This window comes from Centropristis striata, chromosome 4 (assembly GCF_030273125.1).
Source record: "Centropristis striata isolate RG_2023a ecotype Rhode Island chromosome 4, C.striata_1.0, whole genome shotgun sequence".
Lineage (NCBI taxonomy): Eukaryota > Metazoa > Chordata > Actinopteri > Perciformes > Serranidae > Centropristis > Centropristis striata.
Genome location: NC_081520.1, coordinates 23579001 through 23651089, shown reverse-complemented (window position 1 = coordinate 23651089; position 72089 = coordinate 23579001). Strand labels below are relative to the sequence as shown.

Genomic DNA, 72089 nt, shown 5'->3' with positions numbered 1-72089 from the left:
GTGGAGGAAATCAAAGGTGAACCTGCAGGAAGAATCTGCATTTTCTGAATCGACAGTTTGGACAGTTTAGTATAAAAGTATATGTTTAAGTCACCCATTACTCTGCCTTGTAGTTTTTTTTTAATCAGACTGAGTTCATCTGCAGGTGGCTCAATGCAGCTGTAACACATCATCCATCAGTCAGTTTAGTGAATGTTCGGGTGAGGAGTTGAAATATTGAACAGAAGGTTAACCAAACCAGTCTGTGATGGATCATGTTTAATCACTTTATATCACCAAATAAAGCTACATATTCTTCATATGCTACTATTTATTATAATCCCCATAATCCTGGTTTGCTTTCAGGTTTTTGTTTCCCAGGCTTCCTCCTTCATTCATGTCCACTGTTTAATGCAGCCAGACAGCCATCTGTTGAGTTCCCCAGCTGGATTTAAACCTTTGACCCTGTGATATGTTTCTGGCTGTTGCATATTTCATCGGTCGGACCGAGCACACTTCTCCTGGCTGCAGCTTTAAACAGGTGAAGTGTTCCAGTCAGTCTGACACCTTTTAGCTGTCAGACATTCAACCGCAGATAAGACACATGAAGGAAAGACTTAAAGGGTGATTCAGTTGTGCTCCGTCACATGCACATCCAGAGGGAACAACTCCTCCATCACAGAGATTCTTTCAGAACCTCCTGTATCATGTTGTTTATGAGGTTATGAGGCATGAGGTTAGAAAAGAGAGTTGAAAATGATGGTGACCTGTATTTATTGGTGGGCTTAGTAGTGATCCTTAGATCTGCAAATATGTAGAATAAAAGATCTGGTCCTGGTGGAGATGGATGGGCTGTAAATGATGCTCTGATAGTGCAAAGAAAGCAGATCAGTTTAAATTAATTTTCTTTCCACTTGAAGTCAGTTTTGGAGGCTCTCTGGCTCTCAGTGTCTCAGTGTGAGACTCCAAATGTAGAAGTGACAAACTGAACAGAAGCGTGCAGACTTTATCAGTCACTGAATACTTTATAGTGAGAGGTCTCTGGCAGCTGTCATGTTCCTCACACACTCTCTGACAAACACATACACACACACACACACACACACATCCTCTCTTCCTCTGTCAAAGAGGAACTTATCTTGTGTCTGCTGACCTCCAGAGGTTTAACTTGTCACCACGCTGCAGTGAAGTACAGCTTTGCATCACTGTTGGGTTACAGCTGGAACAGATTTTACAACATGGAGGGACAGCTTAATTATTTTCCATCTTTATCAGTCAGATGTTAAGTTCCTCTTTAAATCCTCCCTGGTTTGTAACAGCAGCACTCATTCATACACTGCCCTGTTCCCTTTGATTCCCAAAAAGTATGACATGCTCACTGATGGCTTTTCTTCATGAGATGAGGATCAAGCATGAGATGCAAATGCTCCTGATGATTTTCATATTGGCACAAACCCACAACAGATAGATGTAGATTTTCTAGACATTTAAGGTCCCAGTTAACATGAGTCTCTATGGGAGAGTTGGCTGAAGTTGCTGTCACATTGAGGCTCACTGAGCCAAATCTATATGTCCGATTGACTCCAGAGTAGGATGTCTGCCAAGAGCACAAATGTATCTACAATCCACCCGAGAAATAATTCATAAAGACTGAAAGTTGTGGGAAGGAGCACTTGTTGTTTGAAATAATTTCAAAACAAATTCCCAGCCTCTCTCAACTGTAACTGTGATGTCATACAGACTAGCTCTAAACATTCCATCCAATACACACCCATTATAAACTGAAAAGCTCTGAATAAAATCACAAAACTTAAACTGCAATGTTGTGAAAGCCGTGGTAGTGATGGAAATGCCCATTTGGCCCAATATAGTTGTGAATCTCGTGACCCGTTTAAACTTTGAAGCATGTGTATATATTAAAATATAGCGAATTGGCACAACGACAAAGTGAGGTGTTTCCGAGCTCTTTTCAAGTCCATCTGCCATTCATTTCAGTGGGCCTTTAACTTTTATCGATTTCCACGAAAATTGGGAGGTGAACTGGCATGACAAATACATAGCACACTATTCCTGATCGTTCTGCATATTTTAGTATGTAACTAAAACATGCTTGGAATAAGAATCTTGTTGTGGTTGTCCTGTTAAGCCACAGTGAACTGTCAGGCTTTAATTCTACTAATTTCTGAGATTAAGTAACTTTGTGTAGCTTTTATTTTGAAGAGTAAACACTCCTGGTTGCTAGGCGATGAGTGCAGCATTGGATCGTGGAGGGGCACACACTATCAGTTGATATGTAACAGTTGAGAAAGGAGATTTAATGGAGAGTGGACCTCTCAAACTTCTCCTTTTAAAAAAAGGTGAGTCCTAAAAGCCAAAAAATAGCATCATCAGAAAGATAAGTCTCTGTTGAACATCTTGATGTAGGTTTCATATCTGCAAATCTCATAAAGATGGCAGGTTAGAAAAATTTTTCTGTTTCTTTGAGAAATTCTGGTCCCAGTTAACATGAATCTCTATGGGAGAGTTGGCTGGTGTTGCTGTCACATTGAGGCTCATTGAGCCAAATCTATACACCTGATTAACTCCAGAGTAGGATGTCTGCGAAGAGCCTAAATGTATCTACAATCTGCCCTAGAAATAATTCATAAAGACTGAAAGTTGTGGGAAGGAGCACTTGTTGTTTGAAAGAATTAACAAAAAAAAGTGTCCCAGCCTCTCTCCACTGTAACTGTGATGTCATGCACTCTAGATCTAAACATTCCATCCAGTACACAACCATTATAAACTATGAAAGGCTCTGAATAAAATCACAAAACTTAAGGAATTCCCAAAATAACAGTTAAAATGTTTTCATATGTATAAATCGACAGCTTTCCCTGCATATGAACTAATCGTTGTGCTGTATGTCTGCGTCCCACTGTGAGTTCAGCTGAATATCAGAACACAGGAGAGTTTGACTTCATATTTAACTGCAGACATCAATACTCAGAAATGTAAAATGTAACTCAACACATGAAGCTTCTGTTTCACTTTGAGGAATAAGCAGCGATAAGTCATGTGTTTCTGTGTCTTTGTCCTGCAAATGAAAGTCTCTTGTGTTATCACACAGAAACATACAAGAGGCAATACATGTGTGTGTGTTCAGTCATTCAGTCTGTTTCCAGGTCAGTCAGTTCTCTCAGTGAAGCTGCTGGATTAAGAGCTTTGTTTCAGTCTGTGTTGCTGTGACAGTGTGTGTGTTGGTGTGTAAGGCTGGAGATATTCTCCCTGTCAGATGATCCCTTGCAGGAGTAATACCTCATATAGAAAGCGACAACCGAGCAGGAATACAGTGTTGTACTTTATTTAGCTCAGTGAGTGATACTGTAAACTCAGATGGTCATAGATTTACCACACAGGTTTTTGCTGTATATTGGTTCCACTTTTTTCATACAGATCAGCAAGTTATTTCCATCTTCTTCTCTAGTGTATGTGTAGGTGTAGGTCCAGAGTAGATTAGACTCAACACATAAATGGTTTACATTGAGATATAAGTCACACATACAGACACACATCATATCTACAATTATAAAGCAGTAGAAAGTTATTGTATACAGTGTAATAAGAAAGTCCTGTAGAGGTTGGCATCTTGCCTCAGTTTTAGTTTCAGCATGTGCATAAAAAATATTAAACTTTATTCCTGCTCTGCACTCTTCAGCCAACACGTGCTGTTTGTTTGAGAAATGTTCTTGTGACAGACACAAGTAGACCTGAACACACCTGGAGCAGCTGTCAATCAAAGGAAAAGGAGCTTTGACAGTCTTTCATCAAATCAGTCCTCTGTTTGAGGAAACTGATGAGCACTGATACTGAAGTCTCTGGTCTTTTCAGATGCAGATGTTCTTTGAGTGTACAGGATGTCATGTTTGTGCTGATTCTGTGGAGGCTTTATTAAAGAAAACACAACAGTGATTTGAGCAGAAACAAGCAGACAGAAGGAGGTTAGAAATATCCGGCCATACACATCACAGAGATTACTCCTGTTTCTTTGGAATTTGAGGATAAATGGATTTGAGAGGAATAAAAGGAGACATACAGGAAGTGAGATAAAGCCTTAAATCCTCTGATAGAAATAAGCAGACACCTATACAAACACAAAGCAGCTTCACATACTTGTTGTGTGCCAGAGGTTGTGGAAAATTGAAATGATCAGCTCGTAGCTGAAGCCCATGAAAACATGAAGAAGCTCTTTAGTTAATCTGCTTCTTCCAGTCAGCCTCTGTGTGAAAGCCTCCACAGCGGCTTCATTCAACACAGGCTGTGCTGCTCAACAGGCCTTAGCTCCAGCTCACTGATATGGACCTGACATTTACACAGAGAACAGAGATTCTGCTGCCAAGTCACTGAGACTCCTGATGTCTGACCAGAGAAGAGGACTGTCTCTCTCACAATAAATTATACTCTGATTATGATAAATAATGATTCAAAATTCTATTTGGATATATTTATTTTAGTTGCATGCAAACAAAGCACTTTTTGTTTAAATATTCAGCCTGTGTTTCCTGTTAGCCTCAGTAACAAAGTAACTGTGACAATGGAAGAGCTTTAAATGAGCCGAACACAATGTTTCATATTCAGCAGAGGAACTTTTAGATTAAGTTTTAATGAACATGACAGATGAATCACAGTTATTAGAAGAGTTTCCTCCTGCAGGTGAGTGTAGTCAGTCATCAATCAGGAACATTTCTATCACAAACATAGTGAATAAATGTGGAGCGACACTCACAGACGAGTTGGTAGAAAAACAACAACCCGTTCTCATTCCCAAAGCGTAATATACCGACGATTTGTCACACCCCTAGACGTATCATACTGAGGCAAAGGGTACCCTTCCACGTCTGTGTGAAACGCTCTGGGTTCTCAATTGACTCCAATATAAACCCGCTCGCGGCGCTGAGAAACGCTTAGAGCAGAGGCTTACAGCCGTCTATTCACTCCAATAGTATCCCGACCACGGCCCTCCATGACGCTGCCAGCGACAATCTGAATGGAGAACCGAGGACCCTGTGCACGGAAGTATTATTTTTTTCAAACCTTGGAAATCTGCCCTAACAGACTTAGATTCCCACAGCCCTTTGAGTGCTCTGAGTGCGAGATGTGAAAAAATAAAACTTTGTCATAGAGCTAAACCAAATACATCACCGGAAAGGTCTTGGCCTGGAGAGTAACATATACCAATTTCAAGGTTCTATAATATTCTTGCTTTGAGATATTGACCTTTGAACCTTAACCCTGGGGCATATTTAAATGATTATAACTTAGAGACAAAAAGGGTTACAGACATGAGACCTACTGTTATAGAAAGGTGTTGACATGGACTATAATGTGAGCATAGTCACTAAGGGGTGGGAGTGGGGGGGTTTTAGGATATGCTGAAAAAATAACAAATCCCCCCTCTTTGTGGCGAGATCTTCGCCACAAAGTGATTATGTACATTCACTGAGTGAATATTAAGAAAATAAAACATATATTTCTCGCTAGAAATGTAATCAAAATCCATTTTTATGCAGAAACAAAGTCAAAATATTTATTTTTTTTCACTAAAAATGAGAGAAATGTCCGCCAGTGGAGTGCCGTAAAACAAACGAATAAAAGTTTATTTCTCAGAATCGAAGGAGAAAAAAATGATACTGAGAGCCACAACATGAAGCTATTTTATTGTTGAATTATCAGTGAGACTTTGATGTGTTTGTGTTGAGAAATGTTGACGATGTCATTAAAAGAAATCCTTAAAATAGGGAGAAAAATACTTCCGTGCACAGGGTCCTCGGTTCTCCATTCAGATTGTCGCTGGCAGCGTCATGGAGGGCCGTGGTCGGGATATTATTGGAGTGAATAGACGGCTGTAAGCCTCTGCTCTAAGCGTTTCTCAGCGCCGCGAGCGGGTTTATATTGGAGTCAATTGAGAACCCAGAGCGTTTCACACAGACGTGGAAGGGTACCCTTTGCCTCAGTATGATACGTCTAGGGGTGTGACAAATCGTCGGTATATTACGCTTTGGGAATGAGAACGGATTGCAAACAAAGAGCAGAGATCCAGAGATCCTCCAGCGTGGACAGGGTGGAGACTCTGGTGGTGCTGAGGAGGAGAAGCTGGAGCAGCAACAAATAGACCTGTTTCACATCCTGGTTAGTTTCTTCCTGTAAACTTGTTTCTAAAGTAAATCTACTTGACAGGAAGTGGGATTGTATGCAAGAACTTCCAAAGTAAAAGTTTGAGAGTGATTGAACTAAAACTGTGACTGAAGCAGTGGTGTCTGCACATATAGAGGGAACTCTGCACTGACACTGACTCTGTCAGAGGAAGATGAGCTGATACTGTGTGTTGTAGGTGAAAAACACCATGAAATCAGTTTAAAAGAAATCTAATGTGACCTGGGATGTTTGTGGTGTATTTGTGGAACAAACCTGGAGTACTGTGTGTGTGTGTGTGTGTGTGTGTGTGTGACAAAGTGTGAGAAACAATATTTTCTAGCAGCAGAAAGAGAACGCCACCACAAGGTACATGAAGCTTTGTATTATTCCATCTATAGTCCTGTAAACTACTTGTTAAACTGTGACAGAACCTCTGCTCTGAAAACAGTCCCGTCCTGCTCAACATGAAACAGTGTTTTCTCCACTTCACAACTGTGAGAGGATCTGCTGCTATCAACTGTGTGCCATAAGAAAAACACATTGGCAGTTTTTTTATGCACTTAGACTTTAAGAAATGTGTTGATCGGATGCAGATCTGAACCCAAACAGGAGCGTTCAGCACTTTATTCATGAATATATTTATTTTATCTACATTATGCTTGTTGTTCTTTAATAACTTAGTGCTTCAGAGTTCTCCCTGGGGAAGGTGGGATTTATTCAAGATTTAATTTACTGAAAACAGATAAAACTATTTTCCAAATCATTAAGTCCTGAATGTCTGGTGACACTATTTATTAATTCCCTCTCTCTCTCTCTACACCTGCCCATAGATAAACTGTGCCAAACGTGCAAATAATTAATAACACATGTGTTCTGAAACACCTACTACTGTACTGATGAGCAGACTTTACATGTTACATGAATACTGTCAGCAACAACACATCTGGAGGAGAAAACAGCTGCGAGCAGTGAGGTCAGTTCTGGATCAGAGTCCTGGACGTGAACCTGGTTCAGACATCTCAGAACACTTTAGTCCGTCTGAAGGAATCATGGAATATTTTACTGCAATATTTTAGATTTGTCTGTTTCTGTATCAGCTGAATATACAAGATACAGTCTGTTCTGTTCACTCTGAAATAATCTGTGCTTTGTAGTAAAGTGTCACTAATGAGCTGTTAAAATGTAGTTTTCCTCCTTCACTTTGTACCTTTGGGACATCTTGTCTTTATGGCTTTGTCTGTGGTTATCAGCTGAGAGCTTGTGAATGAAAAGTGGAACAACAAGAAGTCAAGAGGTTCACACTGTTATTTCTGTACATGTGTGGGCTATGAAAGAGAAACAAGAGTGTAAAGGAGATTTTCAAGTCTTTGGAGATCCACGGATATCAACTCTGAATATCTCTTATGTACTTTGTGTTTTCTTGTGAAAATACTTCCTCATTGCAGCTGTATGGATGAACAGAAGGATCATTCCTGGTGTGTTCTGTGTGAATGTTTCGTTCTTCCTGTTGGTCCTTGCTCAGTTCCTCTTCAAAGCTGCTCCCTTCCTGCTCAATGTTTGTATGAAGCTGGAGTGAAAAGGATCAGTGAGAGCTTTAAGCCTCAGAGAGAGAAAGATACACATGTTTTCTGTCTCTCCTCTGTCTCAGCCTTCCTCAGCTCAAGCCAATGAATTTCTTATCTGCTGCATTCTGGGAAATTGGTTTCGTCCATCTACAGGTGTTCTGTGTGTGTGACGAGCAATAGGCTCTGTCCCGATCACTTCATTTAGTTCCACATTTAATGAGACAAACAAGCAGTGAGTCTGCAGAGGGAAAGAGAGAGAACGACTCAGAGAGATACTGAGAGAGAGAAAAGCTGAACTTTAGTCTGCCTGAAGGTAAAAGCTTCTTTCTCTGGTTCTGTTTATAAAGTCATACATTTCTGTAACAAATCATCACCTCAGAACCATAATTTACATATAAACAGGAATACAGTGCTGTGAAGATAAACTGTCTGAGGCTTAGTGTAAGTCTGACATTATATCTGCCTTACTGATGAATCAGTAGATATAACTGAGTGAGTGAAGAATGTATTCATATAAATTTGTCATTTTTGTCTTAATCAGTTTCAGTGTACCAGCCTCACAGTCGGCCTCTGTCATTGTTTCCATGAACAGCACAATGTCTGCTGCTCTCCTGTCTTATTATTCTGAATGCAGTTGGTAAATTTCCATGTCAGAATAAAAGCTGGAGGAGTTTTCTGGGTGCAGATGGATGCAAATCCTGTCCCTGCAGCAGATATAACAGATTATTTCTGCAGACTTTTATTTACATTCAATCACATTCAAATGCATGTTTCCTCACAGAGGCCCTCATTTATCAAACGAGCGTACGTCAGAAAGTGAGCGTAAAGTGGGCGTAAGATGATTTCTACGCAAGCCTCGGCATTTATCAATTTGGACGTGAGCGGACGGTACGATCAGATCTCACGTCTACTCTCAGCTCGTGTACGCAAATTTGAGTCAGCGTGAAGTGCACACGTCTGAGTCGGAGAATTGATCTTAGACTATAGTATCGATGCCTGGAGCTGATAAAACTCTGTGGTGTTTTGATTTTTAATAGTGACAAAGCAAAACATATTTAGACTACATAATTTATCATTAAAACATAATCCAAAAATAAATACACCCTGCGATCGTGAAATTCTTTAAACAGAATACTAGCCGAGGATATTAAACGTTGTTGTCTTCTGCTGTTTACTATTATCCAGCTCCGACACCGGAGCGTCAGCGTCTCCTTCACCAGCGGTGCTGCCCGAATAGAAACATTTCCAATCAGCGCTGCCACACGCTCCTCTCACTAGGACATCATTATTAGTAAATGTAAAGAGGTCAATAATATCTCTCCATCATAATAATAGCAATATTCGGATATTATATAGATTATTGGGCTTTATATATCACGATGTAATTACTCAAACCTCGCCGGGAGTTTAATAGTCCGCTACTCTGCTGACGGCACCACTGATTTCCTTCCTTTTCACTTTTTATGCTGCCAAACAAAACCAGTTTGTTGTGTTGCAGCTGTTGGACGTCAGCGTTTCACTTCCTGACTCCGAGAAATTCCTCTTCTTTTAGAATTAAAACTTACTTTAAAACATTGTTTACCTCCTTCAACCAAAAAGCTGAAAGCTTCTAAGTCCGTGCTCCAAATGTAAAATATTCAGTGAACTTGTTTGAGTTTATAACTATAAGTACTTTTATTTCATAAACGTCCATCGCTGCGTATTTCTTTAATATGTCTATATTGCCCCTATTGTTAATTGTAACGGTGCACTTTGCTAATAAAGCTGACTTTAGAGGGTGAAAAAAATCCTCTTTTTGGCTGTATTGCGCCCTTCGGTGTCGTAAACTCTGAAGGCGAGTCATCTGAATCGGGTATATATTAGGGCGTGGTATTTAAATGACGCTTGTTTCGAGCCGCCACATTTATCAACAGCCGATCATTCTTACGCTGTGATTGGAGAGATACGATCGTTTAATAAATCACACGTGGACCCTGTCGTAAGACGAAATATACACTCAGATCTGCGCTCGTTTCTACGCTCGCTTGATAAATGAGGGCCAGAGACTTACACACACACACACACTATGAGGGATATTTTGTGCCAGCACACTATACTTATATACGCCTAAAACACGTCGCCTGTGCCAGCATAAAGTCTGATTAATAGGCGTGCTTACAGACACGCGTATTGCGAGTACACCAGATAACATGGGTGAGGGGGGAAAAGTGCCACGAGCGAACGTAGCGGACGCCTGTGTGCACGCTCGTCTCAATGTACAAATAATGATTTACTTTATGACGACGAATTTTGAGTTTAACAGCTGCTTCGCTTCATAATTAAAGCAGTTCATGTGTCACCAAGAGAGACCGATGAGCGAGTTTAGGCTGTTTCAGTCTACACGTGCACACGTTAAGGCATCTGAAGCGCTGGCTTTAGGACAATAACAAACGCGCGTTAACGCCTATAACGCATGTACGCCTATAAGGAACAAACTGAGGAAGAGGCTGTGCGCATTTACGCACGAGGTCCACTGGATCATCAGGACCAGACAGTTATTCATTTTCTATGTTCTGCAGCATATATACGCAGATCAGCTGTTACACAGAGTCTCAGCTTAATATGGTATTATTTATAAGAAAGCATAACGTATAGATGAAGAGAAAGACTATCTCGTATGTACCGGATAAACTTAACGTTTTTCCGGCCAAAATTGGAGGCTTTATTAGACTGTTTTAGGAGTGAAAGTCAGCAAAGTGCAGCTTAAACAAAATGTTTTACCTTATTAGCTAACTACAAATGTCTGTAAAACATAATGGACTTGTGCATAAGTGCCGAATTGGGTTAAACAGTGTAGATATAAGGTCCCATGGAATCATATTGTGAACGGACTGCTGTCCACATGGCTACTGAATATTCATTAGATAGGTCCGCATGGCTACTTAATATTCAGTGATGACAGCGATTACCATGTCTGCAGGCAGGTAAACCTACCTAATTACAACTGGTGCGTAATGAACTGTATGTCCGCGCACGAAGCTGGGAACTGGCTGTGAGCATCGCACTTTACTATTACTATTTTTAAGTAGCTGAAATTATTTTAATTATCCTTTTCACCCTTGCTATCATTAAATATCAATTCGATATCATTCAAACCTAGAGAGAGAGAGAGAAAGAGAGAGAGAGAGAGATTTCGTTATCAAGAAAATAAAAATGGGCCTGAAAATAATAGAAATATCCTGGCAGCTCTGTTGGGGCTTGGAGTTCATCTATAAGTTCTGCTTTCTTATAAACAATCCCATATGAAGCTGAGACTCTGTGTAACAGCTGATCTGTTACAGGCATACACGCATTATAGGCGTTGACGCGTGTGTGTTATTGTCCTAAAGCCAACGCTTCAGACGCCTTACCATGTGCACGTGTAGACTTGAAATAGCTAAATTGTCTAACCGGTCTCTCTTGGTGATACATGGATTGCTTTAATTGTGAAGCAGAGAGGCTGTTAAACTCAAAATGTGTCATCATAAAGTAAATAGTTATTTGTACATTGAGACGAGCGTGCACACAGGCGTCCGCTACGTTTGCTCGTGGCACGAATGACTCATCGCTATTTGATTTCCACACACACTACACAGCGTGTGTCTGTATGCTCATGTAGAATTGTACTTAACAGTCACGCGGGTCTTCATGTCACGTACTTGAGGCGTAGTCCACCCATCACGTAGGCGTATTCGCAACAACGCGTGTGCAGCGTCTGCGTGACGCCTACGTGACTCTCGTCTGAATTTACACGCGCACGTTAGACGTTTGATGTCATCGCATAGGCGCTGTACACGCGATTTAGTATAGTGTGCTGGCATAAAATACCCCTCATACCCCTCATACTCACACACACACACAAACACACACAATATTGTACTTCTATCTCTGTGAGGGCCCTCATTGTAACAGTGAATTTCCTAGCTTTTTCCTAGAATTTCCTTTTGGATTTTTCATTAGTTTTAGTTTAATTTAGTTGTGAATTTTTGTCTTTAAATTCAGTTAGTTTTAATGCGTTTTTAGAATTTGCTAGTTCTAGTTTAGTTTTTATTGGTTTTAGTGTTAGTTTTAGTATGTTGTAATGGGGTATTTGTTGGGTGGGAGAAAGAGGTCACAGTAAATTTTGCCTTCATTTCCTTTGTCTTATCCATCTTCATTATGCATGAAAAAAGTTGACAAAAACGAAAACGAAAGACATTTTCACTATAATTTTAGTTAGTTTTGTAACCACACAATACAGTTTCAGTTAATTATCATTATCATGTAACCTTTAACCCTTGAAATATAGTCTGAAATCTCAAAAAAAGCCTTTAAAGAAGTGAGGACCGGCTGAAATGTCCTCACTTTGCAAAAATGTCCTCACTCTGTTGGTGAAAAACGTGTTCTGGTCCTTACTATGTAGGAAGTACAAGAACACACACACACACACACACACACAATATGCTGCACTTGTTATACAGAATAAGTCATAAATCACAAAATAATAAATATACATACTGAATGTTGAAACATTTCTCACCAACTATATCAGCATCATTTGACAGAGCTGTATTACATGTTGCATATTTCACATGTTAGCTGTCATTAGCTCCATTAAAATAGGAAGTAACCATGGTGATTGTTGTCATAGAACAGAACAGTCTGGTGTGTGACATAGTAGGATTCTAGAATGGGTGACACATCAGAGGCATGTAGCAGCAGATCTACTGAACCACTGAAGACCAGGATGGATCCAGATCAAACAACAACACAGACTTACAGACAATGACAGATGGATGATTCATTTTCTGATGACTGATTGATATTTTATCATGTGTCAGTGGCTGAGTTCACTTCACAAACTGTCAACATGCAGTGAGCCATGACAGGACAGTGAACTTTATTGTTGGACCTCAGCTGAAGTTAATTAGCTGTTAGCATTCAGAACAACCAGATACAAGTTTTGTGCAGGTACAAATTATTTCTGTTGTAGACTTTTAATCAGTCATTTTGCTCTCATCAAAGTTTGTAACAGGTGGTTTTTTGGTTTTGTTAAACATCGACAATATCAACATTGTTGAACTTCTGGAGGCTGTCAGGATCATTGTTTGTTGTCATTATATTTGGTTGCTTGCTTGTAATTGTGTTACAATTACAATTGTTGTTTATTTTATTCAACGCAGTTTACGCTTCTTCTATTCAAGTATGTTTCCAGTGAACACTTGTATGTGTTTGTGATGAATTAATTATAACAATGGTGTTGGTGTTTATGTTTTAGAACAAAGAGAAAACTATATTCACATCTATTTACATTTTGATGAACATCTTCTCTTCTCTTTTCTTGTCTTTTTCCAGGTAAGATGGACATTTGAACCGACTCCTTTTCTGTGTGTTACTTGTGTTTGACACACAATTGTCTGCTCATCTGACTGAGGGGGGACAGAGGCTGTAGAAGTTACACAGCAAGAGTAAGACACACACACACACACACACACACACACACACTTGGCAATATGTATCGTGTACCTTTTAATGAGGAATTTTAATAGTCACAGTTTGTTTTCCTGCCTGATGAATAATGAAGCTGAACGTGCTGCATGGAGGTTCTTGATGTTGCACTTGTAGTTTGGATGTGGAGCATCACTGTTGTTAACTTTACTTTACTCTCCTGATGGATCAAACTGCTCTGCTGATCTGTTGGTGGTGAACGTTCATAAAGAAGACTGAGAGCCAGAAAATATGATGATGTGTAGTGGTGTGTCCTTCATATTATCAGATTCTGATTCTGTCTGAAGAGTCTGATTCTCTGAACCTTTGTTGCCTTTGTTCAAATTTCTCTTCCAGCACTTTCAGATTATGTGACTGTTATTCAAAGCAGGTTAATTGATGATCTCATTAGACTACAGGAGTGTAAATCTGTGTCTCTCAGCTCGCTGCAGGGTTATCTGCTGAGCTCCGGCTGTATGGCTCTTTAGTTTTTTAGTTTTACTTTTCAAGTTGAACTCAGAGATGGAGAGCATCACTCGTTCTCAACATACTCAACACTGTTACATCAGCACAGGAAGTGCACCTGAAATAATTTTTTAAATGTAAACAGCAGCTCTGCTTGGTGGAGGAAGCTCTGGTTTTATTTACAGATATGCATGTATAAGAACAAACATTGTGTATGACAGGATTGTGTGAGTATATATTACAGATATGTTTGGCTCTGGTACAGTGTTGGCCTTCTGCAGCTCACAGATTCCACAGTTTCCTTTTTACGTCTATAGACTGTCTGACTGGCAGCGCTTTGCTGTCCTCAACACACACCAGTCACATCATGGCACTGAGAGGCTGCTGAGGACAAATATGTGCTTTTCATTAGTTTCTGTTTATTTTAGTGACTTCAGTTTTCTTATTTACCACTAACGGTATTTTGCCCTGCAGATAACATCACCATGGACAGTGAATTGTAACAACTTTTAACAGAAGAAACAGTCAGAGAGTGACGTCTGTCACTGCAGATTAGTTCAATAATGTTTGACTTGACAAGGAAACAGAGAATGAAGGATAGTTTATCTGCTGCACCAGCAGCCCTGGGGCCTCATGTATCAAAGAGTATGTAGCTTTCATACTGAAAGATGGCGTACTCCCAAAACTAGGGAGTAGTACGCACGCAAACTCACCTCCACATGTATCAAACTGTGCTTACGCCAGGTTCAGCGCACCTTTCCTTGATACATCCCAACCAGCGTGGAACTGAGCACACATGCACGAGCCACCAGCCACGCCCCGGACCTTCCCCAAAATGAATACGCAAATGACATGCAAATGACTATAAATCGCCGGCATGCCCGCTGATTATCGACAAAACAACGACAAATCAACTTACTGCCACTGCGCGCGAGGTGGACGTGGTGATCTCCGGTGTGGAGGCAGGAAAAATTTGCTTTTTAGTGCCTCAGGTGTGGGATCAGCAACAAGGTGTCACTGTGGCTGTTAACGCAGCCGGATCAGAGAGCTGCACCATGGCAGAAGGGTCCCTCCACACACGCTCCTTCTAAACGCCACCGTTATTGAACGAGGTCAAAGCCGTTAGAGCTGCCAGTGCGTAATGCGTGCCAATATCATTTTTACGCATCAGTTTATAAGCTACACTTAACTTGTTGTCCCAATTAAACATCACATACGGGATCAAATATGCACCCTACCTGACTTATTCTGGAAGGATTTCCAACACACGTTTTTTCTCCGGAGAGAGGGATCTGTGCGTCATGGATCGCTGTTCACCTGCAGCGTTAACATCTCCTTGTTAAACCAAAGGGGAAACGGTCGGCGATCGGGACTTTGACACAGTAATTAAGGCAGGTTATCTGTGAAAAATGTGTGCGCTCCATAATCAGAATCACATGTACTTTATTGGAAATTCGGTATATATAAAAATAGTGGAAATAGCAGAATATATAGACTTAAGAAAATATACAATCTTAACATCAAAACATATAGACTTCAACATACTATCATTGCACAACTCAGCAGCAGTACGCAGGTGAAGTCTAAAATATGATAATAGATGAAAAAAAAAACATCTATACCCTCATTTAGAACGGGTTATTGATGGTGGAAAATGGCATTTTCCTTCCATTTTCCGAGAGCTATGAACAATAAAAATAATGGCAGTTGTGTGTAGTATGAGTTTAGACATGAAAGACGTTTTAAATAGAGCATAAAAGATAGTTTCTGCCAAACAAAAGTTTGCGGTGCCACCGCACATTCTCACGGCAAGTTCACTTTTCATATATGTGGCGTGTGCGGAAAAAACAGCGTACGCAATGTTTTTTTTTGCGTACGCAGCGTTGATACATGACGCCCCTGGTCTCTACTGCTCCGATAACTTCTCGACCTCAACACACACACACACACACACACACACACACACACACACACACACACACACACACACACACACTCTGCTGTAACAAAGGGATTCAACATTGTCTCAGAGGGCGTCCTCCATCAGACACAGTTGAATGATAAATATAATATGGAGGACAGAGAAGGAGAAAGAAAACACAGAGGAGAAACTGAACAGCATGATTTCTGCCTAAATAATAATTTAATGTGATTTATCAGTTTTATTCCTGATATCTGAAGAAATAAATGTAAAATCTGTATAGGCTGTTGTTATAATATCTGGATGAGCAACAGAAATGTGGACCTCTGAAGAGAAGGTCAGCTGATTGTTATATTACTGTATTAATAATATAATAGCTATGTGTGGTTATAAACCCGAGAGCATAGGGAGGCACCATTAGACATAATTATCTTTTCATGAAATGTCTTTATTATGAATGTGACTGCAAAGTGAAAACAAGTTTGTGGAACACTGAGTTACCTTGATAGCAGGAAGCTGCAGCCGTTTCCAGACACACTCTCTATTTTCATGTTTCAACAGACTTCATTCAGTATAACAGTCTGACTATGTCCTGTACTGTAATTACAGGTACTGTAGTACTATCAACACCACTAACAGAACTATTGCTTACAATGATATTAAAAGCTGTTAGAGTAAACACAATGCTCTGTCTGTGTCTCCAGGTAAAGTAATGATCTCTCCACTGAGCATCTTTCTCCAGCTCTGTAATGGGTTCCTGACTCTCTCATATTGAAGGGTCGCTGCCCTCCAGAATGACCTTTGACCTTATTATAAAGTACTAGTGGACAAACAGCTGAACTCCTCCAGACGCTCTTATTCCTCCTGAACAGTCCAGCCTCACTTCATTTCCTCTGAGCTCGTCAGGCTGCTGAGCTGTAGGACTCTTCACACTAACTGCTACAGACAGCTCCACTGTGGCTCTCATTTGTCTGATAAATAAAGCTGTTTGACAGTTGATTTAAACAGCATGAACAGTTTAGCAGCACTGAAGAGAGGAAGCCAGAGGAGTCACTGTTTTAAAGTGTTACAGTAAATTTAGAAGGTTCACCTCGTTGTCTCAATGTCTTCTTTGAGCCAGTGGAGAGTTTTCTAAAGATGAAGTGTTGTTTTTAATGTCTACAAATATATTACAATTTAAAACATTCAGAACAACAAAAGCAGCTCTGAAAGCTTCAGTGAATTGTTTTCCAGCAGCACTTATGAAGCTGCCTGTTTCCTGTTTGTTTGTGTCTCTCTGCTGTCAGAGAGGTTGTGGATAATGCTCAGTGTTTAGCTCTTGAATCATACTGTAGTACTCTACACTGAGTCAAACTTTAATTAGACTCATACTGAGAACACTTCCTCTCTCTCTCACATACAGCTGCATCATGTGCTGGCTGCTGAGCCACAGATGTGGACAGGCTCTGCTGCTGTGATGATCAGGGTCCTGCTGGCTGTGTTGTGGGTTTGTCCTCAGTGTCAGGAGAGGCTTCAGGAGTGGATGTGACACACAGAGAGGTTAAATAAGGTTAAATCCATCAGAGAGATCAGTTTGATTGTCTCACTTAAAGCTTCATTTAGGTCACTGTAAGAGTTCAGCTGGAGCAGCGCAGACTCACCTGTTGCTGCCTCTGTTCTGGCTCTGCAGTGTGTGTTGGAGGCCACTGGGATGACTGCTGTTTATCCACAGCTGTCTCACAGTGAAGCTGATGACAGGACTCGCTCTTCTCTGAGCTGGCTGGTGGGGCGAGAGCTGGCCGTGGTGCTGGAGCTTTGTGAGCTGAGCAGCAGGACTCTGTGGTCCAGAGGACAAAGGGCTTGTATCCCAAAACATCCAGATTCTTCAGCTGAGAATATTATGAGCGACACAACAGAAACTGGATGACTGTAAAGTTGTTCACTTGTATCTCAGAGCCAGAGACAGTTTTTCTTGTTGTTCCTCTTCATTCAGTGACAGCACTCAGAAACACACAGAGGAAAACATGCAGCAAACTTGTTGTATAATCTGTCTGCAGGAACACATTCAGCTCTGAATCAGTGCATCAGGCGCTGCTGGTTGGTTTTCATACATAAGTGTAGGTCTCTGAGTGAGTACAGCCGTTCCCTCTGCAGCCTTTCAGGCAGTAATTCTGGCAGATAGACTGATTCAGTGGCTCCACTCTGAATCAGTTCAAGCTGCATTTCTGTTTGGAAACAAACATCAAGGGAAAAGGGGAAAACAGACAAAGAACAGCAGAGACTCTGGGTGTGTTTGGGGCGTAGGAACAAAGTGTGATCCACTTAGATGACAGCAATACAGCCCACAACACTCGTTACCATGGTGACAGCTTTGAAGGGAAATGTGCATACAGATCAATGAGGGTTTGATCCAGTTCAACAGTTTCCCTCCAAATGTGATTCTCAAATACTAAATCAGAGATTTCTCACATTATCAGCAAGAATTGTCTAATAAACCAGAAGATTTTACAGGACTCATAATGAGAATATTTCAGTTTACCCATATTCCATCAGGATCTGCACTCTGACACCTTGAAACTTTTAACTTTTCTATAAAACTCTTATTCAAACATTTTATTGTTCGTCAAACTTTCTCTCAAATCAGAGGATCTGAGAGGTGTGAGGGTTTTTGTTCTCACATCCCAAAAGACTAAGAGCCTCAGCATCTTTCAGTCCAGAGCCAGATACAACAGCAACATTTCCCTTTTCAGATCCTCATCAGGTTCACCACAGTGTTAGTCACACAAACTCTGTTCTCTCTCCAACCTTCTGAAAGCACCTGAGTCCACCTTCCTTATCGCCCAGAGCAGAGAGGAAAAAAGTAGGAGGAAGAATAGAAATGAACAAATAGAAGAACAAAAACACAAAGTAAAATAAAAATTGATTTAACATTGTATTTGTAGAACTAAAGCTTTTCAGGAGAGATTGCTCGATATGAATGAACGCTGTGGTGGAACTGTGGTTTGAAGCTAAAAGAAAGACAGGATGAGTAGAGGGAGGAAGATCAAGTCAAATGAAAGAGACAGAGAGAGAAAGAGGGAAAACAAAAGAAAACAGGAAACCAGAGGGCAGAAAGGAAATAAATAAAGAAATACTCTGAAATGTTGTTTCATGCGAGTCATGACAGGGAACAAACATTTCATTTTTATTCTGTCACTATCCATCTGTCACCTCCTGCAGCAAAACCAATTCTTCATGAGAACTGTTCAAAATCAGCTTCAGTTAAACTTTTTATCTCATAAATTCAAATAATGTGCACACAGAGTATAAAAACAATTCTGCCTAATATACCGAACAGAGAATAAACTTTCAACTTTTAAGCTGCTGCAGATTACAACTAGAAAATTTCCTCTGAGGAAATTCTGAAAGGGCCACGGGATCTACTGCCGGTGTGTGTACACTATGATGAGATTCTTCAGAGATTTCAAACTATGCCCTTTAACCTCAAAATATGTGTGTGTGTGTGTGTGTGTGTGTGTGTAATTAAAATCACATAAAGTTACGTGTGTGTGTGTGTGTGTGTGTGTGTGTGCGTGCGCGTGCGTGCTTGTGTTTGAAGCATGTGTATGCATGTGTGAGGAGTGTGCGTGTTTCGCGCATGTGTGTGTGTATCTGTAATCACATCAAAGATCAAAGGCAATCAGATCAAAGCAATCAACAGAATTAACTGACAACACCTGTTAATGAAAGAGTGACAGCAGCCAGAGGTGGACTGGAATTTCTGGCTTCGAACAGAAAGCATTTTTGGCAAAACCATAATACCTATCATTGATCCGACTTCACTTTGAGCGTCCCGAGTTCTTCCTGAACGTCTACATATGGTTTTTTTTAAGAAAAATGAAAAAATAGCTTGGTTAGAGCGATCTAAAAAAACTGTTACATCTCCCTTCTTTTAGAAATCTCCCTGCGTTTTTAATATGGGAGCCAATGAGGCTGTTGGTGGTGTTGGTGGTGCATCTGTGCGTCGTACGCCCAAACTATAACTCTGACAGCTTTATCAGAGGATTGTGAGTGAGAAGACAAATTTTCCTACGTTTCTATGTATAAATTATTTCTGTAGAGTAGAATTTGCGGCCTGGAGCGCAGTTTTCAAATTTATTTTTTGACAGTTTTTTCTCTCCCTCTACACTCTGGCGATGATGTCACACACTGTGGCACGAACATTCCGTGCAATACACACCCATTATAATCTCAGAATTTCTCCCAAAATGATCATGGTCATTGAACAGGGATTGATAAAAAACTATATGACCTATCGAAATGTGGATTAATACACCAATACACAAGACTTGTGTCTACTGTTTAAAGTTTAAATGGAGTCTCTAGCTGAAATTATGCCAGAGAAGTAGATGTTTGAAAATCTCCAATTAGTGTTCTTTTTTTGCTCATTTTCTTTTGGCCGTCCCATTCATTTCAATGCAAAATTTTGGGCAGTTTTTCGCGACTTACGTCGAGAAAAATTTGTATGCTGTAGAGAAAAGTAATAGCACACCGATTCCGATCAAACCGCACGTTTTGATGTATAATTTGTCCTGCAACTCTTCAATTTGTAGGACTAGTAGCGGGACGAAATTGCGTCCGGAAGAGGAAGAAGAAGAAATCCACAGTATAACAGTAGTGCTCGGTGCGATTGCCCCGAGGCCCTAATAATACCAACTTTGCTCAACACAGACCAAGCAGCCCTCAGTAATGTTGCCTCTTCTCTATTATTTTGGAATAAATGTATTGTCTATGCATGCATTAGTTTTTAATTAAGTTCTTCATTCAGGCTCTGTTTCATCTCTGTAATGCTGCCACCTCAGGGCTCTGCAGGATTACATGTATTTAGAGCAGATCACTGAGCATTTACACTTCAGTTCCACCAGAGACAACAAGGCCTCTGGACTTCACCACATATCCAAAATTAACATGCACTGACGAGAAAATATGAATATTCATATATGACTTTACTTACTGCCATTGTATGTATACAATGGCAGTAAGTAAAGTGATGATTTGCACAGAAACTGTATGGATGTTGATGAGAGTAGAGGAGGACTGTGAGGTACTTTGACTGTGGTGTCAGTGAATAAAGCTGCAGGTCTGTGATTAGACTGATCTGTTATCAGTTGATTCTCTCCAGCTGTTTGATAGAAGAGGATCAATTCATGCCTCATTGATGTTTTTACTCTTTAATAAGTTTCATATCCAACAGCATTTTAAGTTAATTTAAAAACCATCAACTAATGTAGAAAAAAAGGGGCATTGCCACAGTCATGATTTCATTTGTTTTTCTACCATGTAGCTGTACTCTCACAGAGCCATCTAAACCTTTGCACGTATCTCACAGGTTCTATTACTACAATGCAGCGTTTTCACAGGATGTTACATGTGTGAGGGTTCAGCTGTGTAACACCAGTTCTCAGATCACTTTATCAGCTTCTATAAGACTTCAGAATGGACTTCAAGGCTCTGCTCCTTGTTTATAAAGCACTAAATGCTCTCAGACCTGCTCAGTGATTATGAGCCAAACAGGTCTCTCAGGTCGTCTCACACAGGCCGCTTTCAAGGATTAAAGAAAAGTGTGGGGAAGCTTCTTTTACCTTTAATGCTCCGGTCTCTGCACCAGCTCCAGATGACCTCAGATGACCCAGTGTGGACCTCATTTAAGATGAAAATGCTGCTTTCATTCTTCTCTTCGGTGTATGAGTTGGTGAGGTTTAATCCTTTTTGTTGTTTGCTGCATTCATGCAAACCACACTGAGTCTGTCTGCAGGAAACTGAAACAGTTTTATCCTCCTCTTCCTCCTCTCTGTCATGTGAGGAAGCTCTTGCTCAGACAGCAGTGTTGATCAGTATAATCCTCACAGAGATGACAGCACAGCAGAGCAGTGTAGACCACCACTGGACTTGTTGATGCATGGAGGCATTATTTCCACCTCCCTGCTGTGAGCTCCACAGAGCTGCTGGACACCTGCTCTGCTTCTCTGAATGCCAGCTCACTCCCTGTTGTGGGATTTGGTGCCAGTCTCTTCTGCTGTCCAATTAGCAGCATGTAGCCAATTAATATTGATAAGTTTGTTGATGTTAACCAAAGGTTTCAATGGAGTCTAACAGCTGAATATCAGAATTGTAACTAATATCATTCCTGATCATAAAGTTGATCTCCTTGACGACCACAGACTCTTCTGTCAACAGAACAGGTACAGAGGACAGAGGACATCACATCAGCTCAATCTGAATTATAAACTGTGGAATAAATCATTCTGTAGAAACATTACTCCAGAGCAAAATATCCTCCAAAGGAATAAATAGACACATTTTAAATAAACTTACCCAAACAGTCTTTAGACGTCATTTAATCTTGTCTCATAGTTTGATGGTTCAGTGATGACAGCAGGTGCAGCACAGGTGTAACTGCTTTAGTTAACGATGGCTCAGTTCCACTGAGTGTCAGTGAACTATAGCAGCCCAGGACCTGACTCATCCTAATCATCTTATTCATTACACCTGTGATGCTGGAAACACTCAGTCACACTTGGTATTGGAGCAGCTCCTGAAGAATAGATGTGCTGGATGATAAAAGTCACACATTAATTCCTACATCACACTACTCTCTAGCTCTCTCAGCTTGGCCAGGTGAATGTCACAGAGATCATATCCATATTTTCTACAGTATGTTAGATAAAAGTGACATCAGCAGAGATCACTCTGAAAATGTTGTATCACCTTTCTGTATTAGCCAGTTTTAAAGTGATTACATGTACTGGAAACAAACAATGGAGAATTAAATAACACTAATCATCACAGTGTTTACAGTCCCCCAACACACACACACACACACACACACACACACACACAGTTAGATAAGACAAACACCACTGTGACAAATCAAACTGTATCATCTGGTGTCTCAGTGGAACATCAAGTGTTGAAATGTGTTGGAGGCTGCTGTTGTTGGTGGAGTCACAGATGTTATATTAATAAAACAAAAATTGTATCTGGTGTGACTCAGCAGAGACTGTGGGTGTTAGCTGTGTGTGTCTCTCACAGGGCGTCCTGCCTCTCCTTCCACTGTCTCCACCAGCGGCTCCATCACTGCTTCCTGGCTTCCACCACCCAACATGACTGTGATTGGTTGAAAGAAATACAAACCAGACAGAGCATCTGTCCCCCTGTCACAGAATGATGAGTGTAGCCAGACAGCTGACTCTGTGTCTTCAGGTCTGGATATGGTAGACCAGGATTCTAGAATCTGTGAGACATCAAAGGCACAGAGTTTGTGTGACATCATGTCAGAATTCTAGATTCTAAATTCTATGTCACACCAAAGGAACAGTTTGTTAGAATCAGGATTGAGATTCACACCAGAATCTACTGAACTACTGAAGAATAGTATGTGGAAATGGAAGAACCACAAACACATGTCTTATCTGAAGAAGATTCCAGAGACGATCCTAGAGAAGGTTCCAACCTGAAACATCTACTGAGTGTGCTGATCCCTCTGTCTCTGGTTGTCAGTCTGTGTCCACAGTGAGTCCTCTCACATTCACTAAAACCTCCAAACAGAACTTTCTGGAGGACACACATTCAAGTGTAACAGAGCTTCATCACTCAGGCTGATGATTGATTGTTGTTTGTCTCAGAGAGATTTGAAGAATCAGACTGATGACTCACTACTTTCTCAGATTGTTGATATTCTTCTTCATGTGTTGGACATCACAGTGTGTCCCTGTGTGAACTGTTCTCTGATACTAACTGTTCTCTGATAGTTAGATATCTGTTTGTTGTGTTTCCAGTTGAGCTGCTGTGGTGGCAGCAGAGCTGTTTGTCTCCTGTGTGTCTCACACCTGTCTGATCCTTTTAGATCACAACACGTCTGCTGAGCTGATCATCACTGTAGCCAGCAGGTGGTGAGCTGATGACCGTTCATAATGGAGGAAATGAACATTAAATCAGCTGATAATAGAAGTGAGATCAGTAGAGCCTAGAGAGTGTGTGTTGTGCGTGATCACACTGAGGTGTTTGAAGTTTAGACTGAATGAATGTGAATATAACAAAGCAGCTGTATGTAAATGTGTCTTATGTAGGCCAGTACCCTGCAGTCCTCAGTTTAAATGAAGGCCACGTCCACACAGGATGTCAACTTTGTGACACTGTGAAGTCACTGTTTGTCCTCTTGTTCACCAGAGGGACGATGTGTGTCCCCTCAGTGTCCAGTCCTTGGTCCTGTCCTCTCATATCTTTCCATGTTGTCCTGTATCTGATCCAAAGCTGGACAGCTGTCCTCCCTCCCAGCCTGTCTTCAGTCAGAGCCAGAGGGCTGGAGCTGCTCTTTTGTGTCCTGTCAGTGGTTGGACATCAGCTGTCTGTCTCTTGTCCACCAGAGTCCACACACAGACTGACCTCCATCTTCTGTCCTTTAAACCAGGACAAAGCTTCACTTCCTCTTTGTGTCTGTCCTGCTGTCTGCTCTGACTGATGCAGAGAGCTTTAAATAGGATCCATCACAGAGGTTTGATGAGGTTTCACTAAAAAATATTCAGAACTGTCACTTGTTGTTATATTTATGTGGAAGGAAATTTGATCATTTTTCTTCATCTTGACTCAAAGCCTCCATAATTTGTGTTAATTTAGTTATTTAATATCAGTTTTTGAAAGGGTTTTTGCGGATGGGATTTTATGATAGGATATTAATTTTGGCATCTTGCTTTAATCGGTGCCTCTCTCGAATATGAGTCATTATTTCTCTTCCTCTATTGATATGAAATAATTTATCTTCTTTATCTCACTCTCTTCTGTTTCCTGTTATCTATTCTTTTCTTCTACCACCTGCTCCACTGTTTACTCTTCCTCACCTCTCACTCAACACTTTGGCTGATGATGAGCAATTTGAATCCCATTAAGAGATTTATTTAGGAATTTAATAATGTCACAATATGAACGTGTATCCTCAGTATTTGTCTGAACATCATCTCAGTGCCGCCTTACCCAAAGTGTCTGTTTCCCTTCTCTTAGCTGGGAAGGAATACGTGAAAAATCATGAAGGTTGGGCACTTGTGGAAAAGTTTTTGATTTTTGGCAGGATGTTAGGTATGGGCTTAAGGGTTTAAAAATCCATGGATACAAGTTTGGGTGGCCCCCCTAGTGGCCGGTATCGATAAAATACAGAATGGTGCCCGCATAAAAGAGAAAAAGGTTATATCTCATCTTCCTTTAGTCTTAAATTGTTGTATAATGACAACACTTGATTTGATAAAATGAATCTAATTTTGATATTATCTTCCTATTTAAGTTCATTTTCTTATTTATGACTTATTGTCATGGTCACTTTTTGCTTGAAAAACGGTCCATATCTCTGAAATGAAATAACATAGAAATATTATTCAGGACTCTAAACACATATGTTCACCTTTAAGGAATACTATTGAACATGTTACCATCTTCTAGTGTGAAAATATCGTTGCAGAAGGTGCAGAAATTCACCAAGCTTTGCCTTCGGATTCAGCTGGTTTTACTAGAATGTTGTAGTCCATTGCAAAATGTAAAAAAAAAAAAAATGGCACTAATTAAACAAGGTGGTTCGCCCTTGTTACACACCTTAACCACTGAGGCACCCTTGTGTCACAAGATGTGACGTTGTATCAGCAATGTATGAAATTGGCAAAAAAACTCTATGGAATGCGTGGGCAGCTTACCCAGAAGTCACCGACAACCTCATTGTGATCATCCAAGACCCAACCAGCCTCACACTGCAATCAATGCACATGTGAGTTTTCGAACGCTGGACTGAACTCATGTATAGTAAGAACTGCGGTGTCGAGTCAGTCAATGAAGCCCAGAAGCTTCTTTTCACTCATGGCCTCAAGTCCCTGGATTCAATCCCCCCGACCCAGCATGCCTTATTCCAGCATGGGAAGCGTGCCCTGCACACTGCAGCTTTTGTCTGGAGGCAGTCCCTCTCCAAAACTCCAGAGATTCCAGACCCCAGTGAGTGGGGTTGGTAATGGAATGACAGAGCCAAAGTCTGGATGGCATATTGGACAGATCTGGACGATGTCAGCAAGGGTTTGGTTGTGTGAGGGAGGCTGTAATAATAATGATGAAGAGTGAAACTCTGCTGGATGTTTATTTCAGGACGACAGAGTTCAGAGGAACAGTGAGTTAGATCATCCTGTATGGACGACATGACGTCATAGATGTATGACCACACTGCTGGGTCTGTAACAGGAAGACAGACATGCAGAGACAGAGACATAAGAGATCAAATGTTACTCAGTATGTTAAGAAGTATTTAGTGAATTAAATGTATTCAGCTAAATTCTGAAGCTGATATTTTTACACTGTGCAAAAGTTTTTGCAATGACTTACAGAAGTAACTTGAGGGATTTTTTTCCTTTTTTAAGATGCATTTTGAAGCTGTCCAAAAGAGTTCCTTTGTCATCCAAACTTGATGAATGTAGTAAAGTGAAGACTCACCTTCACTTCCACAGTTAGTAGTTTGAACTAATGGTGCTGAATCTCTGCTGGATTTAAAGTTTCTCTTCTACTTTGCTCTCTCTCAGTTCTTACTCGCTGTCTTCACAAGTTTCCAGAGATTTTCTTTGTCAGTGCTGAGTCACCACTGAGATTTGTAGAAAATATGTTCTTTCTCTCTGTCCTCCCACTTTCTCTTCCTCTCTTTGTCACAAACACTTAAATTATCTGTTTGAACTGATCAGCTTCTCTCTTTAATATTCTGCTTTTTTCCACCTACACAGTTTACAGTTTTTCTTTGTCTTAATGGAGTTGAAGTAAACTATCATCTATGTCTCTTCATCCATATTCAGTCCCACTCTCAGACTTCTGATAGCTCTCTTTATGTTTTCACCTTCTGCTGATTTGTAATGTGGCTTCACTGTCCTGTTAGAAGATGATTCAGTATACCTGCTGTCTGTCTCTCTGTCTTTGTCTCTCTGTTTCCATTCTGAACCTGAATCACATTTACACACATCTTTATTTTGTTGACAGTGTAGCACAAGATACAGAAAATACTCGCTCCTTATTGGCTGGAAGGGATGCATTAAAATTGGACATCAGAATACATCAAAGATAGTTTATTTCATTCTGCCATCATCATAAACTGCTATATTTTATAATTATCAAAGTTACACATGAAAAACAGAGTTTGACAGGGTTGATGTTGATCAGCAGAGAGGATTTGATGATGTGGAAGTGAACAAGCTAACAAGTCTGCAGAGACTCAACAAGCGAATCCTCAGGAGAACAGCTGAGCTGAACAACTTTTTGTTGGATATAGTTTATTTTCCAATGCATTCGTATATGGGTGGAGAGTATAAGTTCTGGCCTCTGTAGCATTGAGATCCAGTTCTCTTTGTGGAATAAAGACCCAGTGACAGAGACCAACACACTTTAACTGGATGTGAAGCAGGAAGTGATGCTCTGCTCTGCAGAGATCTGGCTCTCTGTCAGACGCAAACTGTTCTCAAACCAAAGTCTTCAGGGAGACTTTCACACATTTACATGGCAGCTGAGAGCTGCAGTGTTGCAGCAGAGAGCTCAACTATAATCAGAAGAAAACATCATAAATCAACGCTCTCTGCAGAGTCTCAGGTAATCAGCTGGGGCTCTGCTGTGATGGAAACCACTGGGATGGAGTCGCTAGAAATAGACAGAGGAGCTCTTTATTCAGGACAGAGACCAACAGCAGAGGAAACTAGAGCTCCAAGAGTCATTAGCATCAGAGTACAAGTACCACAGAGTGTCTGCAACTTTACTGTAAATGATCCACTTCTGGAGGTCACAGCTCAGAGTGGAGACAGTGCTGTGTGGTGTGCTGTCATATTTACAAGTTAGATCAATACACATCTGTTCTGAATCCTGTGTCCTGATACTGGATGGAGGAAAAGTCAAAGAGTAAACTCACAGACTCTTTACATCTTACAGTAAGTGGTGAGAGTCGGGCCTGCAGTGAAGGAAACAAGACTTTGGTCAATCAAAAAGTTTCTGACAACTGGAATCATAAAGACTTTAACAGCCTCCTGAACTTCCCATCAGCTCACTAATTTACTTTGTTTAAACGTGTGAATCTGAATCCAAAATAACATAAAAAGCATGAAAAATGCACTTTGTAATTTTAGGTGAATAGATTAAATCCTGGTTATAAAGTAAACATGTTGTTGTTGTATCATAGTGAGAGCTGTGAATGGATGCAGTGAGAGCAGCAGTCTGTCTCCACAGCAACTCAGGCTCTGTGCTCTGCTGCTGCTCTGTCTCTGTCCATGGTGCTGACTGGGAGGACGGATCAACTCACTGGACTCCAGTTTAATGGTGGAGTTTAAAGAGGAACTGAACACCTCATGGAAATCTTGTCTCTGCTGACCTCCAGTGGCTTCACTTCTCAACGTGCTGCAATGAAGTGCAGGTGGACTCCAGGATCCGGTGACATCACAGCTGGGTGTGGTTTCAGGTTCTTCTGACCAAACACCTGTCGGTGATGCAAACTCCTGAAGACCCAGCTCTTCAGAGAGCATCTTCCTTCCTAGCACCACACGATAATTCTACTCCTCAAAGAATTGTCACTAGCACTTATTGATGCACTAATAGCTCTTATTGCACTATACCTTGATTGTTTGCTTTTATTCTTCCTGTAAGTCGCTTTGGATAAAAACGTCTGCTAAATGACTAAATGTAAATGTAAATGTGATGCTGCTGAGGTCAGAGGTGATCAGACCTGAGACTTTGAACCAGAGAGGGCAGCAAAACACACAGTTTTAGTCTGTTTACTCTTTAAAGCAAATCATTCAGATTGAGTCATTTACAGTAGTTTTTTGTCCTCTTATTTCTCTGTGTGACAACTAATAATATGTGTAAAGTTCCCTTTGGATGGAGGCCACTGAATATTACTTTAATTATCTGCCTTTTTGTTTGGTCTCCACCTCCATCATTTTCTGCCTTTTTCTTTCTCTTTTATCTCTCGTGTGCAGTTTATCTGTATGAGAGGAAAGCTTTTAATTTCCCAGCATGCCTTTTGATATGAGAGTGTATCCTGAACAATGAACACATTGACTCGTCTCATGCCACTCTCATATGTTTCCACTTGTCCTCCTCACAGTGATCTCATATCTTCTCCTCACAGTCAACACAGCTCCAAATCCACCAACATTAAGTGAAGTGTTTCACTCTGACGTCCAACGGTTTGCTGGAGGACAGAAACACTGTGGGCTGGGAATGAATTATGAATCAAACACTGAGAGGTCAGGAGCTTTGAACTCAGTGTTCAGTATGATAAGACATGAGTGGACTGCACTCTGTAAAGTGAATCAGAGTGTTTCTCTCTAATGAGGGGATGTAATGAGGAGGAGGAGTTTTCACCGACAGTGGTGACGTCTCTGACTGCACAACTGTAAAAGCTGAGAAACTGCCTGACATCACAATCAACATTTCACTCCTCTGACTGTGACAACAAACTATATTTTTCATCTCATTGTTTTGATGGGATTCAATCGAACCTTTTCTTTGTTGCTCTTGCTGCTGCTGGCATGTTTTAATGAAAACAGTATTTTTCTCCTCTGAGCCTGAAACACAAATGAGCAGTGTGACAGAAACAGGTGGAGAATGTAAATAAAGCCTCCAAACACAGTCCACCTGTGTCATGAGGTCTTGTGGGTGGAAGCTGAACGCAGATGGAAACTAAAAGGGAACAAAGCTGAGAACACAAATGAACAATATACAAATATAATAGAAAATGTGTTTCTTCTGTGTTATTATTAAAGCAACAGTTTAATATCTCCCTGAGTGACTGTGGAGCCTTTTACTGAACAGAACAGTGAAACAGTGAAACGTATCATTACTGCTGCTGCTAACTGCTGTTTACTGACCAGGGCTGCTGCTGTGATGGAGAGTGGAAACACACCCACATGTTTATGATTTAACACTGATTAATAAATCATCATCTTCATCCTATTGTTGTGTACAAATAACAGTGAATAACTGTTTCCTCATGTGAGCAGGCTGATGTTCTCTCAGATCATGTCAGTGTGATCTGCTGAGGTTTGGAGATGTCTCAAATATCTACAGCACAGATATCTGCTTTCATATTAACATATGACGATATTAATGAAGGTGATTCTTACTAAAGTTTTAACGCTGCATGTTTGAATAAAATCTCAACATCTGTTCTTAGTAGAATTATTACTATTTAAAAAGATAACAAGTGGCTTTCACTGCAGCTGGAGTTCAATATAAAAGCTAAAGCAGCAGGGTAATAAATCTCCTGTCAGGAGTTAAACAGCACATTTTATGCACACAGATAACTGGCTTTCTCCAGTGAGACCAACTAGACCCTGTTCACTTTGAACTCTAACAGATATTGGCACATACGGGACCAAGCAGCTCCTATAGAGACACCAGAAGGACGAGACACTGAGAAGACTTTTTATGTTTTGATTACAAGTCAAAAGTAGAACATGAGATTGATGATATTATGAGATGATATTATAATTCTAAAGGCAGATACTTGTGACTGATTCACCTTGTTCCTGTTTAATCAAATCATTTTCTGTCTGATGGAAAAGTTTACAGCAAAGTCAGTGAATGCCACCATGTCATTTAAACCACACAAGATTAGTGTGAGTGAATATCACAGATTTAATGTCTGATTAAATAAAAGTTAAATAAAAATTTAATAAAAGTGTCTTAAGGCTCCTTGTTATGTTTTCTGTGAGACGTTTATTTTTCATACCACCTGGAGGAGATATTTGTGAGTAATACATACAAATATTTGAAAATTTAACAGTAACAATAAATAATAACATTGTGACAAATTCTTAACTGGGGAAAGTTGTAATTCCTACTTCCCTCCCCTCCTTTTTCTTCTTCTTCTTCGGTCCAGCAGTTAACAGAATAGTGAGAGCCTTGATGTGAAAATGATGGTTGTGGTTCTGAATGAAATGTGTTGGATTAGTTCAGATGAGTCCTGCTGTCAGTGCTGAACCACACACACACACACACACACACACACACTGGATCAGCAGAATCATATCAGAATTCTATAGAATTCTGATATGATGTCACACACACTCTGTGCCCTTGATGTCTCAAAGACTCTAGAATCCTTCAGTCTTCCATATCCAGACCTGAAGACACAGAGTCAGCTGTCCGTTGCACACTATCTCTCTCTCTCTCTCTCTCTCTCTCTCTCTCTCTCTTCTGTGTGTGTGTGTGTGTGTGTGTGTGTGTGTGTCGGTAGGGGGCGCTACTGTCCGTGTTTCAGCAGCACACACACTTGGCAGTGACAGAGTCCCCAGCTCTTGTGTTCACACTGGGATTTGTTCCTCCGCTCGGCTTCATTCGCAGCGCTTTCTCTTCTGGAAATTAGCCGCTGGAGACGGAGCTTCGTCGGGAAGAGCGCGGAGCTTTTGCACCTGATTAAAGGACACCATGCTTTACTTCTGGATACACACCGTGTGGATCCCCGGCGTCGCTTTCCTCTTTGGATTTCAAGGCAAGGGATCGTTTCATTCTTTTCATTTCATGTCCTGACGTTTTCCACTAGGAAACACCGGAGTTGAGAGGGAAATAACAGCTACCGTGGATGTTTATTGTGCGTCTGTCCGCCTGCTGCTGACTCGAGTTCTGAAGGTATGTGAAGTGACTTCCCTTCCTGAAAACAGCTGACATGACAGAGAGAGCTGCTCGTGTTCCAGTAGAGCTCTGTTTGCTCTGAATAAAGTTAGTGTTCATGTACAGTCGCAGTGTGTGACACAGCCTCAGAGGCTGATGGTCCAGCTGACAGCTTCAGTAGAGAGTCTCCTCTCAGCACAGTAGTAGAGGAGAGCACAGACATGACTGGCAGCTCCACTGTTCACTCACTTCACCAGCAAGTGTGTGTGTGTGCTTCAGTGGCACATGCTAGCTGGTGTAAACTGTACAATAAGTGGCTTTATCTGTAAATAATCTCTCTTGACTTTGACTCGTGATGTGTGTATCACACGTTGGATCAGTTGGATTCTCTTTGGCTCTGATGCGGCAAGCAGCCTGTTAGTGAGGAGTGTGTGTGAGATGGATGAGAGACAGAGTGTGTGATACACGTGGATGAAGGGAAGAAGAAACAAACAGAAGTAAAAGCTTTCGCAAGGAGGAGTTGGACAGACACAGAGTCCCTCCTTCACCTGTCTACAGTCATAGCAACAACAACTCCTGCAGCAGAAACAACTTCTCTGCTGTCCATCTGCATGTTCAGTCAAACTAAATACAATGATTACATGGTACGGTGACCTTCAAAGCTCCAGCTGCAGCTAAATATATTTAGTTACATTTTGTTAAAACAATGAACTGACTGAGAATACAGTGGACATGTTGCAGGAGTGGCTTCACTTTCATGAAGCTTTTTTTTTCTTCTTTTTTTTTTTAAAGTAGCCCTTTTAAAGCCCAGAATCACTCCCATTACTGTCAGAGATTCTTCATTTGGAACAAAATCACACGTCCAACATGTCATTATTTGACTCCACAGCTCACTCTGTATTTGGAGAAATGTGTTGCATTCAGCAGAGGTGACTGTTGTCAGCGATGTTGAGTCATTAACACATTTTAATATTTATACCTTTGTAGATTGATGTGTTTAAAATGTACTTACCATCTCCTGTGTCTTTAAAAACTTTAGCCAAGTGGAACTCTGCTGCTGTAGTTCGCTGCCTGCACATGACTGACAGTGGGATCTTTCAGACTGAGCCATTGTTTCCTCTGAGGGGACGGTGATGCCGTCTCACTGCAGAGCTTCTTTAAACTGCTCATCTGCTCACACTTCCATTGATTTGGATGTTGACCCTGTTTGCTGCTGGCTTTTCAAAGTGCATCCAGTGATCAGGAGAGAGAGACAGACGGTAACATGACGGACACATTGAGCAATAATATACTCGGCAGGCAGTGAATGATTTACAGACTTTATGTAGGAAAAGCATATTTATGATTTCCTTTTTATGAAGTGGATAATCAGCTCAGTTTGTTGTTCAAGAGCGAGCTCTTCTCTTCTGCTTTATGTAACACTGAGCTAATCACTGACTGGATGTTTGTTTCTGTATTTAAAGTCAATAAAAATCAGAGGTGAGACTGTATTATAGGATTACAGGATTAAAGCTTTTTGCTTGGTTTAAGTGTTCACCCATTAAATACATCCACACATCCACTTTCTATTAATCCTTCATTCAAACAGGTAATCCTGCTGAAGAAAACACCTCTGATACTGATTCACATTTCACTGAGTTTCTTACAATGAACATTCTGTCATTTTTTTTTGGCTGATCAGAGGATTAACATGTTTACAAAAGAGACCACAGGACAGAAGCCAACAGTTTATTTCCAGTCTGTTGATCTGTTATTGAACATGTGGAGCCATAATAACTGGAGGTGTGTTCATTTAGTGACATCCAGCAGCTGATGAAGGAACTGAGAGAGGAATCCACATAAATGAATAGCATGATTGTGAAGAATGCTTTGTGAGAATTACTGCAAATTCAGCTGTTACATTGTAGCATTTCCACATTTTTCCTGCGATCATGCTGGATGTGATTTAGTTTGGAGTTTCCTGTTTGCTAGACAGACAGAGACTTCCCCACAGCTCAGTCTGGATCTCCAGGACCAGAGTCAGTCCAGAGTTAGAGGACCTCATCTGGATTAGACTCACATGTTTTACAGCAGTATGTGGAAAACAGAGTCAGCTTTCCACCATTATTAAATCAACAGAACTAGCAGAGAAACTAGTGATGTGCTTTGTGGATGGAGAGGATGAAGGAAAAACAGTGTCTGGGACAGAACATGCACTCAGACTTGATGCTGTAATGTTTGCAGTGACTTTGTGTTTGTGATGTGAAGTCATTATCTGAAGGGGAAAGCGTCACATTCCAACACATCAACAGAAAGTCTCAACAGACTGCTGAAGCTGTTTGTTCTTTCCTGCAGTCAAACATAAACTAACTTCCAGTGGGATCTCTGCTCAGGAAATCAAAAGATTCTAAAGAGGAAAGTAGTCGTCTGCAGAATCATCCAGACTGAACTTCTCCAGAGCATCTGTCCTGTTTCACTGACATGATGTAGAAATGAATGTGTTGGGACACATGTCCACACAGAGTCCTCCAGTATTAACGTCATAAATGCAGACTGAGGAGAGGAAGGGTTGTGTGTTTCCAGTTGGATCTCAATGGGCTCTCTGACTGAAGGCAGTGGATGAAGAGAGCTTTGTTACAATCTGTGTGTGGGAGTCAAAGTGTGTGTGGAGGCATGTGTTTCATGAGTTTGTCTCTGTGTGTACAGGTACTCTGTGTGTGTGTGTGTGTGTGTGTGTGTGTGTGTGTGATCTTGTGGGACATTTATGTGTTAATTATTTGTTCAATGAAAAGTGTGTTGCTGTGTTGAAGGCAGCCAGCGAGCTGAAGTTGAGACCACTGAAGACAAACACAGACAGCTCTAATGATCACTGAGCAGCTGATTTAACTGCAGTGTTGCTGCTTCTCACCTTCAAACTATGAAAACTTTATTGACGACAGAAGAATGCTGCTGATGGTAAAATAAACCAATCACAAACCTCATCACATCGTATCAACAGTCAGTATTCCTGTCTCTATATCACTGTGTAATGCCATTTCTGGACTCAATGTGCTCTTTTATGTGCCAACAGTGAGCTCAGCTTTGTATTGTGTCAGTGGAGGTGAACTGAGCCTCCTGCAGTCTGTCAGTCCTGCTGGACTTTCACTGTGTTCATGTCCTCTGCTGCTCTCTGACACTCAGATCAGGGAGATATACCCCTGCAGGGTCAGATCATCTCTCTGTCAGTGTGTGTGGCTGTGTGTGTGTGTAATGCCACAGTACATCTTACATCAGAAGTTGCTGATCTGTTCTTGAACATAACAGAGAAGAGACTTTGTGTCTGTAATGCTCCTCAGTATATTTTGCAAACTGAACGAGCTGCAGCACAAAGTGGAGCAAGTCAACAAAGTAACAAACTGCACACTGTATTATATCAGAGCAGCGTGAGCTCATGGGAAATGTAGTTTCTGGTCATGTGAAGGTGTATTTAAAGGTACAGTACTCACATAGATCTCCATAACAGAGTCAGAGCATCAGAAGTCAAAGCTGACAGACAGACAGACAGGAAGTGAGCTGCAGACAGTTGATGCCAGGCTGACACTCAGGTTTGATTTGTATTCCTCCATCTTTCTACAAAATAACTGCTCAGGTTTTATGTCAGAGCTGCTCTTCATCCTGCACGGTCCAGCCTGGTGTGTGTTAGAGCTGCTAGAATCAGAATCAGAAGTAGAATCAGAGTCAGATTAAGAATCATAATCTGCTGTATTAAAACATAACATCATGTTTCCATCAGGGTCAGCCTGTGATTATGTGGTTTGTTCCAGACTGTGAAGCTCTGATCTTAAACATCCTCCCATCAGATTGAAGCAGCAGCTCAGCCTCATGTGATGCTGTCTCTACCCACAGAGGGAGTGGAGGACAGTGTCTTTGTCTCAGAGTCAGCAGGGCTGCTTGTCTTTTGGAGCTCTTGGCTGGAGGGTTTAACGTCCCACATGTTGTTGAACCAGAGGTGTGAAATAACAGGGGGTTAATGAGGGATGGACAGAGTTAGACAGAGACAGACACTCTGTTGTCTCGTCTCTTGTGTCCTCCAACAAATCAGCAGCAGAAATGCAACAGAGGAGCCTGAAGGCATCAACAAGCCTCAGGGAGGATTCTCTGAAAACCACCTGTAGGGCTGTGTCGTGTCCCACTGTTACAGGATGTTCTCTTCCTTTAAAATACACACAAACATTTCATCTTACTTTAAATATAATTAATGTTGTCATTATTAATAACACTTTTCTTTCCTCCATTGTTTAATATTTGGATGTGTTCAGCATGATTATTATAGCTGCTTAGCTTCTATTGATGGTTAAAAGACTGAAGCAGTCTTTAATAATAATCACCACACTTTTTGATTAGTTCATTCATCCCATTGTTGCATTTAACGTCACTTCAGCTGCTTCTTTTCATGTTATCCACTGAAAGATGAAACTCTGACAAGACAACAATATGAATGCTGTTGGTTAAAACAATGAGGAGTTGTTGAAGTAAAATGCTCCATGAATCCAGCAGGGACAAGTAGCGCTTGGCTGCTTTTGCCTTCATGTTCTCATTTGTTGAGAAAGATTTCAGTATGTTGAGGAGAAAATGAGTTTGTCTTATTTTCATCTCATGTGGTGTTCACAACAGTTTTCACAAGGACTCCTCTGAGAGTACAAACATCTCTCAGCATCTTTGTAGCAGTAAATATGTGTTGTTTTGTTTTGCTCAGTGAATGAGGCTCATAAATGATGCTCAGTAAATTCACACAGAGACTAAACAGAGTCACAGCAGTTTGTGTTCAATGGATTGTCATAAAGATCAGCAAATGATGAAACTGTCAGCTTCCTGTGTTCTTTCTGGAGACTCCTTAAAGTTAGTTCAGCAACATGTAAAATGATCATAGTGATGTATGACAGACAAATGACATCAGGTTGGTTTTTGTGTCAAATATTCTTTGAAATAGCCTTTGTTTGGTTGTTTGTTTCCCTTTAATTGTATTTACTTGTTTATTGTTATCCATGTTTTTTTTTTAATTAATTAATTAAATATATATATATATATATATATATATATATATATATATATATGTGTGTGTGTGTGTGTGTGTGTGTGTGTGTGTATAATAAGTTAGGTATTTGTCTTATATATAATAAGTTAGGTATTTGTTATTTTTTATTGATTTTGTTTATCTACGTATTTGTTTATTAATTTACTTTTTTTTTATTATTGGTATTTATTTTATCATTGTATCTATTCTTTTATCACAACCCATATTTTTTATTTATATTTTGTTTGTTTATCTTTACTTTTCAACTATATTTGCCAATTTCTTGGGGCTAGGTGCCTATGGGAGGGGAGTGGGGGGGTTGGTATCTGTTCTGTAGTATGTTGTATTTACTTGCAATTACTGGTGGATGGAACAGCATTGTTTGTTTGTTTGTCATTAAAATGTAAAATCCAATAAACAGATTGTTAAAAAAATAAATAAATATATATTTTTTGAAGTGTATTTTAAAGAGAAAAAAAACATGAAATCTCAACGTGAAACCTTCATTTACAGTCTGCTCTCCTCTTTTTCTCTCTTTCAGGTAAGAGCGGCCACTTTGACCCTGCACTGAGTGTGTGTGTGTGTGTGTGTGTGTGTGTGTGTGTGTGAGTGAGATGAGGACACCACCTCCTGACCTGGACACTTCAGAAGAGACAGTAAGACTCAGTTGAGGACAGTTTTGTGTGTTGAGTCAGATCAGAACTGACCTCCATCATTTCTATCTCCAGTCCAGAGCTGAGTGAGAGGAATGTGTCCCATGTAGCTCTATAATCTCTCACTTTGAATGTGTGTGTGCTGGACTGATAGAATACATGCTTTGTTCAGAGCTACAAGTGGACTCTTTACATTTGAGACACAGCGGCTGCCTTTCCTGAAGTGATCACACACCATGGAGTCAGACACAGTCTCTCTCTCACTGTCTTCTTTTTCTGTCTCTCTGGCCGTGTGTTTCCACCATCCACCATCACATCTACGTCCTAATGCAGTCCAGTGAGAAAGAGGCTTCAGAATGAGATCATTGCTCCACTGATTGCTCTCTAATGAGACAGTGATGGGAGGCTGGTGGACAGTAATGCTACAGAGTCCCTCTTCTCCTCTTGCTGTGACTCTGTGTTTGTTCTCTTTAGTCTCACGTCAGATTGTTGTTGTGTCATGTTTCCTGATGTGCTGTTTAGTTTGTGTCTGCGGTCCGTCTCTCTGCCTTTTGCTGCTCCAAAGCTCTGACACTCAGCTTCACAGTGAGAATGAGCGAGTCTGGTCCAGTTTAGAGGCTGTTTGGTTTGACTGGAGGATCGATGGTCATATGGACACACGTCTTCACAGTAAAACAACAAAAAGTCCTGGAACAAACTGTGACAGTATCTTATCTACATCCACCTGTGTGTGTTTACAGCATGAAGCCAGTCTGTGACTCACTTGTGTCGATTTAATCTGAAGCAATAGCAACATCTCAGACTCATTTATATTTAATGAAATGGCAGAGTGTTTAACACAGTCACATATTCTCCACAGAGCAGTTGTTTTTCACTTCTGTAACTTAATAACAAGATATTTTTGCTTCATTGATTCTTAAGCTTTGTACTTCTACTGTCAGACACGGCTGAGCTTCTAATATTCTGATTATTAGTCCCATCACATCACTTCAGTTACATTTATCTACTACATGCTGTCATCAGATCCAATATCCTCTTCCACCAGAACATTTCTTATTTAATGACAATGACACTATAACCCTTTTATTTTTGCAGCATTGCTCACATCAGACAGGGACTGACTGTTTCTGAAGAGGAGCAAAGTGACGCTCTCTCCCCGTCTCTCTAGAACCACATCAGTGTCTGACATCACGTTTAATGGCTTTTAATAAAGATTTGATAGCGTTAAGTAAAGGTAAATTAATGTACAGCAATACCAAATAAGAAAAATGAATAAAGAATAAAATAGAAGTAGATATAGATAGATGAGAACACAACCCCTATCTGCAGATATCCTGTCCCTCCATGTCTGACTGTTCCTACCTACAAACTGCAGTTAATCATTATGATTTCTCCAGGCGGTAACCTCCCAGTCTGAGCAGTGAAGCAAACCCAGAAGCGCCTTCAGCCTGCATTCTGTCAAAAAATCCAACTGGGTCGCCATAAGAACTCCGGTCCTATCTATCTCAATACAAAATGGGATTACTTCTCACTTTTATTACCTCAGAAAAAAATGCTGTGGCGACATTATGATCTCAGTCACTAGCTTCAAGTCTTCTCCAATGCAAGATGATACTAACTGTGTCGATAATGGTCCCATTTCATGAGAATACACTCTTTCAGCATTATGCGTTTCTTTTACATAAGCGTCCTCGTGCCTCCACAGTCCAAATTTGTTTTCTCCCAGCTTCAAAAAACACGGACGGACATAAAGCAAGATGGCGACAGCTGAAACACTGAACTTGATACTTCCAACAGGCAGTCCACAAACCAACGGGTGACTATGTGCATTATTAATATACAGTCTATGGATTTCTCTCTCCCACAGAATCCTCATCAAATTATCTTGAATTTTACTTGCACTGTCATCTCTTGCTGTGTGCATTATTTCTTCATGTCTCAGGGATGTGTGTGTGCTCTGTGCTGTTCTAGTGGAGACTTATTGTTCCCGACAGAAACTATTATAAGCTGCTTGGATTCATTCAGAGAGATTCCCAGAGAGCAGAGTGCCATCAGTCAAACACAACTGTGAAACAGTCAGCTGATATAAATGCTCTCTTCTCCTCTGACACGTTTCTCAGACTGTCACTCAGTATTTATTTTCCTCACACAAGGTGGAAATTAGTTTGGTCCAAATAACTGAACACTTTCCTGAACAGTTAAAGACCGACAGAGATGACACATTAATGAGACATTATTGTAGAATGATCACATAATGAACGTGTCCTTGATTGTTCACTCTCACACATGAACAAAGTAAAAGGGGTCAAACACTGGAGATTATAGTGGTATGATGTGTGATTGTCGGCAGTGACACATTCATCACAGTTTATCTAATGTGTTCTGACAATCATCAGTGTAATATTAGAGCAAAGTCAATGGCGGTCAAAGCAGCTATTTGCTAACATGATGTATCACTGCTAACTGCGGCCATGTTGTTGTTTCACTGTCAAATAATGAACAGAGCTTCACTATCAGCTGGATGACGGCCTTGTTTGTGCTGTTCACTGTGACTGTGGATCATTAGCTGCTGTGGTCCGTGGGTAGTGGCACGTTCAGGTACAGCTCAGTAGACTGATGGAGTCTCTTCTTAGACAGGTCTTTATACGAGCTGTCAGTCCACAGCCTGACTTTCATCTGTCCGTCCTGTCAGTCCTCTCACACACACTTTGATCCATGAGGGGATTCAGCTGTCTGATACATAGTCAATGAGTGACAGTTGGGAAATATACTGTAATAATAATATTAGCCTGACACTCACCTGTTCACTTCTACAGCCTCTCTCTCCTCTTCATGTTTCAATATGCACCAAGAAAACCATCACATTCTTTATACACACAGTCCAGTGAGCACACACACATTTACACACACACACACACAACCCTTCCCCAGGCTGTCGCTATGGGAATATAGCAGTTAAATTAGCATACTAAATTGATATCACACACTTCATGCAGCCTGTACAGCCTCACTGCTCCAAAGCTGCAACCAACTCTTCATGTTTAATGTTCCTCCAGCTATCAGCATTATTAGCATGTGTCAATGTGTCTCAGGGGATTTCTCTTTACTTCTGCCCAAACTTGAAAGAGGCCTTGACCATCTACAAGGTGTATCGTAATCAACTCAAACGCTTCTTCACTCTTCTTTCTTTTATTTAGTTATTGAGTTACAACTAAGCCATTAAGGTTGAAAACCTTGATAAGAGAAAAATAAAACAACACAAAATAATGCAATTACTCAAGCTGCCTTGCATCAAATATACACAAATATAAAGTTACTATTAAACTTTTCATTCATTTACTAAACCAACATTACTCTATCATGCCATCACATTAACTTAACATTAACATAACAAAACAGCATTTAGAAATTAACTACAATAGCATTTCACCATTAAATATGCATTCAACTTGCAACAAATAACAACATAAAATCGTTTCCCCACCAGTAGCATCCTTGGAAATGGCCAGCAAGCAAAGTCCCTCTTGAAATCTGCTTCCAGCTGTGTCCCAATGTCAAGGATCCTTCCTTGGTAGGATCCTTCCTTCAGAGTCGGGTCCTCCGAAGGCAAGGCAAGAGTCCTTCCTTTGACTGGTGTAATGCACAAATGGGACAGCCTTCGGAGTGTGCAGCTGTGCGTCATTGCGTAATTGGACGTCCTGCTTAACTTCAACGCCGCTCTCGGCCCTTTGGCTAAGATCAAGTGTAGTATCTGTTCTTATCAGTTTAATAAAAAATAAATAAATAAATTCGGCGCCGCAGTTTCAAAATCAGTTCACGACATGAATGTGTCTTTGGCATCAGCACTCTGACACATATTTGTGAAAATGGAAGAAGATGCTTTAAGGTTGAATCTCCACGATTTATCAAGTAAAAATAAAAATTATATATAAATTATTATAAATTATATATAAAATAAATTAAACCTGAATATTTAACTGATCCTGGCTGAATTCGGCCGCTACGTAGTGCCATGAATGCAGCGGCGCATAATTCATCATGGAAATATGTTCTGTGATTTTTTATTTTTTATTTTACAGTACAGTACAATAACAGTTATTTATAAATAACAATAACGGATAATAGCGGACTTTCGGTCCCTGTAAACACAATAAAGAAATGTATAACTTTCTGAATGGCACAGTTGCACATAGTACATCATCATCGGACACATATAAATTAATAAACAATAACTTTAGCGACTGAGACGGCATTAATTAACTAAACCGGCAATGTATCAAGATGACGTTTATTATCTTTAAGCTTAATATTCTGGCATATGCTTATTCATATGTTTTTGCTTGACTTTGAACACACGTTTTGTAAGTTATGTGATAACATTCAGTGTAAACTGAAAATATCTACATATTTAAATGCATTTTGCGCCGCCGGCGTCGCTGTTTCTACGCTCGCCATTTTTAAATCTCCCGGTAGACCGGTGTGGGCAATGCTTTATGGGTAGTCGGAGCGCACGGAGGATACACACATGCTCGGAATTTGGGCAAAAGAAGGACTCTGTCCTCCGGAGCATCCTCGACATTGGGACAGTCCTTCGGCGGATGTCGATGACGTAGTGTCCTTCAAATCCAGCCGTTTGAGCATCCTTCCTTGACTTTGGGACACAGCCTCCGTCTCCAACAGCGGCAACACGGGCTTCTCAACTTCTCCAACAGCTGCACATGCGCTTCTCAGTCTCTCACCTCATGCTTGAGGGATGCACGGCACTTCTTGCTTTCAAAATAAAAGTCTCCTTTTCAAAATAAAAGTTTCTGTCCATTTCTTTGTTCTAACAGCACAGCATGGCTGACCTCTCTGAGCACAACATGATTCACTGAGTCTGTTTTCACCTGGTGGAGCTGAGAACTGCTGATGGGGTGGCAACCCTATACACCAGGCGTAACACTGGGAGGTTCATTTGGCATTTAAATATTTTTTTTTTGTTTGTTTAAAAACATCCTCCAGTTATATTGTTTAAAAAGTGGATGCATTATAATAATTATCAGCATGCTGCTGGTGTTCATTAGAGCAGATGTTTACACACAGTGGGTGGATGAAAACCCTCAGCAGGTTCAGCAGCTCCTCCACCTCCATAAAGCAAATTAAACTGTAGGTCAACAGCTGCTGAAAGTGTTGTATTGACCAGCTGTTTGATACGTTTAAAGTCTTATTATAACTCTTGCTAATGATACCGACTTGTATTTTATTATTCACAGTGTGGAATTAATTTCCTTCCTAGATGGATACATGTTAATTGTCTTAGTTAGTTGCTTTTTTCTCTGGAAGGTCTCAGAGAACATTAAAACTCCTACTTGTTTTATTAAGGTGGAAACATAGAACTGTGCTCCTTGTACTTGGTGGTCAACACTTTGATTGTATGGAGAAAAGCTGAGACATTAGATCTCATGTTGTTTGTACTTCTCTGTTTCTCCATCACAGAAAAGTCACTGATACAAAATACAGACTAAGAAGTCCAAGAGAAATGATCTCATGAATCAATGTGTTTTTCTGGGATGCTCCACTCTCAGTCCAGCTCTGATCACCTTCCTGCTTCTATAAAATAAGCTTGAAATAGAATAATCTTCCAAAGTCAACAAATCATCACTCAATAACTAGGAACTGAACTCACTGCAACTCTTTGTTGATTGCCAATAATACATGTGTGAATGCAATCAATGTGACACTGTTTCATTATCTTCTGCCTTTTGTGGAACTGTGGGCTGTAAAGAAGGATGTATGTAAACTTGACGATATCATTGTCTACTCATCCTCATGGCAATAGCATTTGTGATCTTCAGGAGGTACTGGATGAAGTCAGAGAAACAGGACTTACTGTGAACATGAAGAGAGACATGTGGTGCCATCAGCAGGCGTCCCTGTTGATCCTGAGAAGACTGAAGCAGTCAGAGTTCCCCGTTCCTACCAGCCTCAAGGCTCTCCAAAGGTTTCTTGGCATGGCAGGTACCATTGTTTTGTGATAAATTTCTCCAATCTTCCTTCCCTTGTCTATACCGATGCCAGTGAGACAGGATTGAGAGCTGTACTGGTGCAGAAGACAGGCCAGGGGACAGAGGGAATCTTGGCTTTTGCCAGCAGCAGTCTGAATGTGACTGAAAAGAATGACTGTGCCACAGAGCTGGAGTGCTTGGCTGTGGTCTGGGCCCTAGAGAAATGGTGAGTCTATGTAGAAGGTTGCCTCTTCACTGTGGTAACCACTAGTAGTCAGACCACTACAATATTCAGCTGAGTATGAAAGTTGGTTCAGTGTCTGAGTTGTGGTTGATGGTAGCCGTCAGAGTGAGGTCAGTACAGGGATCTGTGTCAGACAGAGAAGACTGTTGGCTTGCTGACAGACTGAACAGCAGCTTGACATGTTCTGTGTATATAGATAGGGAGGTTTGGGAGCTCAGTAGATGAGTGTGTGGTGTTTATAGTCAATTTGAATGTCTGTACTTTAGACAATCTGAAGTGAATGATGTGACTGATGGAACCTGGTTGGTCGGACATTTCTGTCCTGCTCATAACTGAGACCCTCCATCAATCAGAGATTAATGAGCACATTAGCTGCATTTATTTTGACAGCGGTCCCAGTAACCCACTCTGACATTTTAGTTGTCAGTAAAGCCTGAAGTGTTCTCATTGTTCACACAAGAGCTCCACCTGGTTCTAAAGACTGAAGAACAAAGAGGGAATATAATGAAAACTTAATAGACCAGGGGGCAGAAAAGTGAGAACAAATGAACAGAATGATCTGGGACAACTTGATTCTGCTTTAGTCTAAGATGACAGGAGTGATTTACAGACTGCAGTTTGTTCTGCTGCTCATTTCTGTGAAACCTTTATGTTGTTAATGTTTGTCTGTCAGCAGTGTGATCATGTTTGTATGTATGATGCACTCTCTACTTCCCTTTGTCCTCTGTGACGTGTGCAGTGAAATAGTATTGTGCATGCAGGCACGGTGCTCCATCATTGAGACATGATGCTCAAAGAACAGACAAAGTAGTGAAGGTTGGAAGGAAGTGAAGGAAACCTGGAGAGACACAGAGGAGAAGCTGAGAGACATCAGCAGGTGGAAACATTCTGGGGATTTATCAGTCTGTCATCACTCTTTCTTCTGCTCCTTCACCAGGGTTATTCACCTGTCAGGAATCAAGGAAAGCTTCAGAGCTCAGAATAGAAGTTGATCCAGTTGTATCAGTAATCAGTTTCTCACAGCTTCTTACCAGTCAGCCTTTATACAGTCTTCCTCCTCTCCACTGGCTCAATACTTTGGCTCAAATATGAAATCCAGGCTGCAGCCGACACTGAAATAGTGGTGTGATGGACTTACACATTAAGTACACATTCCTTGTATTTACATGATCCACAACAAGCTCATAAATACTTGATGTTGCACATGTTTGGGTTGGACTTGTGGCAGGGATTACAGCGTCTGCAGCATCAGAGAAAGTCTTGATCAGCAGTGGTTCAGTGTCGCTGTCCAAGGCGCTGAATATTCTCCCTGACTTAAAAAACATTTAAAAAGCTGCAAAATTACATTAATGTAAAGAGGAAACTGATCATTGTTACCTGTTTCAGCCAGTGTACCTGTTCAGGCTCTTGTAGGTTTTTCAGCCTGATTATGTTATTCAAGAAGAATCACATTTATGTTTTACTATGTTGTGCTCTGTCAGTGAAGTAGCCTGTGGCGCTGTTTGTTAATGTTGGACACAGCCTGTAAGGTTCACTCACAACCAGTAATGTTTGTACATATATGCCTTTGGTTTAAGTTGGATAATTGTATGGAAAAACGCTAATTTTGGTGTTAGCATAACGTTGCTAGCATTAGCGCGTTAGCACGCTATTTCATTAGCATGGCGATGATTTATTTAAGAATATATAGTAAAAGTACATGCATATTTAACGTTCATGCTGATTTTATATGTCTCCATAACTGATGCAAATGTATTTTTGTCTTTTAAGGACACTTGAACGTTTATGAAGGAATCTACTTCCAGAGCATAATGGCGCTCGCATTAGCTATTTCGTTAGCATGTTGTTGTGTTAATTAGCTAACTCTAGCTTAGCCTGTTAGCCTAACGTGTAGATAAGTTAATTAAGAATACATTGTTGAAGTATTTAGGTTGATATTATATGTCTGCATTACTGATGCAATTTTATTTTTGTCTTTTATTTGCACATGAAAATAAAGTTTATGAAGGAATCTACTTTTATGTATCTTCGGTAGAGAAGTTAGCTTGCAGAGCTGTGAGGGCAGAATAGCACCAACAAGTTCACTTCATGAACCTTCATTAGTTACACAAGAGAATGATTTCAATGGAATTGGTTCAACAGATATGTGTGAATAAAAACATCAACACATGCTGCCAATATTTTAACAGCTGCTGAGAAACTGTGAGCCAAATGATTTTACATGGCTTCATCACAGGAGGAAGAAGTTGTTGATAATGTTTCACTTCACAAATAATCATGGATTTAGATGAATAAGGGAAACAGTTGCAACAACAAGTAGATGACCTGAAGTGTCCCGATAATCCACAAACGTGTGAAAGCAGCTAAAGTTTCTCTGAACTGAAACTGTTGTGTGGCTGTAGGAGAGCTTTCAGTCTGAGGGAGAAACTTTGAAACTGGAGACAAGAACAGGAGGAGCAGTGAGACACAGAGACATGGAGAGGAGAGCGAAGAGGGGGACAAGACAGAGACATGTACTGTATAATGCATTATATATTTGAAGTTGAGTGATAGTGATAGTGGTCTTAGTGTCATATTGATTTCAAAGTTTCCCATTTTTACACACAGATTGTTGAATATTGATTCCCGCTCAAACATCTTCTCCACTTCACTTACCTTCAGGAAACTGCTGCTGTGTGCTGGAACGGTTTCTATCCAGAAAAACTTGAGTGTGAAGATTCAGGCCTTTACAAAAGAGAGACAGAGAGACTTAATATTTACCTTTTGTGAAGTCAGATAATGTGACATTTTTGCCTTAAATGATTTAACTTGTAATCTTACACTTGTATGGAGGACAGTGCTCACTGTTAGTGTATTTATCCAGCGCTCACTCTCTCTCTGCAGTGATCGATAGATGCATCAGGGCTTCATTACTTTCTTCAGTCTCACTGAAGTTCTGTCTCCTTTGTCACATCCATTATGCTGCATTCAGATTGTCTTTTATAAGTAAACCTTTGATGAAGGCAAAAGAAAAATGTGGCTCAGTGCTGGTAATTAGTTTGAGGAGGAGGAGCAGAAAATGAGATAAGATGTCAAAGTTTAGCAGAGAAGAAAATAAAAAATACATACTGTGATTGTTTTCCTGGAATAAAACAGAATGTAGCTCTTTGTCAAAGACCTTTCAGAAGTCATTCAGGAAACTCACTTGTTTCATTGCTATTTTTGATGCTATTTGAAGCTGAACATGAAGGTCAAACTACGTTCTTGTTGAATTGTGAGGTTTGTGACAGGAATTCAACTGCACTGAAGGCTTTTTATGAGTGATGGTTTTTAACACACCTGCTCTCAAAAAGAGCAATGGTTGCCAAAAATGCTGCATTTTAGGGTATTGAAGCTGATTTAAGAGGGAAAATGTGGAAAATGAAGTGAAAGATTCAGAAGCAAATGTTTGTCCCTCACACTCCATCAGTGATGCTTAAACTGTTTCATACCAGGCCGATCGTCTTCACCAACATGACGTACAGCAGCCATGAAAAGCCCAGACTGAATGTTTCAGCTCATTTACTACAAATTAGGTTAGCCTCACTGGACAGTTTCCCCAAGAATATAATGTTTATATTGTACGTTATATTGTCTACAAGTGAGGAATAACTTGACAGCTCATCTGATAAATACACATTTCTAAGCAAAAGTATAAAATATGTCCACAGGGCTGCCAAGTTTCAGAAAATGACAAGAGTGAGACTCTAGCACCATGATGCCTTTGGCCTTTAAACGTCGATTTATTCCTTATAGTGGGTCGGATTAGCTCAATATTTTACACCAATCGTTCACTTTGTGATAAAAGCATGAAATTTGGTAGATGTGTTGGTGAATATGTTTCAAACAAATCTGGATATTGGGCCACCTCAAAAGCGCCCCCTAGTGGCTGTGGCAGGCATTTGTTATATAATAATGAATAAAAACTGCCCTTTTAATAATACCAACTGGTGATGAATTGTATATTGTTGGAAAGCCTGATTAGTCACCTTTACAACGAGGTACAGCTTGTAAGGATTGTGCATTCATGGAATGAGCAACGGGGCTAAACGTGTGGGTAGCACCCCCCAAAAATGTGCATCCCGTGTAGTGGGGCGGATTAGCTGAACAATCGTTCATTTTGTGATAAAAGCATCAAATTTGGTACACTCATTGCTGAATACATGTTTAATGAATCTGGATATTGGGCCATCGCAAAAAAAAATTCTGATGGCTGTGGCTCTGGTGGTTACTGGCGTTGAATGCTTTGCCTACCCTACAGCTGCTGTTTCATGTTTTCAGCACCACAAATATAATTTAGAGACATGTTAAAGTGACAAAAGCTTTATTACAGTCTAATAGAAAAGAACATTAACTTTGTATAACATTTTATTAGGTCTTGATATTCCCATTCACAGGCTACGGCCTCCTCTTTGGCTTGTATTCTTTTGTTGCTCCTTAAAAAGAAAAAAATAATTTTCAATATTGTATGACCTGCAACAATAAAAATAAAACACATTTAGACAGAGAAAAAAAATCATACATTTTAAAAATTCTACTAGGGTTACTTGTAGCAGGTTACTCTTTCTGGCAAAATCCTTTTACTGAGGTTTGTGACTTAGTCAGGCGACAAAAGCACCACATTTTTTCCACATACTCTCTATCATTATAGGTTTCAATTTTTAGTAGGAGCCACTTCATCAAGATTGCGGTGATGGCAGCCATATAAAGTCTATGAGAAATGCTATATCTTCCAAGCCACTTAGAAGGTCAATCTTGGTGTCAAAATATACATTTTCTGGGTCCAGGAATCATTTAAAGCTATTGAGATCACTAGATGATTATTTGATCAAATAGATAAGTTATTTTTCACAAAGACTGGGCAACTCGCTTCAAGTGCTGCAGCAGGGTATCCTGAGTTGAAACTGTTTGGAATCAATGTTCACGGGAGAGTGTGGATTAGCTGCCATGTACACTGCTCAAAAAAATCAAGGGTAACTGAAACAGGGGTTGTTTTTCAGATGTCGTCATCAAACAAGAAAATGTGACAACAGCCTGGTCTTAAGCCTGCTCTACTTGTAAAGCATATTGAGACAACGTGTGTTAGGATTTGGCACTATTGATAAAACGTACTTTACTTGATACCCCAACTAACCTGTCAACAAAGTAGAGGGCATCTTCCACTCCACACTCTGCTCTCTGCTGGACATCCAGAAACATGGCATGTTTCATCAGAGGCTCTGAAACCTCTGCACTTGCTGCGGTGTAATGTCTCCTGCTTCAAGGAGCCTGTTGAGTGTAGCTCGAGTAGTGAAGCCAATCACCAACTTTTCTCCTACAAGAGACACAAAACAACTTCAGAGGTCATTAACAATGCTGTATGCACCAACATGTCAGTATGAGACGGGAATAAAACTGTGTTGAGTCACTTTAGTCACCATCCAAAACCACAATAGCTAACTTGAAAGCACCCCTTTAAGTATCTTCATCATATCAGTGATTAATTGAATAGTTTATGCTGTTTGCATTTCTGTCTAATAGTCAGTCACACATTTGGGCGAAACAAAAAAGTTCTGGGGACTTGTTTCCATTGTGGTCCCATGTATGTGTGCAGCCCTCTAACAAACAGTGTGTTGAGTGAGATCAGTGAGTGGATAGTGCATGTGCATATTCTGATGTAAAACTTTTGGATTACAATTACTTATTACCTGGCAGTTGGTTGGATGGCTCCTTAAAGCGGATTTCATGCAGTGCTGCAAAGAAGCAGGCTTCCGAAACTTCGAGAGCAGCTTGCGGATGAAACCCCTCATCTAAAAATGTATTTCGTGCTAATAAAAAAGGAACAAAGACAGAACATCATACTAGCAAACTGTATCCCAACCTTCCCAATTTACCTTATCATGTAGACGGAAGATGGATGACTTCTCTCTCTGGAGGAGGAGGTTGAAGGTGGAGAAGACTGGAAACGTTGCTTGATAGAAGAGCAGGTACACCTCTGTAATTGGGTCAGAGAATGCCTCCATAAGCCTCATGAACCTTGGCTGTTTATCATCTGTGAAAAAGAGAGAAAAAATGGTTGTGCATACTACATTTACTTTTCAGTCTGTTCTAATAACCATGCATTTGGATCATTAAAATGTGATGCTTACTTAATGACTTCAATTAGCTGGCCAGTGGCTCATACTGCTGCAGGATAACATTTCTCCAGGCTCAACCATCGAACGGAAACGTGCATGAGCATTTCCATATACTCACTTCCATGGAGCTCACAGAATTCTATGACAAGAATGGAACAATTTAATGCCAATTTGATCTCTTCTGGATTTAATTTGTACTACATTGGGACTTCACATACATACCTGTCAGGTAACCTTAACGATTGGTGCTTCCTTTAAACCAATATCCGACATCCACAGCGAGATCCTCTGGATCAAATCCACACACCTGCAATACATGATTACTTATAGTCACAAGACATTGTTGTCATTGGTTCATGACACCGCACAGCATAACAACCTGTTGGACATTATACATAACAGATACGGTAGGTCTTAAGCACACATGATTCAACTAACCTCCAAAAAGGCCTGACCAGCCTGTTTGGCAGTGTTGTGGATGATGTGACAAGGACACCCATGGATGTAGATGCTGGTATTTTCTTGATGAATTCTGGATGCGATGGAGTTCCTTGCTCCTGTATTGACAGGAGGTGCTAGCTCCTAGCTGCCCGGCGTGTCTGCTCCGCCTTCCGCCATGTTTGCCAATAGAGAGAGCGAGCGAGAGCACAAAGGAGAGAGAGCGCGAAAGAGAGAGAGAGCGCGAAAGAGAGAGAGCCAGAGCGTGAAAGAGAGAGATTTAATATTAAATATATTTAATGTAAAATATTTATTATATTTGTATTAATATTTAATGTATTGTATTAATTGTATTGTAATTGAATTGCATGTCTGTATATATGTTCTGCTTTTGGCAACAAAGGTTGATACCATTCATGCCAATAAAGCTAATTTGGTTCCATTTGTACACTGTCAGAGTTAAGGATAGACCTTGAAATTTAGAATTTTGAGAAACACTGCTTTAGGGGGGTCTAAATTGATATAAGTCTGTAACTCTGACATACACACACACACACACATTGAGACTAAAGTTAGAGTCTCTTTTTCAAGAGTGAACTGGTCAAGAGAAGAGGCAAATAAATGTTACACAGCTCTGCAACAAATACAGGACAGTGATAGACTTATAGCAGCCTTAAAAGAGTACATATCAACCCATTAACGCCTAAAGCGCCTGGAAAAAAATGCCTGGGAAACCTATGGGCGATTTTCAAATGACCCCCTAAAACCTGAAGTTTTTCTGGAAATTCAACACCTACTAAATAATAGATTTTTCAGCCTCTGTAGCAGATAAAAATGAAATTCAAAAAGTATTTGAGAGCTTATACCCGTGGCTTTCATACGAAGTTGAGTTTATTTGTCCAAACCTTCAATACATTTTTTTTTTAAATCAACAAACTTAGCAAATGTTACATTTGACTGAATAAAAAATCCTATGCATAATACTAATACATGCCCATTAGCAAGATGCAAACATGATATGACCACTGGAAGAACAAGACATAGTTCTCATTAGCCTACTCTAATAAAAAAAAATATCATAATAATAATAATAATAATAATAAATAATAACAATACATTTTATATATTGCACTTTTCAGGGTACTCAACGACGCATAAAGTAATATAAGACATAAACAGTCATGATTTCTTATATCACCATCACAATCAATTAGCCTATTATTATTATTAATATTAATATATTATTAATAATATTATCTCCAGATGGCCACAAATCTGTCTTTTCTTTGGTGAAAATATGTCGTCTAAAAAGATATTCCTCATCCATAAATCCCGGTCGATTGGTTACGAGGGTTCAAAGTCCAGATCAGCAATTAAATGATCGGCGCTGTTTTAATCAGACCGCTTCCGTCACTTACTGCTGAGCTCCTCCGCTATAGTCGTCTTCAGTCATGATTTCAAAGTCTTGGAAAAGTCCGATGTTGCATTGCGACACTCCCGCATGTATTCTGATCATGTTCTGATGCATTACATTGGCCAAGAGACCGAAAATAGGTGGAAAAAAATACAAATACTACAAAATGACATATCCGCTCTCCCGGCCTTAATGGTAGAGTGACGCAACAGCGCTCCCGGCTTTAATGGTAGAAATGCGGTAATGCTTTCCCGGCGTCAATGGTTAACTAGGAAACTCAAGGAGAAACAGTGAATCAACTGTCAACAAAACTGAGTAGCTACTTACCATCTGTCCTTCAGCAACGTCGAGTGGGTTTTAAATGTCGGCGCTGTTGTGTGTGAAAGATAGTTAGAGACGCCAAGACCCGCCTTACGTTGCTTCTGATTGGTTTATATTGCGTGGTGCCTTCCGCGGACTGACGGATTGGTCTGGGATTGGTTATCTCGGTCAGTCAATCAGAGTTACTCGAACTACGGCAAGCCGCGAGGACGAAAGTTTATTATGATGAAAAAAATAAATACAGAGTATTCAATGGGGAAATATAAGCGTGAGAAATGTCAAGTGTGGCGTGTGGTGTGAGAATGGGTCAAATTGCGTGACTGTCACACTCAAAGCGTGACACTTGCCAGCTCTGTGGCCACCTTTAAATCTTGGTTGCAGGTTAATGAGAAGGAACAGTAAAGTCACTGTGTTGATAACAGACAGAAACCTTTTAATGAACCAATCCAAACCTTTCATGAGGTTCTGAGCTCCTTTAAATCTGCACATTAACTTTTAATTAACAGGAGAAATGAAGTGTGGTGAGATTAGAAGGATCCTCCTCCTGGTTATCAACCACACACACACATATTATGTTGTAAATAATACACACAGACCTTGGTAAAGTTTGATCATTGAGTTGAATTTCTCTTTTTTTAAAATAAATTGTATACCAGAACGTTAGTTCCTCTTTTCTTGATAATTGTAATGAGTGAATGTTCAGTGTTGGGCAGGAACAGACTGCGTGATGATGAAAGAATGGTGACAGCTGGAAAGACAGTTGGTTTCTGAAGGACCAGAGTTCGGGGAGAACAGGCCTGGCAGCAGAGCCGAGCTCTCACAAGAGTTCCCCATACCATGAGGACACACTGATTTATGGAGGAGTCCTCTGGAGCCGACTGACAGGGGCTCATTATCCAAACATGCTCATAAGTTTGTCTGAATGAATGAAGACAAGAGAGAAATGTACAACATGAAGCTGTAGCAGAGTCTTGTACACCAGATACAGACGTGTGTCTTTTGTCATAGAGTTGTGTTGGTGTAGATCATTGAGGACAGACTCACTGTGCTTCCATCAATAAACAATAATAGTTTACAGAATTTACAATATCTATTCTGTCATTGACTCCCACGTGAGGCATGTCTTGTTGATTGAGCACTAAGTATCATGGAGACTCCACAGAGAGACTACTCACTGAAACAGTTCTACACACACATGAATATTCATGATGACAACACAGACAGCATGACTGATGATGCTGGAAATCTCTACTCATATCTGCAAGAATATAATGGAGACAACAGACAATTAATCAAGTGTTGGACCCTGCCAGCAAAGCCTGAGGTTAAAACATGCTCCCTGCTAGATATAGTAACTGTGTTTGAAGCATCTCAGTCTTCTGCAGGTTACAATAGTTCAACCTCACAGTTTAAATACAGAGACATCAATGTTGGTCTTTTTATTTTACACCTTTCATGACACCAACTTAAAGCAACATTATGACATAACCTGTGGTGTGTGTCGTCTTATCATAGATGACCTTTGACCTCCCCACTCCTCCACTCACTCTAAGTGCAACATTTTAAGAGAAACAGCCTCATTTCCCATAATGCACCACAGCTCTGTGTGAGAGGAAGATGTGTCACCACATTCAGCCTCCTGTGAGGATCTTTGTTCTGACATTCACTAAGAATGTAAAATGTTGCCCTATAACTGAGAGCAGTGCTGTTTTAATATTAGCAGCTGTATCTGCAGGTCTCCCAGCCCCTAAAACACTCCATTATTAATATCAATATTGCAGAATCTCCCACTTGGGGAATCATGTCTCATCTATATGCCAGGTATTTCTGCTCTCAGCCATGTGGGACTAAGCTGTTTCTCTCTGCTGAACCTCATTCAACCTCTGACATTTTGCTATTTTCACTGGAGATGAGATCTCCAATAAAAAGCCACAAATTCAAACTGTTATCACAATTTATAAAATATTTCATTCACTTTTATCATTTCAACATTTCAAGGCTTATAGGTTTTATATTTATGGAAGAATTATCCTATCTTTATTCAAGAGCGTAGATTTTCAGTTTGAGAGCATAATTTGTCTTTTTCGTGCTCAGATTTGTTCTCCTCATGCTCACATTTCTGCTGCTTTCTTTCAAAATGTGTGCGTGCACTTAAAAATCACATGCTTGTGCTCACATTTCTTCTTCTTGGACACAAACATTTCGCTCGCACTCAACTCAAAACATATCGATCATATACAGTAGTTTCAATAACAGTACAGTAATCATTTTGACACTCGTACTTATCAACATATATAGCGGGCCTTCATTGTAACATGTACAACAGAAAGTACAATAATTGGCAACGTATGATCATACCAGCGGCAGGTAGGCACACATAATGATGCGCGAGCTGAAGGGAATCCCCGCTGACGTCACTTCATTCATAATGAGTTGCTGTCCCGAGTGCCGACAAAGGCCCGCTATATATGTTGATAAGTACGAGTGTTTTGAGTTGTAGCAACATTTAGCAATTAACTTACTTGAGGTCTTTGGCCATCCATCTCGTCTCCCATTCATTCGCTGCCGCGCTCCGAATCCTGCTCAAAGTCTTCTTCTTGTGAAAGCATTACCAACATTAGCCTAATTATGCGCCCCCTGGCTTTGACCGCGTAAATAGGACGGTGATACACTGCATTACACGCACCAATGTAACGCCTGGATTCCACTGGATGCATAACGGCTGCAGATCCGTCGTCGGAGCCGTTACGCACCCATTATAATCAATGTGTGAGATTCCACCGACTGCAGATCCGCTGCGTAATGAGTCCGACAACGCATGGCCATCCGACAGCCCTCGCAACACTTGCGCAGAGCTTCTATTTTTGTCGGACGACGGAGCACTACGCATAAATTCAGCACAGAGCAGATCGTTCGGGACAGGAAGTCTTGCACAGACACAAAATAAAACACCGGTATATTTTCAAAATAAAATACCTCGGGTTCGCTAACGAGGTCGGCCGGCTCGTTAACAAGCCGGCCGACCTCGTTAGCGCTCGTTAAGACGGAGTCGCTGGATTTGTCTCCAGTCATTAACGAGGAGATGTTGATTATCTTCCAGTTATATCAATTGATTAGGCGTGCATTCGCGAGATCTCGTGCGTCCTCGGGACTCTGCTGTCCGCAACAGCTCCGACACAGACGGATCAGGTGGGTGTTGACGGACTGCGTAGATACGCAGCCGTTGCGGACAGACCCCTGTCGGAGTCGTTACGCATCCAGTGGAATCCAGGCGTTACGCCTGGATTCCACTGGATGCGTAACGGCTGCAGATCCGTCGTCGGAGCCGTTACGCACCCATTATAATCAATGTGTGAGATTCCACCGACTGCAGATCCGCTGCGTAATGAGTCCGACAACGCAGGGCCATCCGACAGCCCTCGCAACACTTGCGCAGAGCTTCTATTTTTGTCGGACGACGGAGCACTACGCATAAATTCAGCACAGAGCAGATCGTTCGGGACAGGAAGTCTTGCACAGACACAAAATAAAACACCGGTATATTTTCAAAATAAAATACCTTGGGTTCGCTAACGAGGTCGGCCGGCTCATTAACAAGCCGGCCGACCTCGTTAGTGCTCGTTAAGACGGAGTCGCTGGATTTGTCTCCAGTCATTACCGAGGAGATGTTGATTATCTTCCAGTTATATCAATTGATTAGGCGTGAATTCGCGAGATCTCGTGCGTCCTCGGGACTCTGCTGTCCGCAACAGCTCCGACACAGACGGATCCGGTGGGTGTTGACGGACTGCGTAGATACGCAGCCGTTGCGGACAGACCCCTGTCGGAGTCGTTACGCATCCAGTGGAATCCAGGCGTTATCCTCAAATCATTATCATCATCATAGCGTATTTTTCATGATACCTTTTTAATCACGTAGCCAAGTCTATTTACCCATCATCTCTTGTTAAACGTTTCAATAAGAGAAGCAGCTGGTTACACGGATTGTATTACTGTTACATTAATTTATCAATTAAAATTTTAAATCATAAGACATGCAGCAAGGTGCAGCGGACGGGATGCGAACCGGCGTCCCATGGTTTAAAATGCAACAGATGGTAGTGTCCTTTACCACTGGACTATCGTGACACCACTGTACAGGTGAAAAATAAAAAAACTATATATAGGTAAATAATAATTAAAAAATAAAAAATAAAAAATATATATATAATCTAAACTATGATAACTCTTTTTAGGACTACTTAAGATTAATTCTACATAAATATGCTGCGTCTTAAATAGGTGACGATTCAAATAGCTGGCTAATATGGTAAATTGGTGTATTTTAAGAGAGAAGCAGTTTTACAAACAGACCATATACCCGCCCCTACGGAGCGCTCAAAAAGGCGAGGGAACGCACCTAAGATGGGGCCACAATCTAGCTGTCTCCCTATTGGCTGGTGAAACACACTATTTTAAGCGCAGGGCGGGACATCGTTCAGTCTGAGCAGACACCTCAACCTGAGAGGACGTGCGTGTTCTGGGTGCGAGCACAAAAGTTTTGAGAGCACAGAGTTGAGATCTGAGCGCGTAGACTTTAGATTTGAGCGCGCACAGGACATATTTGAGTGTGAGCGAAATGTTTGTGTCCAAGAAGAAGAAATGTGAGCACAAGCATGTGATTTTTAAGTGCACGCACACATTTTGAAAGAAAGCAGCAGAAATCTGAGTGCGAGCGCAAAATGTGAGCATGAGGAGAACAAATCTGAGCACGAGAAAGACAAATTATGCTCTCAAACTGAAAATCTACACTCTTGAATAAAGATAGGATAATTATTCCATATATATTGACATATTTTTTTTTTGTGTGGGGATGCACCTGAAGCAGCTTGCCTGTAGGCATGCTCAGGGCCAATGATATCTGAACTGTATTTTAGACGCGTCTCTGACATGAATGTCTCCATGGCTTTCATGCAGGAAATTTAAGCAATGCAGTGGAAGGAGATGCCATAGTGAATAACCATCTGACCCAGAGGAAGTATATTGTATTTCTCTGTGCTGCTGGTTATATATAGATTGAGATGCCACAAGTGGTGCCTGAAGTACTCAGATATCTTACTTGATTAAAAGTACTGTGAGATTCTGACCTTGTTGCTGTGAGGCCACAGTGTTAACCACTGCTGCTGATCACCTCCTCCACCTGCAGCTCCACCTGAAGCTCCTCCTGTGCTGCTTTATGGGATGAGTGTGATGATAAAGAAGGCAGTCAGTATTCCTGCAGAAACAGCTAGGACCTGGAGCACATCTTTCCAGCAACAAGCTGAGCAGATCAGTCTTTGTTGTCTCTGTGGTTCTGGAGAGCATGTCACTCGGTCATCTCGTCAGCAGAAAAATAAACAAGCTGGTTCTCATTTTCTGCCTCAGTTGTCGACTCCCAGCCAGAGAGAGAAGGATCAGCAGACTGTAGATGTGTTAGGTCGGTCCATGGTGACCTCAGAGCTGTTTCCTTCTCTGGGATTGTCTCTGGTGTTTCTTCTTCAGATACAGAACTCTGTCATAGATTCTAGAACTCACATTCACACTCTATGAGCCTTTGATGTGGCACAGATTCTAGAATGCCACAGAATGAGAATGAGCAGACACAGAGCAGCTCCTCATGAAGAGGAACTCAGATCCAGTTGTTGCTTTACAGTCACAAGTCAGTGCATGTACTAATATATTATTGGATTATAATGATGAATGTGCAGCTCAGTGGTGCCATGGTTACCTGTTGCCTCACAGTGAGAGAGCAGCTCGCCTCCTTCTGTCTGGAACCTTCTTCCTGTGTCACTGTGGCTTTTTTTCCTGGTCCTCCAGCTTCCTCCACAGTCCACAGACCTGCAGGTGAGCTTAACTGGTGATTCTAAATTACCCGTAGGAGTGAATGAGAATGTGTGTCTCTGTGTGTCAGCCCTGTGACTGACTGGCAACCTGTCCAAGGTGTGATTACAGCCACCCACCACTCTCTCTCAGGAGAAGTAGTTATAGCTAATGGATTTAGAAGTATTAGAAGTATTTACTTAGAAATCTAAAGTAACATGAAATTAAAATAACAGAGCCTCAAATTTGTCCTTCAAAACGCACGCAGATTTTCAAGCAGCTTTGATGCACTTTTTTTTATTTTGTTACAAAACCATGAGCATCAGAGCTCTCAGATGAAATGAAGCATTTGTTTTTCTTGACTCAAATTAAAAAGAAAGCAAATTGAAATCCCAGAGCAGGTGGCAGAAGCAATCTTCTTTTTTTCCTGTTTTTTAATAGACGTGTCAGACAGACAGATGGGCAGTTTGACCCACAGTAGCTCAAGGCAGCTCAAATTACAGTTCATACAAAATGTTGACAACCACACAGATAATTATAGATCAGATCAGATACTGAGTTCACTCTTAGTTGCTTCATTCCTTTTACGTTAGTTTTAAACAGACATATACTTTAAAACAGCTCACTTCAGTCCTAAGATGTTACACTGTGTGTGAGAGATTCTTCAGAGCTTTGTTGGATAAATGGAGTGAAGAATAAAGAAGTTCAGACAAACAAACACAACATGCTGACAGAGCAGCACTGCTCTGCTTTCCTTTATCGGAGATGATAACAACGAGATCAGTCTTCAGAAGCAGTCGATGATCTCAACTGGACCTCCATTCAGTAACAATCAGCACTGATTCATGGTCATACAGAGGATTATAGATTCAGGGTCAACTGCAGTTCATTTTCTTACAGCTCAATCAATGTTGATGAAGCTGATAGTTTGATATGAATCAGGAAGAGACAGAAGCTGTGAAAGGTTTAGAAGACGTTATTAGCATCATTGTAGTACAGCTTTAAGTTCTGTATGTTTGTAGTGTTCTACTTGGTGTCTAAAGCTGACTTGTGTTTTTTTAATCTTAAAATCACATTGAGGGATCACTGTCCATCCATCCATCCATCCATCCACCTGCAGCAGTTTCTCTACCACTCAGTGTGAGAGGAAATCTTGGTTTCTCATCTTCCTCCTCCTGCTTGTCTGCATATCAAAGCCTCCAGCTCGAGTCCTGTCTGCTCTCTCAGACTTCAGTCAGCGCTGGACGTGTTCACTTACTCATTTGTCCTTCATGTAATCTGCTGTTTATCTCTGTTATTGAATGGGGAGGATGGTGGGGTGCAGAGGTATTCTACAGGCTTCCTTTGTTTATGATGTGTAACTATATTGCAGCTACTTGTTCTTCTTTGTACTGACATCAGATTGAGGGGAAATGTGACTTTGTGGTCTTTGTGCTGTTGCTGTCTAAAAACTTCTTTGGCAAGCAGAAAGTGTTGAGTCTCTGGGTGCAAACAGCTGGAAAGAAACCTGTTAGCCATAATGGAACCTTCTTAAACTCCAACCTGCTTTACTGTGATCGGTGCATTAGTGGGAAATTACATTTACAATTGTATCACATTTTTGAAAGATTGATTTGATTTTAACCTAAATATTCTGCTTTTTAAATAGTTTCCTATTCATTCAGACTCATTACATATTCACAGTAAAGTGCACCGCCTGCTGAATACTTGAATGAATGTATAAAACGGTCCTGGAATCCTAATGTCCCTCTGATCACCCAACCTCCACATCATCATTGTGAAAATGACACTGAGCACAAAATGTAAAATATCCCAGAGGCTGTTTTTGCTTCATTTCAGAAAAATGTTGAGACAACCTGCTGCTGTCATTTACTTCAGAATGTGAGTCATTTAATGTAATTATGAAGGAATTTATATGCACTTTAATCGTAAACACTTTGGCTGTGGCCTCTAGTCTCGTTTGTTCCATTGAGTCCATGATTATTTGGTACATTTATTCATTATTTATTTATTTCTCTGGTGAATTCAAAGATCCATACATTTTCTCTGTGAAGATCCAAAAGTTTGTCAGTTATACAGTATAGTCTAAAATATGACAATATTATTTATAGACTTTATGTCAAAGTGTTTTGACCAGGAGGGATGTCCACGCTCACCTTTGCCATTAGCTTCCAGCGGTTTGATTAAATGTGGTCATGGATTCCCACAGGAAACGAGTCAAGCAGAGCATCAGCTGATCTGATCTGCAGCTCCCTGATGGAGAGAGAGAGCAGGGGTGGAGAGAGGCATTGTGGGAGGTAGAGGTTCACATTAAGCACGTTTCCATTAGCTCCTTTTCCCTCTAGTGAGCCGCTGTGGCTTGGGAGAGAGGATCCACCCAAGACCCGCCCAACTTCACTGGTTAGTGGCTCAGAAAGTAGCTGCCTCGGGTAGGTACTTTCTGAGCCCCTCCTAACTAGTCAACGCTGAATGGATATGGTTGAGGTGGCGATTTAGCACATGCATGACTCATTTGCATACTGGACGCTGATAGGTTAACATCTCCAGCTCAGACTGCAGCAGGTGGGAGAGACTGCTGTGGTCTCCACACCACCAGAAAAAGTTGCTACATTTGTCACTAGTCGCTTTTTGAAAAATAGTCACTAGAAGGGTCTGAATAGTTGCTAAATATAGCGATAAAGTCACTTAGTTGGCAACACTGCTGAGGCTGAGAGGAACTAACTAGTGGGCGGAGCCAAAACACAAGCTTTCCAAAAAGTACTCAGTGGAAACACACCTATTAACAATGGAGGGATGAGAGGTGGGAGGAGATGAAACAGCTTAATGTGAAATACAAACACATCCAGCACCCTATTGTTCCTGACTCATTGGCAGCTTCCAGCAGCCTGAGGGCTCACATATTGTTTTAGCAATGAGGAGTGAAAATGCTTCAACATAAAGGCTTCATAAAGGATTTTATTTCTACCGTCTCTATGAAGGGAGCCAAAATTCATAAACCTGTTTTTCTGCTGATTTATATTCTGCATATGGATTTACCTTCTATTTAACTTTTTGAAATGTCCCATTATGTTTCTTTATCATCACATGTAGATGCAAATTCTAGGATGACTTGCTCAACATTATTTCTCCAAATTATGTCAGAGAAATATGTATCATATGTATCAGCTCTTCAGAACCCTATAGGTGACGTCCAAGAGACTACGTCCATATTTTATACAGTCTATCATTTTATTGACTGTGTTTTTGAGTTGAGGAATGCATTTACATAGTCTGATGAGTCCCAGCATTGAGAAGCTGAGAGCTTAAATCTGACTCGTCACAGTGACGTGTTTACAGACACACTGTGTACCACCCACAGTTCACTCTCCACAGGCTGTCTGACATCAGGGTCTGTGGTTTCAACGTGTCATGCTGACAGAGTCAGGAGAGGCTCCAGGAGTGGATGTGACCCACAGTGACTGACAGCAGGCAGGAGGCCAGGAGAAAGAAACACACACTGTCAAGCTAACACAGCTACACACATGGACACAGTGCCAGAGGATTCTCAGCTGGCTGGCATAAAGATTCCCACTATTAAAGCAGCTGAATAGCATTAGCAGCCTCCAGACATGGCACAGGACAAGCAGCAGCCTGCCACAGCAGCAGAGGACAGGATGGGAACAGTGAACAAAGAGCCATAATCTGTCCCAAAGGTAAAGACTGACACAGGCAGTGATGGAGGTCTAAAGTGACAACCTGGCACTGTGGATGTGACTCCAGCTGAGAGGCTGGCTGCTGGAGATGAGGGCAAGAGGAAGTGAGGAGCAGGAATGGATAGTTTGGTCAGTGCTTTTGTCTCTCTGCCTCGTGCATTATTTCTCTCTGCTAATTCATGCCACCTCCTCATGACATTATACTTTTAGCTCTCAGCATTACAGTGTGCCTCGCTCTACCATATAACTATTAAAACACTTAAAATCACTCTTAATGCAGTTTACCATATAAATAGGATGATTATGTCTTTATTTCTTTCCTCCTTGAAGGATCTCTCGCCAACACATGCAGACACTTAATCTGTGATGATGGAAAGAGAATCATTTTGGCATAAAAGTTGACCTGGTATTAAAGGAAAACGAGGAATAAAAGTCCTTCCCCTTTCGAACAAATCCAGCAAATTGTTTCCATTTGAGTAATGTGACATTTGAAAACGTTCACTCTGTACTGTAAAGTATATATAATCTGTTTTTCTTCTGTTAAAAGTCAGAAGGTCGACTATGAAAGTCAGCCAGTAGATGATGGTGAATCATAAACATCTGAGTCATGGAAATACACTCTGCTGTCAGTTAGAGTTTCTTGTTACAATGTGGCTCCTTGAACCTTTTTTTCCTTCCAGCAGTGAGAGTGTGCTGTGTTGGAGAAGCTCAGCTGTGGCTGAATGTCAGTGGACCATGTGATGAGGAAACGTGCAGTGGCCAAAATTAAAATAATGAACATTTCTTATTTTACTGAGTTTATGTAGCATTAATTTCATGTAAACAAGAAACATAAAGAGTTTTGTTGTATCAGTTGCTGATCACAGTAGATGAGAGCAGAACAAATAAAGTGAAGATTAGTTTCCTGTTGATAACATCAAATCTGATCAGAAGCATATGAAGAAACTACATTGTTAGTTGAACCCACTGAAGACAGAGATGGTAGATGGTAGAGTTGACTCTTGCACGTGTCACAAACAGTCTTGGCAGCTGTCCAGTATGAAACAGTAAATCAAGGGAATGACTACTAAAGAGCTGAACATGTAACTTTTTAATAAATGGACCAAACATGTATTTGAATTCATCAGGAGACCAGAAACAACTTGAGTTGTGACTGCTCGTGTTGCTCTGTGTCTGCTGGATGTGTGAGGCAGTCTTCTGCTAACAGTTGAGCCAGAAGCACTTGATTAGCTGTCTGAATATCAGTAATAAAACATTACCTCAACCCATGTTAACAGAGCCCTGGGGTGGCAGCATTAGAGAGGGAGATGAAACAGACCCTCAACAAAGAGGACACACAAGTCTGACTGCACTTAACAAAACATGACAGTAATTGTATCTGTAGACGATGGATGTCTGTTGTTTGATCCCCGAGAATGCCCTGAAAATAGGGACTTCTGGACCAGCTCTCCACTAAGGGGTTTTGTTCCCCACACTATGGATATTATCACAATAAGTGTTTCAGGAACTTTATAAGCTGGTGGCGAGAAGATTCGCCTAGCTCTCACTGCCTAATTCCGAGCACCTGCCCTGCTTAAGCCAGAATGGCACCCATAGGATAACCCATAAGCTACAGATACCACGCTAGCCGCGCCCGTTTAACGGCAGCTCTCCTCTAACGATCTTTGCACTTGGTGAATTGCTAGGTTAGATTTAGTAGCTGAGAATAAAAGCTCCTAGGACAAGTTTAATTTGTAGGCTAGAGTTAACCTGTAAGAACCTTATTTAAACACACAACCTTATTATAACAAAAGATTTAGAGATCTAATGTCCACTACTTCACTTTAAATGCAATTGAGAATTTATTGATAGTGTAGCAAGGTGCAAGCGTACAGCATGTAATATTTCAAAAGTTGATTACAGATCAAATTCATAAGAGTATAATAATAAAAATGATTATGGTATGATTTGTCTTACCCTAACCCTAACTTTCCTATAATAATTGAAGCTGTAGCTGGGAATTGTAATCCATCCAATTTGAAGAGGAAAACGGGAAAAGTTGCCTGGCCAAGCAACTTGAAACGCACTGTCCGAAAAACGGTCTTCAAACGAGGCAATCCACTTTGTCCAAAGTCAGAAAGGTCCTCATCCGAAACCGTATTCCAAAAACAGCAAGAACAAAGAAAGAAAAGTCCATTAATCCATCTTGACAAATGTTGCTGGTTACCCTTTAAAACTTATCTCTCGTCCTCATCTGTCAAAATTGGAAATCTTCTTTCTTGATGTAAAACGTCCTGAAAACCGTCTTCTTCTGTTAGTTGTAAAAATCCAAGTCCTACCACCGATGTGGTCGATCGGGTGTAGTCCTCAGATCCAGAGAGTTGTAAAAGTCTTGCTACTCCTCGTGAGGGATGCAGCAAGGGGTAACACTGAATTTCTTCGGGCAGCAGTTTTTATACCCTACTGCGCCCAAGACTCAAGGGTTTCATATTACCATTCCTCAAATCATTGTCTTATTGGTTTAATTCTTCTTCTAACTATGATTCTTCTGTTGCCGGCCAGATTTCCTTTAGTCCGTTCCTCCCAACTTCATGACTTCGTTCAGTTTTGCACGTACACCAAGTTACAACATGTCTTGGCTCAACTCTGCTCTCCTTTCAATTCCTCTTTTCTAACAACTTTGCCCTAACTGTCTTTTAGTTTTACACAATCATCAGAATTAAATGTCACAGTCATCATTTCTTTGGATCACTTCAGTTACCACACATACTATTTTACTGATTATCATTGCATTTCATTTCAACAGTTAAACCATTTAATCACATTAATTTGTTAATCTTATTTCTCATAAAAATCATTACTTACTTCATTTAGTGCAATCATTTCCACATTCATTATGTCAGATCAATAGTAGTCAATACAATGGCATGCATATAACAGATCATCATCTTTTATAGTAAAATCACTCCAGTGTCACAGTGCCCTAGTGTATTACATCATTTTTGGTAAGTACCGATTTCTTCAGCATGCTCTAATGCCGGTAAGTCCCTTGGTTTTCCAGTCTCATACCATTTTGTTGGTGTATGGCTAAGAGGGATCTCAAATAACCTCCAGATTACTTGACACCCCCTCCTTGAGATCACTTGTAGCCTCTCTCGTCCTCATCGGAGGAGATCTCGTCGTAGAGAGGAGTGGGGGGTGCAGCGTTGAACAGAGAGTCAGTTTCACTTACTTCATCAATGGTAATTACTCCGGCGTCCTCCGTAAGGTCAATGGAATACACCTCATCAGTTGCAGCAACTGCTTCCGTGGCTCGGGCGTTGACAATCGTGAAATCCCCTGGCCTCTCGTAAGGACTTAGGACCATGGCGTCCGGGCTTTTGACCGTCACAGCTGGGCTCTCGATCATGGCCACGTAGCCTGGTTCTTCTCCCAAGTCCCGTAGGTCCGGCCATTGGTCCTCAGGGCGTGTATCCTGCTCTGGGCCAACAGGGGTGTTCTCAGTCGCCTCTCCCTCGTCGGAATCCTCGGCGCAGGGGAGTGGCAGATGAGCAAGACCTACCATGAAGGTGGACATATCGACTTCCGGCTGGCCGCCGGGGTCGCCTGCAAGGTTTGAAGTACTTGCTTCTCGCTCAAGCAGGGGCATGCTGCCTTCCACCTCATGGAAGTCTATGAGTTGCTCCAGGTAATTCTCATAGTACCGCTCTTGGTCCACAGTCTGGGCTTTGGTGTTTACAATGGTTGGTTCCAGCGCTGTTGCGCGGGCACAGGGCTTTTGCCCTATGGCGATGATCTTGCCATTCAGGAGGTGCGTAGTGACCGCACTTTCCCCATCGTCGAACCTCCAAAACACAGCGTAGGTAGCGTGGTACACATGGTGAGAGGGATACCCACGTTTTCTGCCGCTTTCTCCTGTACGGACGGAATTCCATTCCATCTGGGCCCGGGCCATAAGTTCCACCATTCTCTCGTTCGGCACCTCGGGTAGGCTGACGTTATTATTGGCGGCGACCACTCCTGTAGGAATCCCGAGAGGGAGACAGCAGTGTTGACACGGAGTGCACCATAATGCAGCGCAGATTTCCCAAAGGTATCCGGCTGCTCCCACTGTAGTCTTACACTGGGTGCAGCGTACTTCTTCCTAAATGATAAGGCACATAGTTTCATATGATTTCTTAGTTTAGCAGTTACTTAAGCGGTTTAGCATGCAATGATTTTTATTCTTTTGGTTCCTTAGAAGAGCTTTTCTTCTAGGGTCGTTGAGCCAGCCAAGGTGATCGGAAGGCCAGCGTTGGTGCGTTCCCTTGACCATCACCGGTCCTAGACATTGGGAAGCAGGCAGCGTATGTCATGAACCATACAGCAACTATCGGTTCGCCAATTAGCTTATACCAAAAGAGGATGCTCAGGGCGAACCAAGCTAGGCACCATGCAATCAATGCTCCCAGCTTTAGCCCCCAACGCATCTTGGAGCGCTCTTGTAGCGCGGTCGTGAGGGCGGTCACGTAGGTTATCATAGCGGCGGTCATCATGGCCTCAACTACTCCTACTAACGGTCTGAGTGGAGCGTGGAAGATCTCGGCAAAGTCAAACACCATCCATAGTATCAGGATGCCTGCGAAACAGATACCTGATCGGTCAAGCGTAAGGTTGATGCGTCCCATCATGTAAGTAACAAACAGGGACAATGCCACCGTCCGGGTTTGGTAGCAGACGGTGACAATGATCAACTTGATACCTCCATGGAGCAAGGTGATGTATCTCATCGGTTGGTCTAGAGACCATGGTCCGGTACAGCAGTAAACTAGCCATATGGCCAAAAAGACGGTAAACTCCACTGTACTCACTTCAGCCATGGTTGGTACCGGTGTCACCGTACCGTTGCCTGTGTTGTTAGTCATGATGACAGTGTTTCCTCAGAATAAAATTTCTTACTTGAAAAAATGGTAATTTATTAATGCCGTAGTTCTTCCGTTGTTGCTGCTGCTTCGCCAAAATCAGGAACCAGACTGACCAGGGTGCGGCCAAGCCTGATGCCTTATACTTCCTCTTGCTCCTCCCCTTCCGGGAGGAGTGGCTTTTTAGCTCCCTTCTTAGCTTTGCTTCTTTTTCCCGCACGTACAGCTGAGGCGACCCCGCCCTTGACGATCACGTAGGCAATCAATCCAACAATGATCATTCCTACTATCATCAACAGGTAAGGCCATAATTTATGGAAAAGGTCGGCAATCCATCCTTCCACAACTTCAACTCCTGCAGTTATCACTTCTATGGCTTCTTCAGCCACTCCTTGTAGGGTCATGCCGGCCCTTTCATACCAGTTGCACTCATGTGACAGTTTCCCACTACCACAATGCAGCCAGTTTTCTTCTGGGGAATGACAGGTCCCGTTGTTGTAGAGACGATTAGGTCCCAACCACTCGTACCCGGAGATTTCTTTCCCGGCACACAGGCTTCTCCTGAAAGCATGTCCTTCAGCAAGGAAAATGGTTGGTTCAGCAACAAAGGGCACTATCTGTCCGTTAATCTGCTTTCTCTTCGTCATTCCATGTCCTAGAATGCTTCTAGCACACCCAACTCTCTCTGGGAATGCTCGATACCAGCCGTCTTTCTTGGGGTCTTTCTTCCAAACGGTCTGGTGCCCATATGTGTCGTACTCTCCAACATAGAATGCCTCACAATGGTCTTTCCAGCCAGGAACATGTTTACAGTGCTGCCTAGCCAGGCTGATGGTACAAGTGGTGTTAGCACGATCACATTTCATGTTCCAGGGCCTGGGACTGACAACTGGAGACGGTCGGTTCCAGACGCCAGGCCAGATATCCCGGTCTTTAGAATACACAGTAGCAACATATTGATACTTTACCCAATAGTTGCTTGATTGGGATAGGCAAGGAATCACCCATTGTAGCACCTCGGTCTTTTCCAATCCCCACCAGGTAGATGTAACGTCTCTGTAATAGCCTTCTTTCCAAGCTTGTAGCGCTCCCTTCACCGTTTGATTCCCTTTAAGGTATGTACAATTGTAAATCCACTGGCTCCAAATCTTCGTCTGTACTTGTTCCAGCCGGCACCTTGGTGATTTGCCATCACTCACGAACAGTGTACCGTTTAGACTGTCAAACATTTTGTTAGCCACACACTGATCAATCTTGCGGAAGTCTCCCGATGGCACTGTCATGAGGTCGACCGGTGTGGGCAACTTCTGGACGTACATGTTGGTTTGGTACGGTCCCAGGAGTCCCAGCGGTGTCCATAGGTATCCTGGCTGAAACGAGCCTCTGAAATGCTTCAGAGAAGCGGTCCAAATCCATGGCAGGGAATTGTTCAGCCATTCTTCGTGGTGAGCTTGGTTGATTTCCCCATAGGTCCCTCTGTGGGTCTGGAACCATGGCTTTGTTACGGGAGTTATAACCATGTAGTTTTGTCCCGTACAGTTCTGCTGCTTATTCCAATAGCATCGGTTTAAATGTGTTAGCTGTTGGTGAACACATTTTGTTGTTAGATTCTTAAGTAGCGCTAGGCGCTGGCTCGTGCCTGTGCTGCTTGGTTCTATTATTTTAAGGGTATCTGGTAGGGGTAGTGCTGTCGGTGGCACGGTTGTGGGTAGGGTTGCAGCTGGCGTAGTAGTGCTGTTGGTTGTGGTGTTCCTAGTGGTTGCATTCTTTGGTTGGGCTGTCGCTCTGTTCCTGGGCGTTCGGCCTCTAGTTAATTCACAGGTGAGGTTGTAGCTACCCCAAAACCTCCATTTCAGGAGGGCTGTTCGGCATGTATCATTCCGCGGTGGTGCTGGAAATACCACCTCTTCTTCCCAGTAACCCTGCCTGGTTACATTCGTCAATGGTCTGCATCCCCAGTTGCAGTACCATCCTGGCTGTTCGATATCTGCTTTAATCCAAGTGCATTGTACAGTTCTCTGTACCTTCTTTTGTAGAACCAGGACCCTTACAAGGGTCCCTTCGCCTCCTAGGTCCTGCAGCTCTTGCAGCACCTCTGTCCCATTGGTTACCTTGGTAAGGTTTCCGTTGCTGTAGGACGTCCATGGTTCTGTAGTGGTCTGGTTCTCCGTTGAGTTGGAGTTTGTACCACTGGGGTCCCATACCGCGAAGATGTCTCTTCGTTTCACCGTCCAGCAAGCCTGCTGGAACTGGCGGGTTGTTGCATATTGGACTCTGGTATGGGTTAGAGCCCAAGGGTGGCTACCATAATGGTATAGTATAGACAGAACTGCCACTATACCTGCCATTACTGCCAATATTCTCAAAATTATGATCAAGCATTTTTTCCGTTGTCCGTTGCGTGGTCGTTGTGGTCCATCTTTGCCTTTTGGTTCGAATTCTTCTTCGGAGTCTGATGATGAAAAGCCATCAGGGTGGCTTAATTTGTTGCCCCGTCCTTGGGTTCTATGCAGCGGGAACTCCATCCCGCTTCTATGGTGTAGGACCTGATCCTACGGGTCTTTTTGTTCAAAAGTCTTTTTCTGCTTCTATGAGTTGCTTTCAAGTAGCAGTAGATAGGACGCTGGCTTATGTGGAACTTCTCTGCCTTGTAGACTTGTTGTGCTACTAAATCTGTGTAGACAGGGGATTGGTATTTAACAGTTGGGTCCAACCCTCGCCACGCCCTCGTGTGTGTGCCAACTCGTATCTGTTTGTGCTCCTCAAGGGGTCCCTGGAAGACTATGAATGCTCTGCCTGTAGCCCTGAGGTACTCCGCCCGCCCGTGACCCTTTAGGACTTGGTCCCAAGCATCAATAGTCACGGAATACAGCGGTTGACTTGTTTTGCCTTTCTGTTTGCCTGGCTCAATCATCAGCTTTAGTGCGAGTGTTCTATTACCCATTTTTGTGTTTCTGTCTATCCAACATTGATATCCCGGTTGGCTGAGGCTAGGGTTGAAGGCGCCTCCATCTTGAAAGGTGGGATTTCCACAAGTAGTGCGTAGATGCATATGCTGATTTTCTACCAACATTCTTCCTTCTCCTCGTCTGGAGGCTAGGGCACTCTTATACATGGTTGGGCTAGTAGTCCAAATCAGGTAGGGTCCTAGCCAAATGTCAACATAATGTCCTTGTATCGGATCTTCATAATTAGGTCCCCATCTTAGTTTGAACGTGAAACCTAGGTACTGTACATGTACCACGTTGAAGATCACAGGACAATTCATGGGAACTGGGTATATTCTTCTCAAGGGGTGGTTGCGGTAGGGATTAGATTTTGAGCCTACCTCGTCCGACCGATCTTCATCAAGGATCTGTTTTGGGTCGGTGAGGTCCGCACTCCTTTCCACTTCTCGATAGGAAGCAAAATAGTTATTTGTAAATCCACGTGTGTTTTGATAATAATCCTTCTTCGGCCAATCTAGGCGGATTTTTCCATGTTGGGTCCTAAGGAACGGGGGTTTCGGTCCATCTCCTGGGCCGTTGGTCGTATACTCGTCCAGCGCTTCTTCTCCTTCATTTTTTGGTTTTGTGGGCCAACGGTGGCTTGTGTCGAGGGGGGACATGAGGGGGTATCCAAAGTTGGGGTGTCCAAGGGTATATGCCATTTTTGTTGCTCTTTTCGGCTCCTTGGTGAGTTAGTCTTAAGTTTGAGGTCCTTCCGCCTTGGCTGCTCGCTGCGCAACTAGGGCGGTGTAGATTGGTGACGGGTATTCTAGTTCCGGGCTCAGCCTTCGCCACGCCTCCGTGCTGGTGCTGACTCTTAGTTTTGATGGTTGTGGGAGGGTTTTCCGGGAAAGTAGGGGTCTGGTTGGGGATATCCGGGGTAAGTTGCCATTTTTAATCCTTTTATTGTTTCTTCGGAGGGTCCTTTCTGGACCCTTTGTTACCTCCAAAGGGGTGCTTGAAAAAGGCCTTGAATCTCTTAGCTCCGCTTTCCCTCTCCGGGTTTGGCGCTGGCTTAGCAGGTTCAGGTTTTCCCTCTTCTATCACGTTGATATCTGCTCCAACTGAGTAGACTCCTTTGTATGGGACCACCACCATGCGAACGGTTATTTGGACTGCCTGTACTTGATCCTTCCTCCAGGGTGTGTCTGTTCTACTAGCCACTCCTCCGGGCACTTGCAGGATCCCTTTCCGGTCCCAATCCTCGGGAGTAACATAGTAGACAGCACTCTTGGACTTTGATTTAGCTCCGTAGTGTCCCCAGGCGTCCAAGCCTGTGACCTGGTAGTACAAATTAGTACCTCTGGCTCCTTCTTCTTTAGGAACATGACCTAAATCCTCTGTAGGGATAGTTGGATCCCCAAAAACTTCTTCAACCAGACTCTTCCAGGTGGTTAGCTCCCATGGGCCTTCCCAACCACCCTTTTGAGCCTGCTCCCTGACCTCGTCTGGGAGTCTTTCAAGACCCGGCGTATAGCCTGGTTTTGCCGGATCTCGGTACACCCTCAGCACTAATGGTACTTGGGTAGTGGAGAAAGGTGGACTCGCTACCCTTCCGTGCTGAGGATCATAGGGCCAGGCCAGGGAAATAGCCTCTTCCAGAGGCCCATACCGTCCTGGTCCTTCATCACTGTATTGTCGCAGGTAACTGCCGCTGGCCGCTACCATGTGTGGATAGGGCCCTGGAGCAGAGGGGCTGGCCTGTTCTGCACTCAGCCTCGGCGGCAGTGCTCTACCTTGTGGAGATGCCGTCATAGCATCCGCTCCTCGGGTCCATCCTTCGCTGTTGCCGGCAGCCGAGAGGGTCTTGAGGGGGTCCAAAAACCTCCTCACTTGCCACCCCTTCGCCTGTCCAACGTGCATCATTCTTCCATTCCTTTGCATCAGTCCACAGTTATTGCAGGGGTGGATGAATTTTCCATCCCACTGACAAGTACATCCCTCCGAGTCTAATCTTGTTCCTCGGAGGTCCCACTGAGTCAAGATTATCAACCTTGGTAGGGTCGTCACTCGGCACAACCCACAAACATATGCATCCAACACCTTTACTGGTTTGTAAAGCATTCCTTTGAATTCTTCTTTGGCACCGTTCGGTGCACACGGCTTGTTACCTCCAGGTCCTTCCCATTGGACCGAGAGGGATGATGGTTTCATGCATACTACACATGAGTTCTTTACTTCTTTCCACTCTAAAGTCTCCTTTTCTTCTGACAGGAATCCTTTCTTCGCATACTCCAGAGTCTTCAGTCCTCTGCCTGCCCAGAGTCCTGAGGTTGTTCTCCTTAAGGCTACCACCCCGTAGACAGTGGCCATTCTGACATAGGGCGGTAAGTTCTGTGTGTTACTGGCCATCTTGGTTCCTGGTTTACTCCTTAGCTGGGAATCGGTTTAAGCTGTTCGACTCCTTGGATTCCCTTTCTTTTCAGTAACACCGTGTTACTATCAATGATTTTTTCTACTATGTCGGAAAACTCGTACTTTACTTTGACTGCAGCTTGAGTTGGATGATCTCGAGCCTTGATCCACACCCTCTGTCCGACATGGAATGGGACCTTGGGCTCAGGGACCTCCTCCTTGTACTCCTTAATCCGTCCCACTTCCTGTGACGTAAATGGGCGGCCATTGAGTTCTTCAGAGGGGGAGGGCCTTCCTGCACGATGGCGATCGTTCAGGGCCACTCCTATTTCCAATGCTTTGGTGCTCCACTCTTTGTTGTTAGCATTCTTCCCGATCCAATTTTTCACCAAGCCTATGGTACGCTCGGCTACTCCGTTAGCTTGGGGGGTGTATGGGGGAGAGTAAACTCTGATTACCCCATGTTCTTGACACCACTGGTCCACCTGAGCATTGCGAAAATGTGTCCCATTGTCCGTTCTTAGCTCTTTTGGTAGGCCTAGATTAGCACAAGTCTGATCTAGCATTCCCACCACGCTGCTGCCGTTAGCTTTCCTCACTGGTTTGACACTCACAAACCCTGACATAGAGTCTACAAGCACTATGAGGTACTTCTCACCTCTTTTTCCCGTCACCCCTAGCGGGCCGGCTACGTCCATGCATATTGATCCCCATGGAACAGTGCTTTTTATGGTGAGGCCTTCCACTCTCTGTCCCCGTCGTCCTGCGTTGAATCGACCACAGATTTCGCAGTCCTTGAGGACTTGGCGGATCCGGCCTCCAGGAATCCTGAGTAGCTGCTTCTCCAACTCCTTCCGTGTGGGTACTGCTCCTGCATGCCCTAGGTCCTCATGCACTGCCTGCACTAC

The 72089-nt window shown here is 41.8% G+C and overlaps 2 long non-coding RNA genes and 1 other non-coding gene across 3 annotated transcripts; 2 read left to right on the top strand and 1 right to left on the bottom strand.

Annotated features, from left to right (window-relative positions):
* Positions 1 to 23099: 23099 nt before the first annotated feature.
* On the top strand, positions 23100 to 23808 carry LOC131970230 (uncharacterized). The gene is made up of 3 exons (XR_009394166.1): positions 23100 to 23118; positions 23453 to 23556; positions 23776 to 23808. It is a non-coding gene; the product is annotated as an uncharacterized LOC131970230 (long non-coding RNA).
* Positions 23809 to 40605: 16797 nt separating this feature from the next.
* LOC131970915 (U2 spliceosomal RNA) lies at positions 40606 to 40791 on the top strand. The gene has a single exon (XR_009394318.1). It is a non-coding gene; the product is annotated as a U2 spliceosomal RNA (small nuclear RNA).
* An 8227-nt stretch (positions 40792 to 49018) lies between these two features.
* On the bottom strand, positions 49019 to 49530 carry LOC131969683 (uncharacterized). The gene is made up of 3 exons (XR_009394143.1): positions 49479 to 49530; positions 49269 to 49395; positions 49019 to 49171 (listed from the first exon to the last, which is right to left on the bottom strand). It is a non-coding gene; the product is annotated as an uncharacterized LOC131969683 (long non-coding RNA).
* Positions 49531 to 72089: the final 22559 nt, after the last annotated feature.